Source organism: Delphinus delphis, chromosome 16, assembly GCF_949987515.2.
Source record: "Delphinus delphis chromosome 16, mDelDel1.2, whole genome shotgun sequence".
Taxonomy (NCBI): domain Eukaryota; kingdom Metazoa; phylum Chordata; class Mammalia; order Artiodactyla; family Delphinidae; genus Delphinus; species Delphinus delphis.
Genome location: NC_082698.1, coordinates 74,378,963 through 74,442,267, shown reverse-complemented (window position 1 = coordinate 74,442,267; position 63,305 = coordinate 74,378,963). Strand labels below are relative to the sequence as shown.

General features: G+C 38.3%; 2 protein-coding genes across 8 annotated transcripts in view; one reads left to right on the top strand and one right to left on the bottom strand.

The window, feature by feature from the left end:
* Window positions 1-12,702: 12,702 nt before the first annotated feature.
* Window positions 12,703-47,478, bottom strand: LOC132440020 (zinc finger protein 33B-like). Its single transcript, XM_060034994.1, has 5 exons — window positions 47,350-47,478; window positions 45,042-45,100; window positions 33,064-33,190; window positions 32,708-32,803; window positions 12,703-16,938 (listed from the first exon to the last, which is right to left on the bottom strand). Exons 2-5 carry the CDS (start codon window positions 45,054-45,056, stop codon window positions 14,819-14,821), a joined length of 2,358 nt encoding a protein of 785 aa, XP_059890977.1. The 5' UTR covers window positions 45,057-45,100; window positions 47,350-47,478; the 3' UTR covers window positions 12,703-14,818.
* Window positions 47,479-58,383: 10,905 nt separating this feature from the next.
* ZNF248 (zinc finger protein 248) overlaps window positions 58,384-63,305 on the top strand; it is a 22,400-nt gene continuing 17,478 nt past the window's right edge. For 4 of the 7 annotated variants that reach the window (XR_009522482.1, XM_060034992.1, XM_060034988.1 and 1 more), the window contains exons 1-2: window positions 58,384-58,590; window positions 60,584-60,625. Coding sequence is in view for 6 of the 7 variants with exons in the window: in XM_060034992.1 (XP_059890975.1) it covers window positions 60,611-60,625 (15 nt within the window). In the remaining variant the exon portion in view is untranslated. Of the gene's footprint in view, window positions 58,591-59,462; window positions 59,650-60,389; window positions 60,492-60,583; window positions 60,626-63,305 lie in introns of those variants that run through there. The other 3 variants (XM_060034991.1, XM_060034990.1, XM_069541549.1) reach the window with 3 other exon arrangements.

Sequence of the window (63,305 nt, the reverse complement as noted above, 5' to 3'; positions counted from 1 at the left end):
GGCATAAGAAGGAAGCCAGGACGAGAACAGGAGACACAGGCAGGTGGGGCCTTCCAGGACTGGAGTGGGAGAAGGAGTGGAGGATGTCTGCCCCGCACACTTGGGCCCAGGAAGCCTGCTGGACTCCGAGGCAGGGTCCCCGACCCTCTGAGAGCAGGGGCACACCTGGGCTCCTTCTGTTCCGCTGAGCTTAAACCCCACCCCCACACACACCCCAGGGCCTTTTCTAGCCCTGTGTCTCCTAAGCATAAACCCTGCCCACCACCCAAACACCACCTCTGATTAGGCCAGGCCCTCCACAGCCAAGGCCTTTTCCACCTTTTTGTTGTTGTTGTTCTCCTCTCTTTTACTATTGTGGTTTTACCTTCCGGTTGTTTCATCTATATTTCTATTTTTATATTCTAATATTCTAATATATGTTAGTTTCCCAGTCTAATTTTATATTTTACTCTTTGTTACTGTTCTTTTTTTTTTTTTTTTTTGGCCGCCCCATGTGGCTTGCAGGATCTTGGTTCACAAGCTTGTGGTCGGGCCAAGCTCCTGCAGTGGGAGCTCCAAGTCCAAACCACTGGACAAATAGAGAACCTCAGACTCCAGGGGATATTCACTGGAGTGACGTCTCCTGGAGGTCCTCCCAACAGCCTACAAACTCTGTTGGAAGCCTCAGGTCAAAGAACCAGTAAGACAGGAACACAATCCCACACACCAAAAAAAAAAAAAAAAAGACATGGCAAAAAAAAATGTCACAGATGAAGAAGCAAGGTAAAAACCTGCAACACCAAATAAATAAAGAGGAACTGGGCAATCGACCTGAAAAAGAATTCAGAGTAATGATACTAAAGATGATCCAGAATCTTGGAAATAGAATGGAGGCACAGATTGAGAAAATACAAAAAATGTTTAACAAAGATCTAGAAGAACTAAAAAACAACAGAGATGAACAACACAATAACTGAAATGAAAAATACAACAGAAGGAATCAATAACAGAGTAACTGAAGCAGAAGAATGAACAAGTGAGCTGGAAGACAAAATGGTGGAAATAACTGCTGAGGAGCAGAATAAAAAAAAAAAAAGAATTGAAGACAATCTCAGAGACCTCTGGGACAACACTATACACACCAACATTTGAATTATAGGGGTCCCAGAAGAAGAAGAGAAAAAGAAAGGGTCTGAGAAAATATTTGAAGAGATTATAGTGGAAAACTTCCCTAACATGGGAAAGGAAATAGTCACCCAAGTCCAGGAAGTGCAGAGAGTCCCATACAGGATAAACCCTAGAAGAAACACACCAAGACACATATTAACCAAACTAACAAATATTAAATTCAAAGAAAAAATATTAAAAGAAGCAAGGGAAAAACAAAAAATAACATAAAAAGGAATCCCCATAAGGTTATCAGCTGATTTTTCAGCAGAATCTCTGCAGGTCAGAAGGGAGTGGCAGGATAAACTTAAAGTGATGAAAGAGAAAAACGTACAACCAAGATTACTCTACCCAGCAAGCATCTCATTCAGATTTGACAGAGAAATCAAAAGCTTTTCAGACAAGCAAAAACTAAGAGAATTCAGCCCCACCAAACCAGCTTTACAACAAATGCTAAAGAAACTTCTCTCGGCGGGAAACACAAGAGAAGAAAAAGACCCACAAAAACAAACCCAGAACAATTAAGAAAATGGTAATAGGAACATACATATCGATAATAACCTTGAGTGTAACTGGATTAAATGTCCCAACCAAAAGACACAGGCTGGCTGAATGGATACAAAAACAAGACCCATATATATGCTGTCTACAAGAGATCCACTTTAGATCTAGGGACACATACAGAATGAAAGTGGAGGGATGGAAAAAGATATTCCATGCAAATGGAAATCAAAAGAAAGTTGGAGTAGCAATACTCATATTAGACAAAATAGAATTTAAAATAAAGACTGTTACAAGAGATAAGGAAGGACACTACATAATGATCAAGGGATCAATCCAAGAAGAAGATATAACAATTATAAATGTTTATGCACCCAACACAGGAGCACCTTAATAAATAAGGCAAATGCTAACAACCATGAAAGGGGAAATCGACAGTAACACAATAATAGTAGGGGACTTTAACACCCCACTAACCCAATGGACAGGTCATCCAAACAGAAAATAAATAAGGAAACACAAGCATTAAATAACACAATAAACCACATAGATTTAATTGATATTTATAGAACATTCCACCCGAAAGTGGCAGAATACACTTTCTTCTCAAGTGCACACTGAACATTCTCCAGGATAGATCACATCTTGGGTCACAAATCAAGCCTTGGAAAATTTAAGAAAATTGAAATCGTATCAAGCATCTTTTCTGATCACAATGCTATGAGATTGGAAATCAATTACAGGAAAAAACTGTAAAACACACAAATACATGGAGGCTAAACGGTGTGCTACTAAATAACCAAGAGATCACTGAAGAAATCAAATAAGAAATTAAAAAATACATAAAAACAAATAACAAAAACACGATAACCCAAAACCTATGGGATGCAGCAAAAGCAGTTCTAAGAGGGAAGTCTATAGCAACTCAATCTCACCTCAAGAAACAAAAATCTCAAATAAACAATCTAACCTTACACCTAAAGCAACTAGAGAAAGAAGAACAAAGAAAACCCAAAGTCAGTAGAAGGAAAGAAATCATAAAGATCAGAGCAGAAATAAATGAAAGAGAAATGAAGAAAACAATAGCAAAGTTCAATAAAACTAAAAGCTGGTTCTTTGAGAAGATAAACAAAATTGATAAACCCTTAGCCAGACTCATCAAGAAAAAAAGGGAGAGGACACAAATCAACAAAATCAGAAATAAAAAAGGAGAAATCACAACTGACACTGCAGAAATACAAAGGATTATAAGAGACTACTACAAACAACTATATGCCAATAAAATGGACAACCACGAAGAAATGGACAAATTCTTCAGTTTGTCCATTTGATCTAGGTCATCTAGATTGTTGTCATGCAACTGCTCATACTATTCTTGTATAATCCTTTCATTTCTGTAAAATCATTAGTAATATCCCCACTTTCATTTCTGATATTAGTAATATGAATTCTTTTTTAAAAGTCAATCTAGCTAAATAAAGATCTGCCAATTTTGTTGATCTTTTCAAAGAAATTTTTTTACATTTTGTCTTGTTTTTCTATTTTATTTATCTCAGCTGTAATCTTTATTGTATCCATCTGATCTATGAATGTGAGATGTTTTTCCCAGGTACTTAAAGGTCATTTCAAAGTTTCTTTCAACAATGTTTTGCATTTTTCAGATTATAAGTTTTGCAGTTCTTTTGTCAAATTTACTCCTAAGTATTTTATTCTTTTTGATGCTATGTAAATAGAATGACTTTTTAAATTTCATTTCTGAGTTGTTATTTGCAAATGTGTAAAAATACAATTGAGTTTTTGTATACTGATGTATCCTGCAAACTTGCTGAACTGGTTTATTAGTTCTAATTGTTTTTTAGTGAATTAAGATTTTCTATATATTAGATCATGTCACCTGTGAATACAGATAATTTTACTTTAATTTTCTATTGGTGTGTTTGTAAAACGTTTTCCATACTTTTGTTTTCACTCATTCTATATCACTATGTTTTATATCTATTGTAAATAAAATGTAGATACTATTTTTAAATGGGGTCTGTCAAATTCTGTACTCTAGTCAATTTACAATTACTGTTAATTAATATTGATATATTTGAAATTCCATCTACTCTGTACCTTCTATTAATTTTACCTCTCCTATCCATTCCCTTCCTTTTTCTCTTTTTTATGAATTCTTTTATTTTTTCCCAATTTTACATTTAACCCTCAATGTGGTTAGTCCACAATTCTGCTTTGTTGGGTTCTACTGGATCAGTCCATAGTTCCACTTTAAGAACTGCTGGTTTTGTTGGTGTACACCTAAGGCCTTCTCTTGGCCACTCCAAAGGACCATTTCTTTGATTACTGCTGCTGTCCACAGTTCTATTTCTTCAATTACTGTTGATTTCTGCTAATGTACACATGACATAAAGGAATAACAGGTCTGTTATTAATGGGAATCTCACTGAGAAACCAAACCTGCAAAATTGGTGAGCATGGGTTGAACGCTTAAATGGTGTGTTCGCCACCTAACTCTTAAGACTCCTGTGCTAAAATAAGCTAGTCATGGAATGGGTTAGATTGACACTAGGTCAGCTGTCAACCTTGAGAAAATTTCCTTGCAATGAGGTACACTGTAAAGCACCGCAAAATCCCCAACCCAATGGCACATCCCTCTTAGGTATTAATATGGTTCTGAGAGATCCAAGATTAAAGAAATGGGATCTTCAAGTTTCAAAGAATTGAGTGTGCCACCTTCCAGCACACCTCAAGAACTGTGCTCCTAAAAGCTGTAGTCCCAAAAATGGCAAAATTTTACTAAGATAACCTAGAATTACAATGGCCATTATGGGGAATGTTCCAATTAGATATGATCATTCATTTGAGAAGTACACTTGAAAGCAAGGGCTCCCAAATCAAACAAACAGAATGGGATACTTATTTTATATGCAGAAGCCTCCAAAAGACTTCAAGATTCCAAAACAGCATCACTGAAAGACTCATTACAAAGGCTAATGAAAAATTAAAGACACAAAAGGTACCTGAAACAAAAGACTAAATGACTGATGTGTCTCCAACCACTCCCTTTCTACCCTCATTTACCTGAGTACTCAGTCTACTATCTTAATTGCCTTTCCACTCTGAAGACATTGTAAGGCTATAAACAAAAGACTACCAAGTTAGTCGCCTTATAGCTGCAACAGCTCCAAGGCCAGAAACCTAGAACACCTGAGCCTCCCCTGTTGCACCCTCCTAGGGGTCCATCACCAAAACACTGGCCCACAAACTAGTGTCTCATTTGTAATAAACTGGGATAGTGGAAAAAAGTTTGTCCTCTGTCAAATCCTTCCATAAAAACTTGAATGCCCCCATTTTCACCCTCAGAGAAGACACCATATGGGGCACTCCCAGGGCTGACAGGACTCCGAGGAATCCTCCAGCAAACTTCTAGCAATTATTCCCTTAAACAGCTAAGAGAAACTGAGAAAGGAACGAAGGGGGGCAGGGCACAACCACTAAAAGAATGAGAAGGGGGACATGGCCTTTAAGAAAAACGGAATATGACAGAAACTTATTAGAACCAACTAGGCCAAAGATGGCAGAAGATCTGACTTCCAGGAGACCTTATGCCTCATTGTACGCTCACTGCTAAATGACACACCCACCAGTGCCACGACAGGCACCATGACAGTTCCGAGGCTGACCATAAAAGGTCAAAAAGTGGGCAGTGGCCCGATTCCTGGAAATTTCCATCCTTTCCCCAAAATAGTTAAAACATTTCTCCCACTCATTAGCATATTAAATTACCCAGCTCATAAAAACTAACAACCCTATACCCCGGGGCCATTCTCTGAGCCCGTCTGCATTCTGCCTATGGAATATGTATCTCTCTAAATAAACTTGCTTTAACTTTACTTTGGCTCACTCTTGAATTCTTTCCTGCTTGAAGCCAAGGACCCTTACTTGGTGGTCCATCCCAGGGATTCACTCACACGTCCCAGGACATGACATTTCTCTCTCCTGCAACAAAACTAAAAATTAGTGGAAAACTGCCAAAGTATGGTAGGTTCTGGGACAACTCTCTCTCTACCCAAATTGCTCCACAGCCTGTAGATGGGATCCTAGGAAAACTGGCAGAGCCAGCAAAGGGTGAGAATTCTTACCAGAGTCAACTGTCCTAGATCTATGTAGTGCCTGGTTGAGAGAGAAAGATAAAATTTCATATTGTCCCTTTCTTTCCAAATTCAGATTCTTGTGAATTTGGTTTTGAGATACCCATTGGCTGTCATCCCTTCTTTTCCAAGGACAACTACTGCTTTCTTGTTTGTCTTATATTGTGTTCTGAGAATTGGCTTGGTTTTCTGCATGCCTGGGACATGGAAATTGTTGGTTCTTACATATGCAGGCAGCTCAACAGTCAGGTTGGAGGCCAAAAAATGTGGCCTGACAGAAAAGGTGGGTTGCACCCCATTTGCGGCTAGGATCCTATCAACCATTGCTAGCTCCCAGAGGGACTGTCTTACTTTCTTTTGGCTATCTTTGGGACTGGTTCTGCATCTTGGGAGGGCAGTATCTTCTGCACCCGCTTTTTGGGAGGCCTCTTGTGTCCAAGAGGTTATTCAATACTGACAGGTATATTTACTGTTTGTCTCAGCTGAAACCTGGTAAGATATCGGGAAAAAAAAATTTTTTAAGGGGCACTATGATCAAAAGTTGACCAAACTGGAAGCTGATATTCAGAGCCCCATAGGAACTTTTTAAAGGCCTTCTCCCCTAAGCTGAAATGAAACTGTGTACCCAGAGGAAGAAAAGCATTCCAAAGGGAAACAGCTCTAAATCAAGACCAATGGAATCTTTTGATTTCCATCGTGGTTGAGGATCTCCTCTATAACATAAGGGAGCAAGCTAAAGATAATACTGTCTGATGAGTGGGTTAGCTTCTTGATGTCATTCAGGTTGCAACCCAACTCTCTAAGGAATTAAGAACAACTGTCCTTGTCTTACGAATTTAGTCTTAGCAAGAACAAAAATGCAGCTGTAGAAGCAATTCAAAGCCCACCTAACCTTTTTACCAATCCCCAAAACTTCCCTATTCATCTCAAAAGTGTTATAGATATTGTTAAAAATCTGGACTCAGGGAACAAAAGTCCTTCTTGGTAGAATTTGTATTCATATATATATATATATATATAAATTTTTTAAAAAGTTGGCCCTCTTTTTAAAAAAATATGTATTTATTATTTATTTGGTTGCGCTGGGTCTTAGTTGAAGCAGTGGGCTCCTTAGTTGTGGCTTGTGGGCTCCTTAGTTGCAGCATGAATGTGGGATCTAGTTCCCTGACCAGGGATTGAACCCGGGCCCCCTGCATTGGGAGTGCACAGTCTTAACCACTGCACCACCAGGGAAGTCCCAGAACTTACATTCTTTGTGCCTTTAGAGAGTCATCTCTAGGAACCCAGGTCATTCTTATCAGAATTCAATGGAGAAAGGATAGTCTTGTCAACAAATGGGAGTGAACTAAAAATCCATATCCAAAAAAATGACCACAGACACAGACCTACAAGTTTAGCAAAAAGTTAACTCAAAATAGATCACAGTGGTGTCAGCAAAAATGGTGGAGTAAGGAACTCAAAATTATGCAACTCCATAAAAGCAACAAAAATATGGGCAAAAACTGTCAGAATCAACGTTATGAAATCTGGAATTTAATTAAAGCCTTGCATCCAAGTCAGAATGCAAATTCAAGGAACATGGCTGATTTTTGGTAAGAACAGTGAAACTGTGGGACATTCTAACTTGCCCTCATCATGGTCCTCACTCTCCAGCTTAGGAATAAAATGTCAAAATAATAGCCCACATTTCCAATATTAGAAGAATCACAACAAACCCCACTCACAAACACTTATATTTATCTGACCTGTCTGATAGCACAGCTCAAAGGCCTTGTATTTCTTTCAGCTAATTCAAAACTGGCCCAGTGCTAAAGTTGCTTCCTGGGGGGCATCTGTCAAAAATATTTACAGACTGATGTTGCCTAAGGTGATGGATGGCATTTGAGGTGAAGCTACAAATAGAAAATCCCAATAAATTCACACAAAAAGGGATTAAATCCAAAACAATTCATCAAGTGGCACTATACAAGATTAACCCACAAAAATCACTGAAACTACAAAACATCACAGAAAGAATTAAAGACCTAAATAAATGAAATGACATCTCATGTTCCTGGACTGGAAAACTTAATATGGTTCAGATGACAATATTACCTAAGGCAATCTACAGATTTAATGTAATCCCTATCAAAATCCAAACAGCTTGTTTTTGCAGAAATGGAAGAGGTGATCCTCAAATTTACAAGGAATTGCAAGGGACCCCGAACAGCAAAAACAATAATGAAAAAGAAGAACAAAGTTGCAAGATTCACGTATTCTGATGTCAAAACTCATTACAAAGCTATAGTAATCAAAACAGTGTGGTACTGGGACTTCCCTGTTGGTCCAGTGGATAAGACCCTGTGCTTCCAATTCAGGAGGCATGGGTTCGATCCCTGGTTGGAGAACTAAGATCCCACATGCCACATGATGCGGCCACAAAAACAAAATAAAACAAAACAGTGTGGTACTAACAGAAGGATAGACATATAGACCAATAAAATAGAATTTAGAGTCCAGAAATAAACCCACACATCTATGCTCAATTAATGTTCAATGGGGGTAGGGGTACCAAATCATTCAATAGAAAAACAACAGTCTCTTCAGCAAATCGTCCTGGGACAACTGGTTATTGACATGCAGAAGAATGCAGTTAGACATTTCCTTCAGAATATATACAAAAATTAACTCAGAACAGACAAAGGCCTAAGTGTGAGAGCTAAAAATATGAAACTATTAGAAGGAAATAGGTGAAAATCATAATCTTGAATTAGATAATTTCTTATATATGAAACCAAACAATCAAACAACAAAAGATAAATTGGAGTTGACTGAAATTTAAAACATTTCTGCATCAAAGGAAGGACATTATCAAGAGTAAAAAGACAACCTTCAATATGAGAGAAAATATTTGCATATTATATACCCGATAAAGGTATACAACCCAGAATATATATAGAACACTTATATCTCAAAAACAAACAAAAGAATCCAATTAAAAATGGGAAAATAATCTACTGCATAGACATTTCACCAAAGAAGACATGCTAGTGGCCAGCAAGTTCATGAAAAATGCTCAATATCATTAGTTATTAGGGAAATGCAAATCAAAACCACAATAAGATACCACTCACACCCATTAGGATGCCTAAAATTTTTTAAATACAAAATATCAAGTGCTGGTAAGTATTAGCGAAACTGGAACCCTCATACATTGCTGGTGGGAATGTAAAATGGTGCAGCTGCTGTGGAAAAGTTTGGCAAGTTCCTAGTAATTCCACTCCTAGTTATAAAAAAATTCACACAAAAACATGTAATATATGTGTTCATAGCAGCATTATTTATAGCAGTCAAAAAGCAGAAACTGGGCTTCCCTGGTGGCGCAGTGGTTGAGAGTCCGCCTGCCGATGCAGGGGACGCGGGTTCGTGCCCTGGTCCGGGAGGATCCCACATGCTGCGGAGCGGCTGGGCCCGTGAGCCATGGCTGCTGAGCCTGCGCGTCCGGAGCCTGTGCTCTGCAACGGGAGAGGCCACGGCAGTGAGAGGCCCGTGTACCACAAAAAAAAAAAAAAAAAAAAAAGCAGAGACCATCCAAATGTCCATGAACTGAGGGATGGATAAACAAAATATGGTAACTCTACAATGTAATATTATCCAGTCATAAAAAGGAATGAAGTATTCTTACATGCTATAACAAGGATGACCCTTGAAAATATAATGCTAAGAGAAAGAAACCAGACAAAATAGGCCACGTAGTATATGACTCAATTTATATATAAAAAGTTCAGAATAGGCAACTCCATAGAGACAGAAAGAAGATTTAGTGCTTGTTAGGGATGAGGATGAGGGTATAATTGGGACTAAGTGCTGATAGGTATGGGATTCTGGAAAAGAAAAAGGACATTAGGGAAAAGTTAAGGATATCTAAATATTAAAGTACTGATATGAACTTCAGTTAACAATAAGGTGTCAATATTGGTTCACTAATTATAACAAATGTACCATATAAAGATATTAATAATGGAAAATAGCTGTGGGGTATACAGCAACAGAAAAAACAAAACAAAATAAAATAAAATAAAAGGCTTAGTGTCAATGACACAAACCTACTGGTCTAAAATATATGTAACTAAGGCATTAGAAGAAGAGAAAAGAGAGACAGGAAAATATTTTTTAAATAAATAGGCAAATGGGTTCCAATACTGACCAAAACTACAACCCTAAGATCAAAGAACCCTAAGCATGATAAATGCAAAAAACAAAAAAACCCCAACCAAGGCACATCATAATCAATTTCCTGAAAAAGATATGAACAAAAAAATTTAAAAAAAAGTTTATATGAGTCTTGGGGGGGGGAACATGTACAGAGGAACAAAGATAAAAATTTCCTCAGACTTATCACAAACTATCTAAGGCAAAAGACAATGAAATGACATCTTTAAAGCCTTAGAAGAAAACAAACTACCAACATATAATTCTATATCCAGCTAAAATAACCTTCACAAAAAGGCAAAATAACTCCCCTCCAAATAAAGAAACGAAAACCTGTGAAAATTCATTACCAGAAGTACTGCATTACAAGAAATGTTAAATGAAATTCTCTTAGGCTAAAGCAAAATGATATCAGATGAAAATGTGAATACACACAAAGTAATAAGAAACATCAAAATTGGTAAAATAAGGAGACAAATATAAAATACTTTTCACTCAAATTTATTTAAAAAGAAATTTTAAAGTAAGCACAATAGTATATCGTGAGATTGATAATGAACAAAGAAATGGAAAATATGATAAAAACAGTGAATAGGAGAAATTTAAGTACACTCACGTATTTTAAATATTAAATGATCTATTACTTAAAAGTAGACTCGACAAATTAAAGAAGCGTACTGTAAATTTAAAAGAAACATCTATATGGTAATTTTAAAAAGAAGTATAGTAAATAAGCCAATAGCACTGATAAAATGGAATATGGAAAATATACATTCAAATTCAAAAAGGTGAGAGGAAAGGAGGCCAAAAGTATAGATGAGATAAATAAAAAACAAAAGCAAACTATTGGTTTATACAATATGGTGTAGAGCCATTTCTCCCTGCTCCTCTCTGTAAAACTCTTCCTATGAAACAATATGAGACAATCAACAGTGAACTGTGAAAAGTGTTAAGAAAAAGGCAAACTGGTTTATGACCCCAGGACTGGAGGAACAACTGTAGCACGTCCCTCCACTCAACAGAAGAAGGCCATCCAGACTCACTGTTTCCCAACCCTCAACCTAGCAACAGAAAGTAGGTAGTTTCATTCTTCTCCCCAGATTAAAAGGGAGTCCTTTTGACAGCTCCAGGCAAGCCAGAACCACTGGCAAAGGGGACTGATCTAGAAGATCCCATCCAACAACAGGCAGCCTGGGGAGGCACCCCCCTCCCCTACCAAGAAACAGAGGTAGGTGGGCCGAAATGACAAGAGACACCCAACCAGCACAAGCACCTTGTCAAGGAAGACTTTTTGCCTCCACAGGCTAAGATTTCTCTTTTCACTGAGACACCAATTGAATGGTGAGATATATCATATTCATGGATCAGTAGAGTCAATAATATTAAGAGGCCAATTTTCCCCAAACTGACTTATAGGGTCAGTGAAATCATAAAACAATATTAAAGCAGTCTTTTTTTTTAAAAGAAATTGACAAGTTCATTCTAAAATGTATGTGAAAATGCAAAGGACTTAGAATAACCAAAACAATTTTGAAACAGAACAAAGTTAGAGAACTTATACTATTTCCAAAAAGATTTACTATAAAGATAAGGGAACACAGACAGTGTAAAGAAGATATAAAGGTCAGAGGAACAAAATAAAGGGTCCATAGATAGATCCCCCCACATAAACAAATAATCAAATGATTTTTAAAAAGATGCCAAGTTAATTCAGTGGGGAAAGGGTAGTCTTTTCAACAAATGGAGCTGAAACAGTTGAATATTCAAATGAAGTAATATAAATCTAGACCCTTACCAAAGACCACATACAAAATGTACTCAAAATAGATCATACACCTAAACATAGAGTTAAAACATTTAGAAAACATGGGAAAAAAATCTTCGATGCCATTGGATCTGCAAAGGTTTCTAAGAAAAGAAAAAACTGATAAGCTGAACTTCATCAAAATAAAAAGCTTTTTGTGAAAAACCACAGACTGGGGAAAATACTCACAATTAACAAAGAACTCTTATAACTCAATAATACGAAGACAAACAACCCAAACTAAGAAGAGGCAAATGATATGAACAGGTTCTTCGCAAAATAAGATATACAAATGGCCAATAAGTAACTGAAAGATGCCTAATGTTATTATTCATCAGGGATATAAATGAAAACTACAATGAAAAACCTATACACTCCTTAGAATGGCTACATCAAAAAGTGACAATACCAAGCATTGACAAAAATGTGGAACAACTGCAACTCTTGCACACGGCTGACGGAAACGTAAGATGGAACAACCACTTCAAAAAAGTTTGATATTGCACATAATAACCCTACCAACCCAGAAATTTTACTCTTAAGTATTTAACCGAGAGATATAAAAACACCAGTCTACACAAAAATGCACATTAAGTTCATTACAGCTATGTTCTTAACAATCAAAAACTGCAAAGAACAGGCGAATGGATTAAAAAACTGTAATATATGCATACAGTGGAATACCACTCAGCAATAAAAATGAAGGTATTTACTGATACATGCTAAAACATGTATGAATCTCAAAATCATGCTGAATGAAAGAAGACAAACAAGAGGACATCTTGTATAATTCCATTTATGTGAAATGCAATTAAAAAAATCAATCTAACCTAGTGCTAGAAAGCAGATCACTGGTTTGCCAGGGGCCAGAAGGGAGAGGGACATCCCAGGAGGGACTGGGAAGGGGAATGAGGAACACTTCTGCATAAAGGGTATGCTGTCTTTCTTAATTGCAGGAGTGATTACATATGGTTATACTATTATTAAAACTCATTAAATCAGCTACTTAGAGTATATTTTACCACATTTAAATTATACTTCAAAGTTGATTTTAAAAAAACGCAAACCTTATTACTTTATATTGAAACTGAAAAATTTTAAAATCATAAACAGAAAAATGGACAATATTGTTATAGTTACATAGTCATATATTATGCTATTTTTTTTAAGTTTTCTTAATATGGACCATTTTTAAAGTCTTTATTGAATTTGTTACAATATTGCTTCTGCTTTATGTTTTGGTTTTTTGGCCACAAGGCATGTGGGATCTTAGCTCCCTGACCAGGGATTGAACCCACACCCGCTGCATTGGAAAGTGAAGTCTTAACCACTGGACTGCCACAGAAGACCCCATATATTACGTTTTATTAAAATGAGTCAACTAAAGCAAAATATATCAACATGTATAAATACCAAAACCATGCATTTGAAGACAAAAGTTGCAGAACACGTTCCCAGTGATATACCTGTAAAACAATGTTATATCACACACATACACGCAATAATATATGTGTATTATTGTAAAAGTAATGAGACATGTGGGATCAGTATTAACCAAATTTAGAGTACTGTGGAAGGTGGTAACAGCTATAGGATGTAGAATGGGCTATGAAAAGCTTCCTGTAAATTTAAATGGGAGCACTGAGGTCTTATGTCCTAGAGTATTCTAGCCAGTACTCTAGCTTCATTCACACTCAATGTTTCTGGTTACTGAACCTAAGAAGAGGAAGTAGAAGCAGTCTCAATGCTGCCCCTGGCTGATCCTGGCAATTGTTCTGGGGATCTAGTCCATTCTGAGATCCCCTAGAGGTAGGCCCCTGGATGAACCGGACAATTAGGCAGTACAGTCATCCCTCAGTATCTGCTGGTGACTGGTTCCTGGACACCTCTTCAAATACCAAAATCAGCTGATGCTCAAGTTCTTTACAGTAGGCCCTCCATACTCTTGGGTTCTGCATATGTGGATTCAACCAACCACAGAACCGCAGATAGGAAAACACAGACATGAAGGACCAACTGTATTTGCATGGGTAACAGCACAGTTGGGGTGCAGACTCATCAAAAACATGTGATGGCTCATGATGTGGAAGGCCATGGGCTGATACGTGTTTCTCCAAAAGTAGAATCAGAGACTGAGAAGATTATTCAATTTATTTGTGCTTTTAAAAAAGCTTCATATTCCACTTAATATTTTTATAAATGTCTATTTTCAGTTTTATTTCTACTAAAAGATTTGAAATAAGTGCAAAATATAACTTTTAGAATAACATCATATCTAAAGGAAAATTTCTGTCCATACTTCCTAAGTTGACAGACTTCCTTCAAAACAATCTTCAGATATAATAAAGTCTGAATTCTGTTAAAGCCTTCACATACAAAACATCTTTAAGACTTCATCTCAACATCGCCTTGTTCAGTAAAATGGCATTTCTTGAAATAGGCTCAACTATATTTGCTGTATTCTTCAGGTCTCTTCCCTATTATTTCCCTGACATACAACAAGTACAACTTGTGTATGAAGTTTTCAAAAAAAAAACAAGATGTTGACAGTTCTCCCCAGGTGTGGTTTATCTGACTGTTAGTAATGGCCAAGTTCTGGAAGAACATTTTCCTACATACATTTGATTCACAGGATTATCTCCTACGTAAGTTATTTGTTTAACAAGCCCTAACTTATAATATTTCCCCCCATTTCCCATATACATTAGTAGGGTTTCTTCTACATGTGTTCATTTTTTAGTTGTCTTATTAATAGATATTCATTACATTCATAGTAATTTCCCCTGTGGTTACTCTTTCATTTACTTTGGAGTATGACTTAGGGTAAAAAAATTTGCCACTTGACATTCATAGGGGTCATGTTCTGTGTGAATTCTCCATAGTATTTCAAGGTATGAAATGCTACATACTAAGATTTCTCTCATTGCTAAATTTAAAAGATTTTTTCCCCTGTATGTAATTTTGAATGTACTGTGAGAACTGATTTCTTAGAGGTTTTCCCACACTCAATACATTCATAGGGTTTCTACATTATGTGTCTTCTCTGATGTACTTTGAGACCTGAGTTGCAACTGAAGGTTTTCCCACAATGACTGCATTCATAGGGTTTCTCCCCTGTGTGTGTCCTCTGATGTTTAGTGAGATCTGACTTATGATAGAAGGGCTTCCCACATTCATTACACTTATAAGGTTTTTCCCCTGTGTGTATCCTCTGATGTACAGTGAGGACTGATTTCTCAGAGAAAGATTTCCCACACTCCTTACATTCATAGGGCTTCTCCCCTGTGTGAGTTCTCTGATGTGATCTGAGGACTGAATTGCAAGTGAAGGTTTTCCCACACTGATCACAGTGAGAAGACTTCTCCCCTCTGTGTGTTCTCTTATGTACTGTATAGTCTGACTTATAGTAGAAGGTTTTCCCACATTTTTTACACACATAGGGTTTTTCCCCTGTGTGAGCTCTCTGGTGTACTGTAAGGTATGAATTTCTAGAGAAGAATTTCCCACATTCCTTACATTCATAGGGTTTCTCACCTGTGTGAGTTCTCTGGTGTTTAGTGAGATCTGACTTATTGTAAAAGGTTTTTCCACATTCATTACACTTATAAGGTTTTTCCCCTGTATGTATTCTCTGATGTACCGTGAGGACTGATTTCTCAGAGAATGATTTCCCACACTCATTACATTCATAGGGTTTCTCCTTTGTGTGTGTTCTCTGGTGTACTTTTAGGCCTGAATTGCGACTGAAGGTTTTCTCGCACTCATTACATTTGTAGGGTTTCCTCCCTATGTGAGTTTTCTGGTGTTTAGTGACATCGGACTTATGACAGAAGGTTTTCCCACATACCTTACATTCATACGGTTTCTCACCTGAGTGAGTTCTCTGATGTACTGTAAGGTATGAATTCCTGGAGAAAAATTTCCCACATTGACTACACTCATAGGGTTTCTCACCTGTGTGTGTTTTCTGATGTACTGTGAGAACTGAGTTGCTTATGAAGGTTTTCCCACATTGATTACATTCATAGGGTTTCTCCCCTGTGTGAATTCTCTGGTGTACTGTGAGATATGACTTATGGTAGAAGCTTTTTCTACATTCCTTACATTCATAGGGTTTCTCTCCTGTGTGAGTTCTCTGATGAATTGTGAGGTGTGAATTCCTAGAGAAGGATTTCCCACATTCATTACATTTATAGGGCTTCTCTCCAGTGTGGATTCTCTGATGTAAAGTGAGAAGTGACTTCCTAGAGAAGCATTTCCCACATTCGTTACATTCATAGGGTTTCTCTCCTGTATGTAGTCTCTGATGTTTGGTGAGTTTTGATTTTTCACAGAATGCTTTTTCACATTCATTACATTCATAGACATTGTCTCCTATGCCTGTTCTCTGAGTTACATTAAGAACTGACTTCTCCCAGAAAGGTTCCCTCAGGCTGTTAGATTCAAATGTTCTCTCTCCTGTGTCAGGAAAGTTTGATCTGCTGAAATTATCTACTTTTTCAGTATGTTCATAATCTTTCACCTTCAAATGAACTCTATGTTTCAAGAGAGATAATTTCTCAGAGCCTTTACCATATTCATTAAACTCATAAAGACTTTCTCTTTTTTGGGGGGTTGAATAATTACAGAATGTTTTATCACATTCCCTATGTTCACAAGGACTCTGTCCCTTGTGAGCTTGTTTATATGTGATGAAAAGTGTCTTCTCACAGAAATCTTTCCCACGTTCTTTGTAGTCAAAAGAATGTTCTACATTTTTAATTTTCTCATATGGCATGAAGTCTTCATTATGACTGAGGTACTTTCCATTTTGAATGAATTCATAAGGTATCTCTCCCACATGAGTTTTTTCATGGTTAATATGAAGGAATAATTTTCCATATGCGCTGAGATCATCAGACTTCTTTCTTAAATAGTTTTTCTCAATAATTAATTCTGAAATATATTTCAAACTCATACCACTTGTGTCACATTTACAAGGTATTTTTACAGAAGAAACTGGGTATGTGCTGAAATTAAACATTTTTCCTAATACATTACCTCTCTCTATAGTCAGTGTTTTGTTGTTGATAAACGGAGCTTGCCCGAAATGTCTGTCCTGGATTTCCTGACTCTGCTCTAGCTGATTATCAACTTTGCAGACTTCTGGAAAAGAGAAAAAAAACACTATAAGTTATTAATTTTATTACTATTATGATAAACTTACACTTACATACAAATGCCCTTTTATATGATTGACTCAGTTTCTTGAAATAAGAGTAATCCAAGATGTTCGTGTCCCTCATCCTTTTGGCTTAGAAGAAATAAACAAAACCTGACAGAGCAGAAATGGGGGATAAAAACTTAGAATGAACCCATCTACATTTAACAATTTATAAATATGTACTTCAAGACTTAATATAGGTTAAAAATAAATACAAATCACAGTGAATAAAGGAAGACAGACTTTGAAAAAAAAAGACTGATCCAGGTGTTGGAAATGCAGAGAAGCAGAGAGGCAATGATTAGTAGGTAAGAGTACCCTGGAGAAATATCAGAGGACTGATTTGATCTTTTGAAGGATACAGATTAGACTTTACATGATATACTTAAAATACTGCAGCTAAATCTCTATGATTTACATGTTTCTAGTTCAATTCTCCTTTTTAAAATTATTTTAATTTTCTCTTATATATTGCTAATTTATTATACTGTTAATACCAAATTAAATTTATGGAAAAGTACTAATTTGTTCCTGCTTAAGGAGACCTGTAGTTTACTTTCTTATTCATTCTCTACTCATGTGACTTACAAAGAATACAAATGTCTACCAAGAAATGTAAAATCAAAGAGACAAGGAAGACTGCCAGAGGGCCAGATCCATTTGTTTTTTTGTTTGTTTGTTTTTGTGGTACGCGGGCCTCTCACTGTTGTGGCCTATCCCGTTGCAGAGCACAGGCTCCAGACGCGCAGGCTCAGCAGCCATGGCTCACGGGCCCAGCCGCTCCGCGGCATGTGGGATCTTCCCGGACTAGGGCACGAACCTGTGTCCCCTGCATCGGCAGGCGGACTCTCAACCACTGCACCACCAGGGAAGCCTGTTTTTAGTTTTAGTATATTCAGGTTATTCTCTAAGAGTTTTTGCAAAAGTTAACCTATCCAACCATCAAATGCTAACTTTTCCTCATCTTAAATTTTCTGTGACAAATTTAATATGTTAATGTATTTTTTGTTTTTAAACCCAGATCTCTACATTTCTGGGTTTTATTTATATTTAAAACCATGGAGGACCTGACCTAAAATATTCACTGATACTTACATTTATTTATCCTAAGAATTCTCAGCTAGACTTCATCTTGTTATCTTCCTGTTCAGTATTTGCAATATAACAATGATGACCCTGTTCAAAAACCTGTCCAGAGCCCACTGTCTCCAAGCATCATTAGACAAAATAGACTGTAGTTAACATTCTGGGGGGAAAAATACTTTTTCCAACTATATTCATATTGGGTAACTACAATATCACTCCACAAGGCCATAATAAATGTATTCTTTCTAGAAATGACAGACTATTAATTTGCCAGAAATTGTTCAAGTCCAACCAAGACTTTCACTAAGCTGGTTTACATTCCCATTTTGGCTTTGCTTAGAATTTAAACATTAAACATCAGGGAAATGACACTGTCTCATATCTGCTTCCCAATATGTCTTTACAAACATCTCTACAATTTCAAGTTCTATTCACACTGAAATTTAAAATTTACTACATTCTGTACATCTCATTCTATCACAACACTGGACAATACTCCTTTGTAACATAAACATCCTCTATTAATTGCTGAAATTTAAAATACTCAGTTGTCTTTTCTTTTTTTCCCCTTCTTTTCCCAAATATAACCCATGGTCTTACAAGTGTTTACCTCTGATTTCCTTTGAATACCTTGAGTGGATATGGAATTAATAATAGTCCTTAACAAGCAGTGTGCTTTTCAAAACACAAATCTCAAATTTTATTCAAACCTGTAATTTTTGAACAAGAATCTGAAGGTTTAAAATTCAATATGTGCATTCAGAAGTTAATTCTTTTGTAGTGTCTTCTGAATGAATCAATATAAAGGCCCTCTCACTCAAGAGTAACAATTAAGTAATGATCCAATATCCATTATAAGTTATATAACAAAATAAGATATGCTCTCTTTGGAGAAAGCATAATATACATAAGAAAACAGCCTCATTCAATATCCATACACTATCAAGAATTAGAATCTACAGCAGATAATGTATATCAAAACAAGTACAAAACATTTCATAAAAGCTGGGGAACCTTGAGCTTAAATTTTAAAATTTATCAAAATATTTTTACTTCAAAGGATAAAAATTAAAAATAAACTAAAGTGAATACATGTTGCAACATGTATACACATATATTATAAGCTAATGGGAAATACCAAGATTTGTTGGAAATACCTCTTAAAAATAACTGCTTATTAAATCTATAATTTTTATTATGAAAATAATGTACAAATATATTAATGGATATAATCAATATTTAAAACAAATCATTCATTTCAAAGCACTGTTAAAAAGCACATAAATACAGAGACTTTCAAGCTTTCTCTTTTATATCAATAAATCCTAAACTGATTTTTAATGGATATAGTTTCTATTCTGTTTCATGAATGGTAAAGACAGGATCTGAAGCACAAAGACAAAGGAAGTAGAAAACCACAAGTATTTAAATAAAAATCAGTGGATGGTCACCTTAAGGCAAGCACTGAGTATAAAAAAAAAAACTAATTAATAAATATAGCATTCTATATAGTGGAATAACATCCCTTTTGGGATCACTAACCAAAAAGGGCTAAATTATTTAAAAACAAATATGCTAGTACTGAGTTTATACCAGCTATTAGACCAAATTCTTTGGGAGGGGCACATCAATGAATAAACCTTAATCCTGACCCCAGGACCTTAGTACATAGTAGAGGAAATGTGGAAAGTGGATGCACAAATACAGCTATACTATATTGCAGAATGTAATAAACACATAAAAGAGAAATGAAGGATTATGAGAGTGGGAACAGGTAGAGATTTTTTTTTGAGGGGATCTATGAAGGCTTTTTAGAGGAAAGGGTAGAAATTTTTTTGTTGTTGCTGTTCTGGACTTACAAAGGATATAAAAACTATAAAACATTTTTTAGTACTATATTTTGAAATGAATAAGAAAATCAAACAATGGTAAAATGTATAGCTCCCTCTGAATATTAATAATTTTTAACATGGTAAATGATGCATTATATGAATCTGCTGTACAAATACTGAACTATGACCAATTTAGTCATTAATATGTAGAGGGGATAATTTCCAAATTCTAAATATGAGTTTGGGTATTTTTCATCTTATTACTTGTTTTGTGAAAATATAATTTTAAGCAGAGTGCTTTTTTTTGCTCAGAAAACTATTTATGGAAATATATTATTTTTCTCCTTTGCCTCAGATGTTCGACAAAGTCAAGAAATAATCTAAAAAGAGTAAAAAAACAAAAAAACAAGAAAAATGCTTAAAAATATTAATATGATAATAACAACAAGAAAAATAACAAACCATCTCTATGAGCCAGGCTCTGTTCCATGTACTTTTCACATATTAATTCATGAGAATCACTGAGTACATAGGAATCAAACATAGAGCTGTAGGGAAGGAAAGCATATATATGGGTGATACTCAGGAAGGATTAAATGGGAGTTTAGCACCCCCAGTTTTGTGCCAGCATTATTAAGGGACTTCCCTGGTGGTCCAGTGGGTAAGACTCCATGCTCCCAATGCAAGGGGCCCAGGTTTGATTCCTGGTTGGGAAACTAGATCCTGCATGCATGCCGCCACTGAGTCTGCATGCCGCAACTAAGAGTCTGCATGCTGCAACTAAGAAGTCCGCATGCTGCAATTATGAGCCTGCATGCTGCAACTAAAAAAAAAAGATCCCGCATGTCTCAACTAAGACTTGGCACAGCCTAAGTAAATAAATAAATAAATATTTTAAAAAAACATCATTAAAAGAGAAAAACTTAACTTTCATATATTACACATTGGGAAAAATGTAACTCAGGCTACTAACATGATAAATTAGATGCTTTGGGGGGAAAAGTATAATTTCATTTAGAAACTAGAACAAACTAAAACAATATGGTTAGTGTTTTGGGTGGTGTCAGTGGAAAATGAGAAAATAAAAATATTTTTTAAATACTTTTACAAAAGTATAACAATAATAGTGATCTAGGGACTTCCCTGGTGGTCCAGTGGTTAGGAATTCACCTTTCAGTGCATGGGACACAGGTTCAATCCCTTGTCTGGGAACTAAGACCCCACATACCACAGGGCAACTAAGCCCACGTGCTGCAACTAGTGAGCCCGCGTGCTCTGGAGCCCACACACCACAACTAGAGAAGCCCAAGCTGCAACAAAGATCCCATGCATGGCAACAAAGAGCTGGTGTGCCACAATGAAAGACCCCGCATGTTGCAATCCCGTGTGCCTCAATCCTGTGTGCTGCAACTAAGACCTGATGCACCCAAATAAATATTTTTTAAAAAACCAATAACAGTGATCTAATATCAGTAAGAAAGGATGATAGAGAGAAAAATAAAATGCTGCTATGTCAGTTTTAAGAGTAGAAGGTTCACAGAACCTAATAAATGAAGATTAGTAGGGAAGATTGTGATTTGTGAATGATGATTTTAATAGTAGTTCTTGACACATTAGAGGAATTGGAGTATCCTGTTAGAGATGTTCTGCAGACACATAAAACACAGAATGCTGAGTGAGCAAAAGATGCTGAAGATACAAAGTTACTAAAACCTGATGTCTTAGATATAGGTTATTTTATTATTTGAAGATCCAATTTGACAATTTGACTGGTAAATTTAGTCCTTTTATATATAATTATGGTGATTATTAAAATATGTCACGTTGTCTCCATTTTACTTGCTACTTTGTATTTGTCACAGTTTTACTACTACTTTTATTGTACCTTTCTTTCTTTGTTTTAGACTGATTTTTTAAAAATCTTTTCCACTTTTTTGTCTTTACAACTTTGGAGGTTATACATACCTGTTTCTCCACTTTAGGTGGCTGTCCATTAAATTCTGTCATTAATATTTAACTTAAAATCTAAGGTGATTCTATAACCTGAACCTCTTTTTCTGAATAAGAGAAGAGTCAAATGTCATTTGATCACCTCCCAACTCAATTATGCAACTATTTTTTAGTTTATCATAGTATCTTTTTTAGCCTTACAAATTAGATATCATAATGATTCTATCCACATGTTGTTTAGACTTAGCTATAAATTTCCTAATTTCTTATAACTTACCACTCCTCTCATCTCAAGCACTCTTCTGGGTTTCATTTTCTCTCTTCCTGTAGTATTTCTATTTTAATTTTACTAACAAAATTATACAATAAAAGATATTGTTCCTATAATTTATTTCAGGACCAATCCAAATTTAATCATACACTCTGACAAAGACTCTCTCCTTGACTAAATTTTAGTTAAGCTCCTCTGAGACTTATTCTTGACTAGGTCTTGACCTTGGCCTTTCATGTCTGTCTCTACTGAGCAGTTTCAGCAAGAAACCTTGTCAGTCTAGTGACAATCTCCTCACCCTTGATATCTCCTCACCCATAAGTTGCTCATGCTCCAACCATGATTTATAAACCCTTGGCCTGCATTTAGCAAGAATTCTGTTAGGCCAGTTTAGCAAGAATATCCCTACCCTTGATGTCTCCTCTTAGTAATTTTCTATTCACTTACACCTTCACTCTGCTTGTTGGCTACAAATCCCCAGCTGCCTTTGCTGTATTTGGAGTTAAGCTCAGTTTTATTGAAATTTTATCCCTCTATTTCAATAGTTACTGAATAAAATCTATATTGCCTTTAACTAGTGTCTGGCTTTATTTCTCTTTGACAACTCTCATCCTTTAAAAAATAGCTTCCTGAGTTCATTATTCTATATTGACAAATATTTTTTGCTTCAATTCAGATGTCTCTGGCAATGTCTCATTCCTTAGGCGGTAACGTGATTTTTCTCTCTGGCTGCTATTAAGATCCAGTGTTCTCAAGTTATACTAATAGTACTTAAGTATATATTACTTTTTATTTATCCTGCTTGGTGTGTGTTTTGTGTCCACATATGTGGTCTTACTGAAGGATTTCTGGAAAATTCTATGTTAAATTTAAGTGGTCAAAATACTCCAATTAAAAAGTAGAGGTTTTCACATTAGATAAAAAAGACCCAAACATATGCTATCTGTATGAAATCCACTTTAAATATAAAAGAATGGGAAAAGGTATACCATGGAAATATTAGCTAAAAGAAAGCTGGAGTAACTATAATAATATCAAAGTAAACTTTAAAACAGAGAGTTCTCTCAGGGATAGAGAGACATTACATAATCATAAAAGGATCAATCCAACAAGAGGACATAAAGATCCTAATATGTATGCATCTAATAATTCTTCAAAATTCATAAAGCAGAAACCAATAGAACTGAAAAGGAGAAATAAACAAATGCAAAATTATACCTAGAGACTTCAATACTGCTCTCTCAATGTGTCACAGACAGCTTTTAAGTGTTATACCCCAACCCCATTTTCCCATTGCCATGTGATTTTTAATATACTATTTTGCATAAAACAATGATTTTTTAGGAATGCACACATCCTGTTTTAACAGAATTCACTGTATTACTATATTCCTTTCCATGTTTTTAGCCTCCCCTTATCAAGAGATATAGCCTTTCTGTGTTGCTCAGATTTGTAACTGTTAAGGTCTGCACATCCTAACTAACTGTTATCAAGTAAGTTTTTGCTTTAAATTCTGTGTTCTAGGATCATCCACTAAGATAACATGTATGTTTATTTCCCCACATACAGGCGTCTGTGAGGGTTTTTTTTCCACAGATGGAAAGTCTCTCTTTTCTTACTTGTCAGAGAAACAATAGTGCTACTGAAAAACATGGCTTATGTGTCTGTTTCCACACGTAGCCTTAGTATGTCTGATTTGCAGAACCAAATTGTATCTAAAAAGGCTCCAGCTATCCTGTGCCCAACATTGTAGTTAATCAAAACATTTAGGTTTCACACCTCAGAGCGTTTACTTTGTCCCTGATAAGTACTTTGCCAATTCCTTTTAGTGTCAGAAATGCTTTTGTTTTTTATCCATCTGCTGATACATACACTCCTGCTTGATTTTTTCAGTGATTTTGCAGCTTCTATATTTGTACTGATTGGGACTTTAGATGTTCTCTAGTGTTATTAAATGGAGTTTATATTGCTCACTTACTTTAATGTTTCTGGATGATTTGCAGGCAGAGATAGAGACAATGCTGACTTCACACGTCCTTCTTTGAAGAAGTTCACTCTGTCCTTTAAACACTGTCTTCTCTTGGCTACAGGACACCACATTCTGTTTCCCCCTAATCTCCAAACTGCTGCTTCTCTTTTTTTCTGCTGAGTCATCTCATTCTCATGGCTTCTGAAAGGTAGTGTCCCAGGGTACAGCCTTCAGGCCTCTCAAATCTGTGCATTCCTTCTCCTAAGGAGAGACGTTATCTAATCCCTTAGCTTTAAATACTGCATTTTAAAACTTTAAATATTGCCATGGCTGATAATTTCCAAATAAATATCTCCAATTTAGGACTCTCCCCTAATCTACCTCTGCTTATATACCCATATGTTTATTCACAATAAACTTGGATATTTTATAATCACCTGAAATTTGGTATATGCAATTTAAACTCCTAATAACTCCTCCCAAGTTGTTTCTCTCCAATTTTCCCAATCTTGGCAATTGGTGCCCATTCATCCAATTTTTCTGGATGAAATCCCTGGAGTCTTTCTTGACTCGTCTCTTTCTCTCACAGTCCTTGCCCAATTCAAGAGCAAATCTTATAGGTCCCACCTTCAAACTAAATCCATAAGTCAATCACTTTTATTCTTCCTCACTATTTCCAACCAAGTGTAAGCTACCATCACATTTACAGAGATTAAAATACTATTCTGACTGATGTGCCTGCTTTCAGCCCTCTGCCCTCAATAGTATTTTCTCTGCTCAGCAGCCAGAGAAATCAATTTAAAAAAGCATATCAGCATATGTTGCTTACTGGGTTAAATTATACCAATGGCTTCTCATCTCACTCAGAATAAAATCAAAGTTCTTATCGTGGTCCAAATGGCACCACATAATTTCAGCTCCCGTTACCTCTACAATGCCAACTCTTTCTACTCTTCACTCACTCATTTCCCCCAATCCACAGTCATATTTATGTGTCCTCAAAAACACCAAGTATATCCCTGCCTTGGTGGACTGACATTTGATGTAATCTCTGCCACTAAGACTCCCCATGATTCTCATCCTCATTTTATTCAAGTTGATAATATTAGAAAGGCCTTCTTGATCTCCTTTCTAAAATAAAATATTCCATCATTCTTAACCTTCTCTAATTTCCTAGCTATTTACTGGCACATTTAAGTGTATATATGTGTAATTGTTTGTTTCTTATCCTTCTCTCCTTATCAGAATGCAAACTCCATGAGGTCAGGGGCAAAATTTAGTTCACTGATATATTTCCAACACCTAAAACCAGAGTAATGAACGTGGGTACTCAATATCTGTTGAATGAAAAAACGGGGGCGGGGTGGGGGAGTCAAGATGGCATACTAGGAAGATGTGGAATTCACGTCTCCTCACAACTAGAGCACCTACCAGGCACCAGTGGGGGACCGCAGACACCTAAGGGGCCGGAAGTAACCCCCAGCGACTGGGTAGGACATGAGGCTTGGGGGGAGTAAAGGGGGAGGAGAAGTGGAGGCGGCAGGGAACTGGCGCTCCTGAGGGGTGGCTGGGGGAGGGGAAGTGATACCACACAGGAAGGGGAAATTTGGGGAACCAATGGGAGGGCAGAGGATCAAAAGGGAGCATGGCCAGGTTTCCCCTGCCCACTTGGACCCCCAGGAATCTGCTGAGATCCCGTGCCTGATCCTCTGCACACCCAGGCCTCCTCCAGCTGCCCAGATCCTGAGGGAGTGGGTGGGGGGGAAGGGGGAGCAAAAGTAAAGGCTGGACCTCCAGAACCGGCACCCTGAAGGGTGGCTGGGGAGGGAAGGAGTTCCTACACCCAGCAGAACCCACCCACGCTTAGCAGTCCAGTGGCTACGGGGAAGATGGTGGGGGAGGGGCATGAAGGAACGGAGGGTAATGGGGCCAGCGCTTTCCCTGCCCACTTAGGCACGGGGGAGCCTCTTGGTCTCCAGGGCCTAATCCTCTACCCTCGGAGCCTCCCTCCTGCCGTGCAGAGCCCAAGCCCCGCCCTGCACCCCCACCCGGGGCCCCACCTCTGCACTCGGAGACCACCTCTGAGACCCCCTCCAACGGGCTGGGCCTAAACCCCACCCAGGCACCCTCACTCAGGGCCCTGCCTCCAAACTCCGGAACTCTACATTCCGGAGGCCCTCCTTTCCGCCTGCTGCCTCTCCCCTTCTAAGCAGGTCCGAAGCAGAGGCCCCACCCCACACTCAAACGTCACCCCATCTATGCCCAGCCCCACACTTGAACGTCACCCCGCCAAGGCCCTACCCCATACTCAAACGTCACTCCCCCACCCGCCTAGGTCCTGCCTAAGTTACAACCCCTGCCTAAACTCTGCCTCCAGAGTCGAGGCTTTTTTTTTCTTTTCTTTTTTCCTCTTTTAGACTGGGGTTCTGTTTTACCTTGTTGATTCTTTTATATTTTTCCTAATAAGTCTTTTATTTTTCTAATTTTATTTTATTTTTTATACTTTGTTAATGATCTCTCCTTTTGGCTTGTTCCCCACCCCATCCCCTTTTTTTTTCTGTTGTGGTTTTATTTTACCTTGCTGCAGTTGTTTCAATTACAGTTTTAGTTTTCCTAATATATTTTTTACTTTTCTAATTTTATTTTGTTTTATATTCTTTGATACTATACTGCCTCTTCCTTCCTTCCTTCCTTCCTTCCTTCCTTCCTCCTTTCTGTCATTCTTTCTTTCTTTCTTTCTTTCTTTCTTTCTTTCTTTCTTTCTTTCTTTCTCCATGCCATGAAGCTTGTGGGATCTGGGTTCCCAGTCCAGAGGTCGGGCCTGAGCTCCTGTGGTGGGAGCTCTGACTCCAAACTGCTGGACTAACAGCTAACGTCAGACCCCAGGGAATATCAATCAGAGTGAGGCCTCCCGGAGGGCATCAGCTCAGCACCAAGACCAAGATCTATCCAACTGCCTGCAAATTCCATTGCTGGGCATCTCAGGCCAAACAACCAGTAAGACAGGAATACAGCACCACCCATCAAAAAAAAGAAAAATGAAACAACAAAAATATGTGTTACAGACGAAGGAGCAAGGTAAAAACCTACAAGACCAAATAAATGAAGATGAAATAGGCAATCTACCTGAAAAAGAATTCAGAGTAATGATAGTAAATATGATGCAGAATCTCAGAAACAGAATGGAGAAAATACAAGAAACATTTCACAGGATCTAGAAGAACTAAAGAGCAAACAAACAGTAATGAACAACACAATTACTGAAGTTAAAAATACTCTAGAAGGAATCAATAACAGAATACCTGAGGCAGAAGAATGGATAAGTGAGCTGTAAGATAAAATGTTGGAAATAACTCCCAGGGAGCAGAATAAAGAAAAAAGAATGAAAAGAATTGAAGACAGTCTCAGAGACGTCTGGGACAACACTAAATGCACCAACATTTGAATTTTACGGGTCCCAGAAAAAGAAGAGAAAAAGAAAGGGTCTGAGAAAATATTTGAAGAGATTATAGTCGAAAACTTCCTTAACATGGAAAAGGAAATAGTCCATCAAGTCCAGGAAGCACAGAGAGTCCCATACAGGATAAACCCAAAGAGAAACACGCCGAGACACACATTAATCAAACTATCAAAAATTAAATACAAAGAAAAAATATTAAAGCAGCAAGTGAAAAGCAACAAATAACATACAAGGGAATCTCAATAAGGTTAACAGCTGATTTTTCAGCAGAAACTCTGCAAGCCAGAACAGAGTGGCAGAACATATTTAAAGTGATGAAAGAGAAAAACCAACAACCAAGATTACTCTACCCAGCAAGGATCTCATTCAGATTCGATGGAGAAATTAAAACCTTTACAGATGAGCAAACGTTAAGAGAATTCAGCAACACCAAACCAGCTTTACAACAAATGCTAAAGAAACTTCTCTAGGCAGGAAACACAAGAGAAGGAAAAGACCTACAATAATAAACTCAAAACAATTAAGAAAATGGTAATAGGAACATGCATATCGATAATTACCTTAAATATAAATGGATTAAATGCTCCAACCAAAAGACACAGCTGGCTGAATGGATACAAAAACAAGACCGGTATATATGCTGTCTACAAGAGACCCATTTCAGACCTATGGACACATACAGACTGAAAATGAGGGGATGGAAAAAGACATTCCATGCAAATGGAAATCAAAAGAAAGCTGGAGTAGCAATTCTCATATCAGACAAAATAGACTTTAAAATAAAGACAATTACAAGAGACAAGGATACTACATAATGATCAAGGGATCAATCCAAGAAGAAGATATAACAATTGTAAATATTTATGCACCCAACATAGGAGCACCTCAATACATAAGGCAAATGCTAACAGCCATAAAAGGGGAAATGGACAGCAACACAATAATACTAGGGGACTTTAACACCCCACTTTCACCAATGGACAGATCATCTAAAACGAAAATAAATAAGGAAACACAAGCTTTAAATGACACATTAAAAGATGGACTTAATTGATACTTATAAGACATTCCATCAAAAAACAACAGAATAAAACAACAGAGTGCTTCTTCTCAAGCACTCATGGAATATTCTCCAGGATAGACCATATCCTGGGTCACAAATCAAGCCTTGGTAAATTTAAGAAAATTGAAATCGTATCAAGTATCTTTTCCGACCACAATGCCATGAGACTAAATATCATTTACAGGAAAAAAACTGTAAAAAATACAAACGTGGGGTTCCAAGGCGGTGCAGTGGTTAAGAATCTGCCTGCCAATGCAGGGGACATGGGCTCGAGCTCTGGTCCGGGAAGGTCCCACAGGCCACAGAAAACCTAAGCCCGTGCACCACAACTACTGAGCTGGCGCTCTACAGCCTGCAAGCCAAAACTACTGAAGCCCGTGCGCCTAGAGCCTGTGCTCTGCAGCAAGAGAAGCCACCACAATGTGAAGCCTGTGAACCGCAATGAAGAGTAGCTCCTTCTAACCGCAACAACAGAAAGCCCACGTGGCAATGTAGACCCAATGCAGCCAAAAATAAATAGATTAATTAATTAATTAATTTAAAATACAAACACATGGAAGCTAAACAATATGCTATTAAATAACCAAGAGATCACTGAAGAAATCAAAGAGGAAATCAAAAAATACCTAAAAACAAATGACAATGAAAGCACGACGACCGAAAACCTATGGGATGCAGCAAAAGCAGTTCTATGAGGGAAGTTTATAGCAATACAATCCTACCCCAAGAAAAAAGAAAAATCTCAAATAAACAACCTAACCTTACATCTAAAGCAATTAGAGAAAGAAGAAGAAAAAACCCCCAAAGTTAGCAGAAGGAAAGTAATCATAAAGATCAGACCACAAATAAATGAAAAAGAAATGAAGGAAATGATAGCAAAGATAAATAAAACTAAAAGTGGTTCTTTAAGATAAACAAAATTGATAAACCATTAGCCAGACTTATCAAGAAAAAAAGGAAGAAGACTCAAATCAATAGAATTAGAAATGAAAAAGGAGAAGTAACAACTGACACTGCAGATATACAAAGGATCATGAGACATTAGTACAAGCAACTATATGCTAATAAAATGGACAACCCGGAAGAAATGGACAAATTCTTAGAAAAGCACAACCTTCTGAGACTGAACCAGGAAGAAATAGAAAATATAAGCCAATCACAAGCACTGAAATTGAAACTTTTATTAAAAATCTTCCAACAAACAAAAGCCCAGGACCAGATGGCTTCACAGGAGAATTCTATCAAATATTTAGAGAAGAGTTAACACCTATCCTTCTAAAACTCTTCCAAAATATAGCAGAGGGAGGAACACTCCCAAACTCATTCTACGAGGCCACCATCATCCTGATAGCAAAACCACACAAGGATGTCACAAAAAAAGAAAACTACAGGCCAATATCACTGATAAACATAGATGCAAAAATCCTCAACAAAATACTAGCAAACAAATCCAACAGCACATTAAAAGGATCATACACCATGATCACGTGGGGTTTATCCCAGGAATGCAAGGATTTTTCAATATACGCAAATCAATGTGATACACCATATTAACAAATTGAAGGAGAAAAACCATATGATCATCTCAATAGATGAAGAAAAAGCTTTTGACAAAATTCAACACTCATTTATGATAAAAACCCTCCAGAAAGTAGGCATAGAGGGAACCTACCTCAACATAATAAAGGCCATATATGACAAACCCACAGCCAACATCATTCTCAATGGTGAAAAACTGAAACCATTTCCGCTAAGATCAGGAACAAGACAAGGTTGCCCACTCTCACCACTATTATGCAACATAGTTTTGGAAGTTATAGCCATAGCAATCTGAGAAGAAAAAGAAATAAAAGGAATCCAAATCGGAAAAGAAGTAAAACTGTCACTGTTTGCAGATAACATGATACTATACATAAAGAACCCTAAAGATGCTACCAGAAAACTACTAGAGCTAATCAATGAATTGGGTAAAGTAGCAGGATACAAAATTAATGCACAGAAATCTCTTGCATTCCTATACACTAATGATGAAAAATCTGAAAGTGAAATTAAGGAAACTCTCCCATTTACCATTGCAACAAAAAGAATAAAATACCTAGGAATAAACCTACCTAAGGAGACAAAAGACCTGTATGCAGAAAACTGTAAGATACTGATGAAAGAAATTAAAGATGATACAAACAGATGGACAGATATACTATGTTCTTGGATTGGAAGAATCAATATTGTGAAAATGACTCTACTACCCAAAGCAATCTACAGATTCAATGCAATCCCTATCAAACTACCACTGGCATTTTTCACAGAACTAGAACAAAGATTTTCGCAATTTGTATGGAAACAGAAAATATCCCGAGTAGCCAAAACAATCTTGAGAAGAAAAATGGAGCTGGAGAAATCAGACTCCTGGACTTCAGACTATACTACAAAGTTACACTAATCAATACAGTATCGTACTGGCACAAAAACAGAAATATAGATCAGTGGAACAGGATAGAAAGCCCAGAGATAAAACATGCACATATGGTCACCTTATCTTTGATAAAAGGCCAGAGTATACAATGGAGAAAAGACAGCCTCTTCAATAAGTGGTGCTGGGAAAAATGGACAGCTACAGGTAAAAGAATGAAATTAGAACACTTCCTAACACTATACACAAAAAGACACTCAAAATGGATTAAAGACCTAAATGTGTGGCCAGACACTATAAAACTCTTAGAGGAAAACATAGGCAGAACACTCTATGACATAAATCACAGCAAGATCCTTTTTGTCCCCCCTCCTAGAGAAATGGAAATAAAAACAAAAATAAACAAATGGGACCTAATGAAACTTAAAAGCTTTGGCAGAGCAAAGGAAACCATAAACAAGATGAAAAGACAACCCTCAGAATGGGAGAAAATATTTGCAAATGAAGCAGCTGACAAAGGATTAATCTCCAAAATATACAAGCAGCTCATGCAGCTCAGTATCAAAAAAATAAACAACTCAATCCAAAAATGGGCAGAAGACGTAAATAGACATTTCTCCAGAGAAGATATACAGATTGCCAACAAACACATGAAAATGTGCTCAACATCACTAATCATTAGAGAAAGGCAAATCAAAACTACAATGAGGTATCACCTCACACCGGTCAGAATGGCCATCATCAAAAAATCTACAAACAATAAATGCTGGAGAGGGTGTGGAGAAAAGGGAACACTCTTGCCTTGTAGGTGGGAATGTAAATTGGTACAGCCACTATGGAGAACAGTATGGAGGCTCCTTAAAAAATTAAAAATAGAACTACCATATGACCCAGCAATCCCACTACTGGGTATATACCCTGAGAAAACCATAATTCAAAAAGAGTCATGTACCACAATGTTCACTGCAGCTCTATTTACTATAGCCAGCACATTGAAGCAACCTAAATGCCCATCGACAGACGAATGGATAAAGAAGATGTGGTACATATATACAATGTAGTATTACTCAGCCATAAAAAAGAAGCAAAATTGAGTTATTTGTAGTAAGGTGGATGGACCTACAGTCTGTCATACAGAGTGAAGTATGTCAGAAAGGGAAAAACAAATACCGTATGTTAACACATATGTATGGAATCTTAAAAAAAACAAAAAACAAAAAACAAAAACCATGGTTCTGATGAACCTAGGGGCAGGACAGGAATAAAGACACAGCCGTAGAGAATGGACTTGAGGACGCTGGGAGGGTGAAGGGTAAGATGGGATGAAGCAAGAGAGTAGCATTGACATATATACACTACCAAATGTAAAATAGATAGCTAGTGGGAAGCAGTTGCATGGCACAGGGAGATCAGCTTGGTGCTTTGCAACCACCTGGAGGGATGGGATAAGGAAGGTGGGAGGGAGATGCAAGAGGGAGGGAATATGGGGATATACATATGCATACAGCTGATTCACTTTGTCACACAGCAGAAACTAACACAACACTGTAAAGCAATTATACTCCAATAAAGATGTTAAAAGAAAAAATGAACACATGAGCAATACTTAAGATTAATAAGAATTCGTACCTATCACCAGGTGTCCTTCTGTTTAATACAGCCTAACTCACCTGGGGAGCTCTGGCTTGGGGACTCTTCCTCTAATACCCATGGTTGCTCTCCTTGTTCCAACCTGAAGATCAGTTCTGGTTTAGGGATGCAATACCCTGTGAATGGGAAATGACATGGGAATTGCGCTAGGCTCATGGGCTTTACGGCTCCTGAAGAAAACAGAAAATGAAGCTTCAGGGACCAATTTCAATCTATTATTGGGATAAGAAAAATTCTTTATGGTGTTTCAGCAGTCCTTTTTCTTATCACCCTGGATCTCAAGCCTAAGTATCTTCAAACTCAAAAAATTTCCACAGGTGTCAGCAACCAAGAAAGGACATGCATACTAGGAATCTACATGGAAAACAATCCCTACCCACTGAGACGAGGTGACTATAGTTCTCCAGCATCACATCCCTGTACAGTGTCCTCTGAGCAGGGTCCAGCTGCTGCCACTCCTCCTGGGTGAAGTCCAAAGTCACATCCTCAAATGATAAGGATTCCTGAAATAGCACATTTGTGCTCAAATTTAAGTAATCAGAATTGAAAGACATGGAGAAGCTACATGAGAATGGTTATACTGTTCACTATTCAGAGTCAATCAAAATACGTTTTGGGATGTCTACTTCTGCACTGTACTTGGCTGGAGAGGGAGAAATCCTAACAGATATTCCCTACTAATTCCCTCCAGTTATTAATATAAGTTATTGATGCTTGCATGCCATAAAAACTATCCTACTTTGGGGGAATCTGAAGACAAAGCAATGTTACTGTTATCAAGAAGCATATAATCTGAAAAACAGACAAATATACAAGCATATAACTACAATAAGATGTTACTATTGCGAAAAGATGAGCAAAGTTGATTGCGGTTTCAAAGGGGACAAAAGTTCTATTCCTGCTATTAGGGTGGGTTTCACTGAGGAGGTAAAATTCTGAGTGGTTAAACAACATTAGAGTAACAGTCATGAACCTGGGGCAACAGCATAACCATGGATACCTCTAAGAATAGTAGTTAAAGGAAAAGCAATTAGCACATAAGAGAGTACCATTTGGGACTATGATAAGATAAAGAGCTATGGAGTTATTCAGGGAGTGAGTTATTGAATAATTTTGGATATAACTCCTGTAGAATAGGGGTGTCCAAAATATCTGCTTACTCTTCCTTCTGGGAAACCTTTTTATTTATTTATAAATTGTAAACTTATATTGTCAATCTATATATAAAATTTCATTCTTTTTTTTAGATTAAAAAAATGTAGGTAGGCACCTGAGTATTTTCTTCCCATAACTGAACAGTCTCATACAATCTTCACCAAGAGTAGATTCGATCTCAAGAAACCACTTTCTTTGCTCATCTAGAAGGAGCAACTCCTCAACCGTTAAAGTTTTATCAAGAGATTGGAGTAATTCAGTAATATCTTCAGGCTCCACTTCTAGTTGTAGTTCTCTTGCTATTTCTACCATACCTGCAATTACTTCCTCCTCTGAAGTCTCAAACTCCTCAAAGTCATCCATGAGGGCTGAAATCAGCTTCTTCAAAATTCCTGTTAATGTTGATACGTAGACCTCTTCTGATGAATCACAAACATTCCTAATGGCTTCTAGAATGGTGAATCCTTTCCAGGTTTTTACTTTGCCAGATCCATCAGAGAAATCACTGTCTATGACAGCTATAGTGTTATGAAACGTATTTTTTAAATAACAAGACTTGAACATCAAAATCACTCCTTGACCCATGGGCTGCAGACGCTGTGTTATCAGGCATGAAAACATTATTAATCTCATTGTACATCTCCATCAGAGCTCTTGGGTGACCAGGTGCACTGTCAATGAACAGTAGTATTCTGAAAGGAATCTTTTTTTCTGAGCAGTAAGTCTCAATAGTAGGCTTAGAATATTCATCAAACCATGTTATAAACTGATGTGCTGTCATCCAGGCTCTGTTGTTCCATTTATAGAGCACAGGCAGAGTAGATTTAGCATAATTCTTAAGGGTCCTAGGACTTTGCAAATGGTAAATGAGCATCGGCTTCAACTTAAAGTCAACAGCTGCATTAGCCCCTAACAAGAGAATCAGCCTGTCCTTTGAAGCCAGGCACTGACTTCTCCTCTCTAGCCATGCAAGTCCTAGATGGTATGTTCTTCCAATTTAAGGCTGTTTTGTCTACACTGAAAATCTGTTGTTTAGTGTAGCCACCTTCACTAATTATCTTAGCTAGATCTTCTAGATAACTTGCTATAGTTTCTACATCAGCACTTGCTGCTTCACCTTGCACTTTGATATTATGGAGACGTCTTCTTTCCTTAAACCTCATGAACCAGCCTCTGCTAGCTTCAGATGTTTCTTCTGCAGCTTTCCTCACCTCTCTCAGCCTTACATGGAATTGAAGAAAAGAGAATTAGGTCCTTGCTCTGGATTAGGCTTTGGTTAAGGGAATGTTGTAGCTGCTTTCATCTTCTATCCAGACCACTAAAACTTTCTCCATAACAGCAATAAGGCTGTTTCACTTTCTTATCATTTGTGTGTTTACTGGAGTAGCACTTTTAATTTCCTTCAAGAACTTTTCCTTTGCATTCACAACTTGACTAACAGTTTGGTGCAAGAGGCCTAGCTTTTGGTCTATCTAGGCTTTCGGCATGCTTTCCTCACTAAGTTTAATCTAGCTTTTGATTTAAAGTGAGAGATGTGTGATTCTTCCTTTCATTGAACACTTAAAGGCCATTGCAGAGCTATTAGTTTGCCTAATTTCAATACTGTTGTGTCTCAGGGAATACAGAGGCCCAAGGAGAGGGAAAGAGACTGGAGAACAGCTGGTTGGTGGAGCAGTCGAAACAGATACATTTAAGTTCACTGTCTTATATGGGTGTGGTTTGTGGTGCCCCCAAACAATTACAATAGTAACATCAAAGATCACTGATCACAGATCACCATAACAAATATAATAATAATGAAAACGTTTGAAATATTGTGAAAATTACCAAAATATGACAACAGACAAGAAGTGAGCAAATGCTTTTGGAACAATGTGCCAAAAGACTCGATGCAGATTTACCACAAACCTTCAATTTGTAAAAAAAATACAGTATCTGTGAAGTGCAGTAAAGCAAAGCACAATAAAACAAGGTACACCTGTATTATACATGACACTGAAAAATGGAAATAGCAAGCATCTCTCAGTAAAGAAATGGAAAACTAAAATGTGGTATGGTCTCATAATAAAATATTATATGACATTAAAAATTAAAAATTTGGACCAATCTTAAGTACAATATTAAAATTTTTAAAACGGAGATACAGTAACCTACATATCAAATGAGATAACTGACATAATTCTAAGAAGCATATAAAACAAAATATATATTTTTCCATGATACATACATTTCTGTCTACTTACACAAATAGAATGAGAAATTAATGTATATATATAAATGTATAAACATGTATATGAACAGTGAGTCAAGGATGAAAACCCAGCTGTGGTAGGCTGAATAATGGCCTAAGGATATTCATGTCCTAATCCTGGAACATGTGAATATTACTGTATACGGCAAGAGGGCCTTTGCAGATGTGATTAGCTAAGAATCCTGAAAAGAGAGCATCCTGGATTATCCAGGTGGACGCTAAGGATAATCAAAAGTGTCCTAATAAATAAGAAGGAGCCAGAAAGAGATGTGACTACAGAAGAGGAGAAGGCAATATAAAGAGTTGAGACTGATGTGATATGCCTTGAAAATGGAGGAAGGTGTCACAACAGCTGAAAAAAGCAAGGAAACAGATTCTCCCACCAGAGCCCAGAAGGTGCAAGTCCTGTCATCACCTTGTAAGGTTAATTTGGACTTCCCTCTAACTTTGTGTTGGTTTAAACCATTAAATCTGTGGCAATTTGTTACAGCTGTAACAGGAAACTAATATACAGGGATACATTAATTGCCAGGAGTCAAAGTCCTTAATTGTTCTGAAGGAGACATCACTAGAGGGGTAGAAGGAGGGCTGTATGAAGTTATAGGAGCTGCTAGTCGAGGCTGTGCAGAAGAGCAGGCAGTGGGGTCAAATGATGCAGAGAGGTCAAGTAACTCCAAAACTGCAATGTATCATTGGTAACAGACTCTGACCAGGGAAAACAGCAGCGCACAGAACTCTCAGGGCCACATCCCTCCAAAGGAACACCTAAAAACCTGGCAAAAACTATCAGAATCAACTTTAGCAGAACTCTGGAAAATAGACAAAGGTTACAACAATCAAGAGAATGATTAATCAAGAAAAATGCAACTGAAACCTGGTAGGAGGGATCTTGTGTTGTTTTAACTTACCCTTGCTCCATCTCACCCTCTCAGGCTGTATTAGCTTGCTACGGTTGCCATAACAAAGTATACAGACTGAGTGGCTTAAACAACATAAGTTTATTATCTCACAGATCTGGAGGCTAGAAGTCCAAGATTAAGATGTCAGCAGGGCTGGTTCCTTCTGAGGGCTGTGAGATAAGAATCTATTCAAAGCCTTTCTCCTTGGCTTTCAGATGGCTGTCTTCTCCCTGTAACTCTACAACGTTTTCCTGCTATATGTAGCTCTGTGTCCAAATTTCCCTTTTATAAGGACACTAGTATTGGATTAGGGCCCACTCTAATGACCTCACTTTAACCTGACTACCTCTGTAAAGACCCTTTCTCCCAGTAAGATCATATTCTGAGATGTCAATGATTAGGACTTTAACATATAAATTTTCAGGAGGCAGTTCAACCAGTAACGTTTGGTCTTGAAGATGGACTCCAATATTCTTGGTGTAGATTCCTGGTGCCAGAGAGAGCAGAATGGAGTTATTTCTCAACAATTGGGGTTGTTTGTTTTGAACTGTCTGGTGGAGACCTGAAAAGACTACAGCAGAATGCTCAGAACCTCTTACATCAGAGAAATGACTACATGAAGGGCATTTACTGAAAACATTTAAAGGCAAATGAACCAGCTACTGCCACTGGGGCAAAGGACGTCAGCTGGAGCAAACAAAAGATATGTCAAAAAAGTCTGTGAAGAAAAGCTGGGGAGTGAAATGCTTTGGGGCTTTGAAAAGTTTCCATATAGTCCTGGAAATCTAGAAGACCCACACATATCTAGGATGAAGCACATGTTCAAAAAAGACCTGACAAAATCCTAAGCTCTCAACTCTGGGTGACTATCAAGCTCTGTACAAATAAGAAGTGAGGGTGAGGGAAGAGTTTTAAACTGCCCAGTGTGGTGTTGAGGATATGCTCCAATACATACAAACCCTACAGTAAGGACTGGGGAGATTTTTGGTTTTGTTGACTCCAGGCACTTAAGGAAATCTCTTGTTAAATCACTAGTTGAGCACTATGTAAATGGGACAGAGATTTCAGTAATGACATGCAACAAAGAAGACAGTCTTTACAAAAATAGTTTAGACATTTACAAAACAAACAAAAAACTATGCCTCACACAACAGTAACAACTCTGAGGGTTGGGGAGGAGATCTGATCTCTGAATTAACACATTATAATATTCAAAATGTCCAGTTTCACCAAAAAATTATAAGGCATTTAAATGAGAAAGTATAGCCCTTTCACAAGAAAAAAATTCACAGACACCTTCCCTGAGGAGGCCTAATCTTTGGATTTACTAGACAAAGATTATAAATCTATTGTCTAAATTAGGTTAAAGAAGTAAAGGAACCATGGGGGGTAAATTAAAGGAAACCAGAAGAATGATGTTCCACCAAAGAGAACATCAACAAATAGAAATACTGAAGTTGAAAAGTACAAAAATTGAAATAAAAACTTCAGTAGAGGGTTCAACAGCAGATGTGAACAGATGGAAAAAAGAATCAGCAAACTAGAAGATAGGTAAACTGAAATTATACAGTTTGAGAAAGAAAAAAGAATAAAGAAAGATAAACAGAGCCTAAGAGACCTGTGGGACACCATCAAGCACACCAACATTTGCATATTGGGAGTACCAGAAGGAAAGTAAAAGACAGAAAAAATATTTGAAAAAATAAAAGCCGAAAACCTCCCAAAGTTGATGAAAAACATGAACCTACATATCCAAAAAGCTCAAGGAACTTCAAGTAAGATACGCACAAAGAGACCCACTAAAACACAGTATAATCAATTGTCAAAGATAAAGAGAATGTTGAAAGAAATAAGAGAGAAGTGACTCATCATGTACAGAAGATCCTGAAAAGGAATATCCAATTTCTCATCAGAACCATGGAGGACAAGAGGCAGTGGCATGACATATTAAAGTGCTGAAAGAAAAACTTTCAATGAAGAATTCTATATTCAAAAATACTGTTCTTCCAAACAAAGAGAAATTAAGCCAATCTCAGATAAACAAAAGCCGAGGGAGTTTGTTGCTAATAGACTTGTCCTTCAAGAAAACCTAAAGAGTCCTTCAGGCTAAAATGAATGGAAGACACTAACTCAAAGCTAGTTAAAGAAACAAAGAACACCATTAAACAATAAAGGTAGGGACTTCCCTGGTGGTCCAGTGGGTAAGACTCTGCGCTCCCAATGCAGGGGGCTCAGGTTTGATCCTTGGTTGGGGAACTAGATCCCACATACATGCTGCAACTAAGAGTCCACATGCCACAACTAAGGAGCCTGCATGCCACAACTAAGAAGTCCACATGCCACCACTAAAGGTCCCGCATGCCCACATGCTTCAACTAAGACCCGGCACAGCCAAAATAAATAAATAAAATAAATAAACAAACAAACAAATAATTTAAAAAACTATAAAGGTATATGTGAAAGCCAATATTATTATATTTTTGGTTAATAACTCCTTTTTTCTCTATCTAACTTAAAAGACAAAAGCATAAAACAATAATTACAAATCTATGGCACATGGATTAGATCCCTAGGGCTGCTATGACAAATTCCCACAAACTGGTGGTTTGTAATGAGAAATTTATCCTCCCATAGTTCTAGAGTCTAGACGTCCAAAAGCAAGGTGTTAGCAAGGCCATGCTCCCTCTGGGACTCTAGACAGAAACTTTCCTTGCCTCCCCCTTATTTCCGATGGTGGCCAGCAATACTTGACATTCTCTGGATTGAAGCTGCATTACTCCAATCTCTGCTTCTGTCATCACATGGTGTTCTCTCTGTTTGTCTCTATCCTTCTGATACTGTGATACAGTAAGGAATATAGATATATTTTGGTCTTTGTCTCTGACAGGAGAAAGGAAATAATAAAGATTAGAGGAGAGACAAATAAGTGGGGAAAAAAAATAGAATGAACAAAACCAAAAGTGCTTCTTTAAAAAACAATCAACAAAACTGACAAACCTCTAGCTAGACTGACAAAGTAAAAAAGACTCAAAATATTCAAATCAGAAATGGAGACATTACTACCAACCTAACAGAAATAAAGAGGGTTATAAGACAATACTAAAAACAATTTACGTCAAAAAATTAGAAACTTAGATTAAATGAATAAATTCCTAGAAACACAAATAACCAACTGATTCAGGAAGAAATACAAAATGTGAATAGCAAGCAAAGAGATCAAATCAGTAATCAAAAACTCTTCAACAAAGAAAAGTCCAGAACCAGATGACTTCACTGCTGAATTTTAACAAACATTTAAAGAAGAATTAACACTAATCCTTCCCAAACTCTTCCAAAAAAGAGGAAGAAAAACCCTGAAAAACTTTTTTCAGACCCCTGAAAAACGCAGGGGTTAGGGGTGATGACCTCAGTGTGGTTAAAAATCCGAGTATAACTTCAGAGCTATCCCTCCTTATCTGCGGTTCTGCACCTGCAGATTCAACCATCCATGGATTGTGTAGTACTGTAATATCTAGTATTGAAAAAACTCTGCATATAAGAGGACCCATGCAGTTTAAACCTGTGTAGTTCAAGGGTAAACTGTACTTCTTAACTAATTCAATGAGGCCAGCATTAATTACCCTAATATCTAAGTTAGATAAAGGTATCACAATAAAATGAAATTACAGGCCAATATTCCTTATGAATATAAATGTAATATCCTCAACAAAATACTACAAAATTGAGTCCAAACAACATATTAAAAGGATCATAGGTAATTCCCTGGCGGTTCAGTGATTAGGATTCCACACTTCCACTGCTGGGGGCAAGGGTTCCATCCCTGGTTGGGAAACTAAGATCCCACAAGCTGCATGGTGCATTACGAATGAATGAATGAATGAATAAACAAATAAATAAACAGATCATGAATCATGACGAAGTAGAATTTATACCAGGAATGCAAGAGCAGTTCAACATGAGAAAATCAATTTAATATACCAAATGAAGATGAAAAATCCCCACATGATGCTCAAGTGAAGCAGAAAAAGCACTTGACTACATCCAAAACCTTTTCAGGATAAAATCACTCAATAAACTAGGAATAGAAGTGAACTTCCCAACCTGATAAAAAGGCTTTTACGAAAAACCCATAGCTAGTATTTAATGGTAAAAGACTGAAAGCTTTCCCACTAAAATGTAGAACGAGACAAGAATACCCACCTTGGTCACTTCTATTCAACACTGTAAAAGAAGTCCCAGCCAGAGAAACCAGGCAATAAAAAGAAATAAAGCCATCCAAATTAGAAACAGTGAAGTAAAACTATCTCTGTCTTTAGACGACATGATCTTACACACAGAAAATCCTAAAATATCCATCAAAAAATTATTAGAGCTAATAAATTCAATAAAATTGTAGAACACAAGATTAACAAACAAAATATCAGTTTAATGAACAATCCAAAAGTAAATTAAGAAAACAACTGTACTTACAATACCATCAAAAAGAATAAAATACTTTGGAACAGAGTTAACCAAGGAGGTCCAAGACTTGTATACACTGAAAACTACAAGACTTTGCTGAAAAAAATTAAAGACCTAAATAATGGAAGGACACTCCTTGTTCATGGGATAAAATACTTAATATAGTCAAGATAAGAATACTCCCCAGTGTTCCACAAATTCGATGAAAAATCCAACAGCCTTTTTTTGCAGAAATGGACATGATCTTTATATTCACGTGGAATTGCAAGGAACCTCGAATAGCCAAAATAAACTTGACAAAGAAGAACAAATCAGAGGACTCACGTGTTCTGACTTCAAAACTTGCCACAAAGCTAGAGAATCAAAACAGTATGGAACTGGCATAAGGGTACACATATAGATCAAGTGAACAGAACTGAAAATCTGGGAAAAAACCTACACATCTCTGGTGAACTATTTCTCATCAAGAGTACCAAGACCACTCAACGTGAAAAAAACAGTCTCTTCAACAAACGGTGTTGGGACAACTGGATATCCACATACAAATATATGAAACTGGACCCCTTCCTCATGTTATATATGCAAAAATTAACTCAAAATAGATCAAAGACCTAAATGTAAGAGCTAAAACTGTAACACTCTTAGGAGAAAACACAGTAAATCTTCATGATCTTGGTTTGGCAATGAGTTCTTAGATACGACATCAAAAGCACATACAACAGAAGAAAAATAGATAAACCAAACTTCATCACAATTAGAACCCTTGGGCTTTCCTGGTGGTGCAGTGGTTAAGAATCCTCCTGCCAATACAGGGGACACGGGTTTGAACCCTGGTCTGGGAAGATCCCACATGCCATGGAGCAACTAAGCCCGTAAGCCACAACTACTGAACCTGCGTTCTAGATCCGAGCCGCAACTACTGAGCCTGCGAGCCACAACTACTGAAGCCTGTGTGCCTAGAGCCTGTGCTCCACAACGAGAAGCCACTGCAATGAGAAGCCCACCCACCGCAACGAAGAGTAGCCCCCGCTCGCTGCAACTAGAGAAAGCCCGCACGCAGCAACAAAGACCCAACGCAGCCAAATATAAAATAAATTTATAAAAAAAAGAATCAAGCACCACTAAACTAATTTATTAAAAAAAATTAAAATCCTTTTTGATTCAAAGTATATACTATCAAAAGAATGAAAAGACAACTCAAAGAATGGGAGGAAATATTTGAAAATCATATAACTGATAGAAGCCTAGTACCCGAAATACTCTTATAATAAACAACCCAATTTAAAAATGGACAAAGGACACGAAAAAATATGTCTGCAAAGGAGTTATAGAAATGTCCAAGAAGCACACAAAATGGTGCTCATTTGTCATTAGGGAAAAGCAAATCAAAACCACAATGAGATACGACTTCGCACACACTAGGATGGCTATAATAAAAAAATACAGATGTTAACAAGTGTTGCTGAGGATGAGGAAAAGCTGGAACTCTCATATATTGCTGGTGAAAATGTAAAATTGTGGAGCCACTCTGAAAAAGTTTGGTGGTTCCTCATTAAGTTAAAAATAATTAACATAGGACCCAGCATTTCTACTTCTAGGTATATACCCATAATTGAAACAGGTTTTCTTTTTTTTTAATGAAATACAATTATTTAATGAGACTATTCAAGACTGGAAAAGATGCAGTGATACAGGCAGAAAACAGGTTTTCAAACAAAAATGTGCACAAATGTTGACGGTGGCCCTATTCACAATAGCTGTAAGGTGGAAACAACAAAGACGTCCATCAATTGATACCTGCATAAACAAAATGTGGTACCTCCATACAGTGGAATATTGAGTCATGAAAAGATATGAAATCTTGGTAAAAGGGTACAAACTTTCAGCTATAAAATGAAAAAGGTCTGAGGATCTAATGTATAACATGGTGACTACACTGATAACATTGTATTGATTGTATAATTGAAATCTGCGGAGAACTTAAATGTCTCACAAAAAAAGAGAAAAATATGTGAGGTGGTGGATGTGTTAATTTACTAGATGGGAGGAATCCTTTCATAACATATATGTATATCAAATTGTCATGATATGTACTTTAAATATCTTACAATTTTGTCAATTATACCTTAATAAAGCTGGGGGGTGGGGAAGGAATGAAATCTGATACATGCTGCAATATGGATGAAATTTGAAAACATACTAAATGAAAGACACAAAAAACACATACTGTATAATTACATTTATGTAAAATATCTACAAGAGGCAAGTTCTTAGAGTCAGAAAGTAAATTAGTAGTTGCCAGGGACTGGGGTAAAAGGGGAATAGAGAATGACTTTAAAGGGTATTAGGTTTTATTTGGGGATGATGGAAATGTTCTGGAACTAGATAGTGATGATGGTTGCACAATACTGTGAATGTATTAAACGCCACTGAAATGTACACTTTAAAATGGTTAATTGTTTACATGTACTTAAACAATATATATTATTGGTGACTTTCACTGACCAAATTCCAGCAAATGATGAGGCAGAATCCATTCTGCATGAAGCAGATTGAAATTTGATTAGGTGCAGAAACACCTGCCAGAAAATCTTCTCTTAACTGAACACTCTATATACTGAGCAAGACAAAGAATTTTAGAAATTTATTTTAAGGACATGCAGTCAATTTATTCTGTAGATGTTCTAGTTTTATGCAGGGGTGGGCCCCCCCAAAAAACCCAAGACCATCAGAAAGCTGTCTACATGAGCATCAGTAATATGGCCTCCTGAAAAATCTGGGTTTTGCTTGGTACCATCTTGGTACCAAGGGTTTTGCTTGGTACCATCTTTTGCATCCACTGAAGAATAATTACAGGCATTGATTTCATGGTTGCCACCAAAAGGTTGTTCATCATTTACAAGAAAAGAAACAAAAGGTTTTTTTTTTTCTTCTTTCAGCTTTCAATGTCAGAAAATCTTTTGGCTCCAAAAGGAAGCAGGCAGCTTTATTCACATGATCAATAAAAGCCATGTAACATAGTCTTTTTTTTGGCCATGACTACCAGAATGGTCAGAAATATTTGCAGCTCTAATGAGAACCTACTCTATAGCTCAGGGAACTCTACTCAACGCTCTGTGGTGACCTAAATGGGAAGGAATTCCAAAAAATAAGAGGGGATATAGGTATACATATAGCTGATTCACTTTGCTGTACTGTAGAAATGAACACAACATCATAAAGCAACTATACTCCAATAAAAATTAATTTTTAAATAAATAAATATTTGCAGCTTAATTTTGGTAACCACATAATTTCTTATGATCTGTGTGTATGTGTCTCCTTGCCAATTCTGCTCTAGTGACCTGCTATTCCAATGTTACTGGCCTGTAGACCTCAATATCACCATCACCTGCAATCTCAGGCCCCAATACATGTTTTGCAAACTTTCCAGGTGATTTTAATGCACATTAAAGTTTGAGAACCATTATGCTATGCTGTTTCCCTCAGTTTCATTTTACCTATTTCTACTTTTCCATTTCAAGTATAGGAGTCATTAACCTCATAAAATACATTGTTAAACAGTGTAGAAAGACTTTAACAACTCACATAAGATTTCTTCATATTTTGCTGGTCTTGGAAAAATGTTGAAATCTCTGAAGGTATAGCTGGGACAGAAAGAGAGGAATAAAGTCATTAGAGATATAGACTGCCTGCAACTCCCGGATTTGCCTATTTAAATGGCTACAAAAATAGCCCGGGTAAAATGTTTCTATGTGGGAGAATATCCTTTTCATCCTGCAGAAGGGGCAGGAAGGGACATATGAAAAAAAGTACTCACATGTCTATTTGTGACTGTGATATGGTCATGCAGAGCTTGGGTATGCAATTTTTCACTGGGTGAATGTAATTATTTTCTACTTTTTTTTAAACAATATATGTACCCCTTTATTTCAAAGAAATTTAAAAATTACAAGGAAATTGGTCAAATAACAATACCCTAAATGAAGGAACACTAAGCTTTCATTAAGATATACAGCAAATGTTGTAATGTACACATATATTTTCTTATTTACTGCTTGAGGTAGAGAATTCACCCAAAGCTACGGAAAAAGGGAAGGAGGCATTTCAAGGCTACTTTTTAAGTGTTTTTCTAAAGTATGTGTATAGATAAACAACAAGGACCTACTGTATAGCACAGGGAACTATAAAATATAGTTATATATATAAAGCTATTCAGTATCTTGTAATAATCTATAATGGAAAAGAATCTGAAAAAGAATATATATATGTGTAACTGAATCACTTTGCTGTACACCTGAAACACTGTAAATCAATGATACTTCAATTTTAAAAATCAACTAATTAAAAAAATTTTTAATATGGATAAAAGTAAAAAAAAAATACAAAAAAGTATATATAGATCCTCAAAAGACTGCCTTTTAAGAAACATTTTACCAATGATGATGCAGCAGCAACCGGCCTGGGTATCAGGAGACTCAACATCTACTCTTGGCTCTGCCACTAACACAAAGCCAGGGAAATTCATTTACACCCTCAGGACCAATTTTTCCCAACTTTTAACAAGACAAATAGAAAGTTCTTCTTATACTGTTTTGTATAAGAAAATCATCAGCGTATTTTTAGATGCCAGATTCACTGTGCTAAGAGCTCAGAATCTGGGATGAGTGAGTGAAAATAGAGAGTGCGGGTTTAACTGGGATTGCTAAAACAGAATTCATTCCAATCTAGCTGTAAAGCTCCTTTCCTCACACCATGTCCTCAAAAGCTCTCCAATGAACTTATATTTCCTGAGTAGCCTAACCCTCCTTCATTCCTCTCAGCCCAGTTCCCCTGCCTTCTGAAAACTTGTCCAGACTTTCCTCCATCAGGCAGCCTGTGACGACTTCTGAATGTGGCAACATCCAAATCTCACTCATTCTGAGCAGGCGGTGCAAACCTGGGATCTGCTCCCTTCTAGGAACTACTGCCTCTGCTAAGACACTTGCTCAAATGGTGGAGTGGTTCTCTCCCACGTCAGATTCTGTTCCTAGAGACTCCTCCTTACTTCACAAGAGGTACTTTATTCCAAGGTAGATGAGAAATGCACCTAAGGAACAAATTCATTTTCATTGGAACCTTCACCCAGGCCCGCAGTTCAACTCTTAGTATCCATTATTCCATAGAATCTCAGGTCGGACCTTCAATAAACTCAAACCAAGGCTGCTCAGAACACAAAACTAGACTGTTACAGAACTAACTCAGAAACAATTATGCTGTCTGTCCCCAGGACTCCGAAGACATCTAGAAATCCCAGAAACAGAGCTGTTACATAGTAATACTCAACCGTTCAAATTATTTCTTCACACGTCAAATTATTTTTGCTAAGTTCTGGGGAGGATGCAATGCTGGCTTTTATAACCAAGACAGTAAATGCGAAAGACCATGACATTCGGAGAAAATCTGAGTATGTCTTCTAGTTTGTTATCTGATAGTTTTGTGGCTTTGTCTATATAACTGTCCTCTCAGTCTCAGTGTTCTAATCTGCTACAGTGGGGAGAGTTATACTGACCTAAGTGAGAGGTTGTGAGCCATAAAGTAACGAGTAAGAAGAATTATTTCTATGAACCACGGTAGCTAACATTTACTGCCAGGCACTGTGCTATGGTATTTAATCCTCTGAACAACCCCACGAGGCACGTTATTAATATCTTGAGTTTCACAGACGAGAGAATGAAGCCTCACGTAGGTAACTTTCCCAGATAATTCCTTTATACCTAGTTCTGCCCTGCACCCAAGCTCCCCTCAAACCCGCCCCCCACTCGCGGGCAGGGCGCACCCATCACGTATGTGCACATGCCCCACTCCCGTGGCCGCAGAGACCAGGCGGCCTGCGTCGCGGAATTTGCAGCCTCACCGAGGTCTGGCGTCCCCACGCCCGACGCCGACGACTTCTCCAGAAAGAAACTCCGCCAAGGCCGCCACCACCTGCCCTCTCAGGTTCTTACGCCGCGGGTCCTGCTCCTCCCCACCTTCGGGCACCGCAGTCCCCCCGCCTACTCCCTGGAGCCGCGCAGGGCCGCCCCCTCCCTCCCCCCGGCCCTCGTCCAACCCTTCTGCCTCGCCCGCCACTCCCACTAGGGCCGCACCAGCTCCCTGAGCGGCGCGCAGACCCGGACGCTCCGTGACCGTCTGCCACAATCGTCCCGAGGCTTTCTAGAGGCAGAGCCTCCAGGCTATCAGACATGCGCAGAAGGAGACGCGAAAAAGAGACCGGTTCCCGTGACCATGCGCGGTGAGCTCACGAACTTCCAGACTCCATTTCCCAGAAGCCTGCTCGCCCAGTACCTTGAAAGAATTTCAGTAACATTTTTGTTCCTTAGCAATTCAGAGATTGTGGGCTAGGGTTATCACTTCTACTGTATGCAGCCCTGAGTTCTTTTAGTACCTCATAAAAACAGTCTCACAGCCAGTGTGCCTTTTAAACACCAGGCTACCCAAGGAAGCAAAGTTGTAAATCAATGTGAATTATGAATATGAACAGGAAAGTTACTTTAAATACTAAGAAATTAAATGAATTAAATACTAGGAAATACTAGCAATAAGATGATACTGTTTAAAAGTAAACAGTATATGGTAGCATTTCTCTCAGCAGTGAAAAAGATAGCAAGATGGCGCGTTGGATATCAAAAATAAATCCAGGCTTCGGGTTAAGAGAAGCCTCTAAAAAAGACTACTGCAATAGAAATAATGCCCTGACTTAAGGATCGGAAAGCGTCTCAAAATTAAATAGAAAAAGACTTTTCTTTTCTAGGGAGGAATAAGAAGGATTAGCGGGAACTCGAGAGGAAATTGAGTGAGTGGAGGAGGTGAACAAACAGCGTGATGGGGTAGTCTGACTGGAAATTTGTCTGACTCTGTTAAGCCCTTTTTGGAATGAGCTGTTAAGGGATGGGAGGATATATTCTGTAGTTCTGTGCTTGGTCACACTGGGGGACAGCCAAAGTTTGGGGCTTATGAGGGCGAGAGAAGCCTGATTAAAGTTTGGTCCAGGCTAAGTCAGTGTAGACCTACCCTACAAGAAATTCTAAACTGTCTGTTAGCCTGAAAAGGAAGGATACTCAACACTAGACAGTAACTTAAAGCCGTATTAACAAATAAAGAATACCAGTAAAGATAACTACATAGGCAAATATAAAAAGAAGTACTGTTGTGTTTGTTAGTAACTCCTCCTTTTTTTTTTTTTTTTTATGAGTGGGATTATGTTCCCATCTCACTGGTTGTTTGGCCTGAGGCTTCCAACACTGGAGATTGTAGGCTGTTGGGTAGAGCTGGGTCTTGGTGCTGAGATGAGGACCTCCGTGACACCTCACTCTGATGAATATTCCCTGGGGTCTGAGGTTCTCTGTTGTTAGTCCAGTGGTTCGGACTTGGAGCTCCCAACGCAGGAGCTTCAGCCTGACCTGGCTCGTGAACCAAGATCCTGCAGGCTGCATGGGGTGGCAAAAAAAGAATGGGCTCAACAACATGGACTTCCCTTTACCAAGGCTGACTTGGCTAATGCTACTGCTAAGTGTCTAATCTGTCATCAACAACAGACATCAACACTAGCTCCTGATGTGGCACCATTATCTGGGAGGACCAGCAAGCTACCTCCTGGCAGGTTGATTATATTTGACCTCTTCCATTATGGAGGGGCAGAGATTCATTCTTACTGGAATAGATACACATTCTGGATATGGATTTGCCTTCCCTACGTGTAATGCTTCTGTCAGCACCACCCCTTGTGGTCTCAAAGAATGTCTTATCAACCTCATAGTATTCCTCATAGCATTGTATCTGGTCAAGAAACTCATTTCACAGCAAAGGCTCATGCCCATGGAATTAACTGGTCTTACAACATACTCTATTACCCAGAAGGAGCTGGCCTAACTTGAAAGGTGGAATGGCTTACTAAAGACTCAATTATGTTGCCAATTGGAAGACAATATCCTGAGAGGATAGATAGTGTCTTCAGGAATGTAGTATATTCTTTTAAGTAAGCATAAGTCACTGCCCCTTTCCCCATGGTTGCTAGGCTCCCAGCACCCATGGAGCATTCTTGGTACTACCAAATCAATGACAGAGTTTTTAATATACCTTCACATGCCTAGTCCACAAGATTTGGGGGCCTCAGGGGTCTTAGAAACTCAGAGAATCCTCAAGCCTGAGGAGACTCCAGGCCTCAGGGCCCGTACAAGTTTTCCCCCTTAAAGTAAATGTAGTAGGAGCAGTAGGGCCAAGGTGGTGCCATTCTTGATTCACACGCATATATTTACAAATATTCTCAACAATAGTGTTTTTAATTATGTCTTGGCTCATGTTGAATATAGTTGTGATGGTCACTCACACAATGTTATGAGCCTCTCCCTTAGGATAGCAGGTTACTATGGCCCTAAGCGTTCATCCTGGAGGTCACCAAGTTGACCTACTTGAGCACAAGACAGCAACCTGGGTTTCAAGAACAATCCAGGACCTTATCCTTTCTCTCTTTACCCCTATTCTAGGCTCAATATATTTGAAAAATTCAAAAATATATACATACAGGGACTTCCCTGGTGGTGCAGTGGTTAAGAATCTGCCTGACAGTACAGGGGACATGGGTTCGAGCCCTGGTCCAGGAAGATCCCACGTGTCACAGAGGAACTAAGCCCATGCACCACAACTACTGAGCCTGTGCTCTAGAGCCCGCGAGCCACAACTACTGAGCCCACATGCCACAACTACTGAAGCCTGCATGCCTAGAGCCCGTGCTCTGCAACAAGAGAAGCCACTGCAATGAGAAGCCCGTGAACCACAACAAAGAGTGGCCCCCGCTTGCTACAACTAGAGAGAACCCACGCACAGCAACGAAGACCCAATGCAGCCAAAAATAAATAAATAAATTTATTTAAAATATATATATATACATACAAAATTTTTCTGTAACAACCCCTCCACACAGAAGAAATGCTCATAAATCTGGAGGTAAATAAATTAAAGTTCTAGTTGAATGCAGGAAGAAGAGAGTCAATTAGCCTAATTTATCAAGATCTCTTGGGCTGCATCATGAGACTTGTTTATTTGGGCCTGTGCGATAATGGAAAATATATTTTGGTCTCTGCCCCCAGTTCCTGGCACAGGGCTCCTAAAACACTTGAAAATTCCTAAGTGATAAGAACACCAGAAGCATTTCTCTTCTAATATTTGGTCTTTGACCCTGGTTCCTGACAGTGCTTATGAAACTCTGGGAATTTCCTGGGTGATATTTCCTTTTGTTCTGATGAGGCAACTCTGGGTTGGCTCCTCCATGGGCTCCTCGATGGGTGTAAAATCAGTAACCCAACCTTCCAAATTGAGACATTTAAAAAGCAAGAGCAAAATAAACTTCAAGCAAGTAGAAAGAACTGATAATAAAAGATTAGAGCACAAATTAATAAAACAGAATAGAAAAACAATAGAGAAAATCAATGAAACAAAAAGCCAGTTCTTTGATAAGATCAATAAAACTGAGAAACCCTTAGCTAGATAGATGGGGGGATGAGGGGAGAAGGGAGGAAGTGAGATAGGGGAGACTCAGATTACTAGAATCAGAAATAAAAAAGAGGAATTTACTATCCACCTTACAGAAACAAATAAAAATAGATTATAAGAAATACTAGGGGGCTTCCCTGGTGGCGCAGTGGTTGAGAGTCCGCCTGCCGATGCAGGGGACACAGGTTCGTACCCCGGTCTGGGAAAATCCCACATGCTGCGGAGCGGCTGGGCCCGTGAGCCATGGCCGCTGAGCCTGCGCGTCTGGAGCCTGTGCTCCGCAACGGGAGAGGCCACAACAGTGAGAGGCCCGCGTACCGCAAAAAAACAAACAAACAAACAAACAAAAAAAAACAAAACAAACAAACAAAAAGAAATACTAGGAACAATTGTATGCCAGTAAATTAGGTATCTTACTACAAATGGAAAAATTCCTAGAAAGACACAAAGGATCCAAACTGACTGAAGAATAAATGGACAATCTGAACAGACCTACAACGTGTAAAGAGATCAAGTCACTAATCAGTAATTACCAGCAAGAAAAGCCTAGGCCCAGGTGGTTTCACTATGAATTCTACCAAACATTTATAGAAGACTCAATAACAATTTTTCACAAACACTTCCAAAAAAAATAGAAGAGGATGGTACATTTCCCAACTCATTCTGTGAGGTCAGTATTATGCTGAAAACAAAACCAAAGGCATGACAAAAAATAAAAATAAAAACAAGACAAGTATCTCCTATGAATATAGGCATAATAATCCCCAACAAAAGAATAGCAAACTAAATCTTACATAACATACAAAAAAATTATAAATCACGATGAAATTTTCCCCAGGAATGCAAGGTTGGTTTAACATTTAATAATCTATGTCATATATCATATCAATAATATAAAACTAAAAACCACATGACCATCTCAGCACACATAGAAAAAGCACTTGACAAAATTCAACACCCTTTTATAATAAAAGCTCTCAACAAGTTAGGAATAAAAGGAAACTTCTTCAACCTGGTAAAGAGCATCTATATAAACCTACAGCTAATATCATACTTAATGATGAAACACTGGATGCCTTCCCCCTAGGATCAATAATAATTCAAGGATGCCAATTATTTCCACTTTTATTCAACTGTGTACTAGAGCAGTGGTCCCCAGCCTTTTTGTCACCAGGGACCGGTTTCATGGAAGAATATTTTTCCACAGACGGTTGGGGGATGAGGAGGGATTGTTCAGGCGGTAATGCGAGTGATGGGGAGTGATGGGGAGCAGCAGATGAAGCTTCGTTCACTCGCGCACCGCTCACCTCCAGCTGTGCAGCCCAGTTCCTAACAGGCCATGGACCAGTACCAGTCCGTGGCCTGGGGCTTGGGGACCCCTGTACTAGACGCCTTAGCCAGGGCAATTAGGCCAGAAAAATAAATAAAAATCATACAGATTAGAAAGGAAGAAGTAGGAATTCCTTGGTGGTCCAGTGGTTAGGACTTAGCACTCGCACTGGCAGGGCCCCAGGTTTGATCCCCGGTGGGGGAACTAAAATCCCATAAGCCAAGGGGTGTGGTCAAAAAAAAAATAAAGAAAAGAAAGGAAGAAGTAAATCTCTATTTGCAGATGACATTATCCTGTATATATAAAATCCTAAAGAATACTTGAGTTCAACCAGGTGCCAGGATACTAGGTCAATATAAAAAAATCAATTCTATTTCTATACACTTGTAATGAACAATCTAAAAACAAAATTAAAGAAACAATACTACTTAACAATAGTACCAAAAGAATAGAATACTTAGGGATAACTTTAACAAAAGAATTACAAAACTTGCACCTAAAAACTGCAAGACATTGATCAAAGGAAACAAAAATCTAATTAAAGGAAAGAAACTATTCATTCTATTTTATTTTTTTGGCCACACAGCATGTGGGATCTTAGTTCCCCGACCAGGGATTGAACCTGTGCCCCCTGCAGTGGAAGTGTGGAGTCTTAACCACTGGACCACCAGGGAAGTTCCAAAAAAGCCCAAAGTTTTAGATCACAGGTCTTAGTATTGTTAAGATGTCAATACTCCCCAAATTAGTCTACAGATTTGATGCAATTCCTACCATAATCCCAGCTGGCTTCTTCATAAAAATTGACCATTGATTCTAAAATTTATATAGATTAACAAGGGACATAGAACAGCCATAACAATCTTGAAGAAGAAAACTCACACTTATGAATTTTAAAACTTACTGTAGAGAAGCAGTATCAAAGACAGTGAAGTATGGACGTAAGTATAGAAATACAGATCAACAGAATAGAATTAAGAGTCCAGAAATAAACTCATAGATCTGTGGGCAACTGATTTTTGGCAAGTGTGTCAAGAATATTCAATAGGGAAAGAATAATTTAAAAATAAACGGCGCTGGCTGTTGGTAGGAATGTAAATTGAAACAGCCACTATGGAGAACAGTATGGAGGGTCCTTAAAAAACTAAAAACAGGACTACCATACGACCCAGCAATCCCACTACTGGGCATATACCCTGAGAAAACCATAGTTCAAAAAGAGTCATGTACCACAATGTTCACTGCGGCACTATTTACAATAGCCAAGACATGGAAGCAACCTAAGTGTCCATCAACAGATGAATGGATAAAGAAGATGTGGCACATATATGCAATGGAATATTACTCAACCATAAAAAGAAACAAAATTGAGTTTTTGTAGTGACGTGGATGGACCTAGAGTAAGTCAGAAAGAGAAAAACAAATACCATATGCTAACACATATATATGGAATCTAAAAATTATATATGGTTCTGAAGATGCTAGGGGAAGGATGGGAATAAAGATGCAGATGTAGAGAATGGACTTGAGGACACAGGGAGGGGGAAGGGTAAGCTGTGATGAAGTGAGAGAGTGGCATTGACATATATACACTACCAAATGTAAAATAGCTAGCTAGTGGGAAGCAGCTGCATAGCACAGGGAGATCAGCTCTGTGCTTTGCGACCACCTAGAGGGGTGGGGTAGAGGGGGTGGGAGGGAGACACAAGAGGGAGGGGATATGGGGATATATGTATACGTATAGCTGATTCACTTTGTTATACAGCAGAAACTAACACAACATTGTAAAGCAATTATACTCCAATAAAGTTTAAAAAAACTGGTGTTAGTACAACCAGATAGCCACTTACAAATGAATAAAGTTAAACCCTTATTTCATACTATAGGAAAAGATTAACTCAAAACAGATCAAAGACCTAAATGTAAGAGCTAAAAGTATAAAATTCTTAGAAGAAAACATAGGGGTATATCTGCATGACCTTGGATTTGGCAATGAATTCTTAGACATGATACCAAAAGTACAAGCAACTAAGCAAAATATAAACTGTACTTCATTGAAATGCAAAACTTTTGTGCTTGAAAGGACAGTATCAAGAGAGTGAAAAGACAACCTACAGAACTGGATTACAAGGACTTCCCTGGTCGTCCAGTGGTAAAGAATCCACCTTACAATGCAGAGGACGCGGGTTTGATCCCTGGTAAGGGAACTAAGATCCCACATGCGGCAGGGCAACTAAGCCCGCGTGCCACAACTACTGAGCTCGCACGCCAACTAGAGAGCCTGCGTGCTGAAACTACAGAGCCCACCCGCTCTGGAGCCTGGGCGCCACAACTAGAGAGAAGCGTGCATACCACAATGAAAAATCCCGCGTGCTGCAACTAAGACCCAACACAGCCAATAAATAAATAAATAGATAATTATTTGCCTTGATCGGTTTAAAAAAAAAGAATTGGATTACATATTTGCAAATCATATATCTGATAAGAGACGTGCATCTAGACTACACCAAAAACTTTTACATCTCAATACTAAAAGAACAATAAAATAACACAATTTAAAAATTGGCAACAGATCTGAATAGAAATTTCTCCCGAGAAGATATACAAATGGCCTATAAACTTAGGAAAAGAGGTTTATCCTCATTATTCATCAGGGAAATGCAAATCAAGACTACAGTGCAGTTGTAGTTCATAACACTAGGATGACTAGAATAAAATATCAGATAAAAGCAAGTCTGTGTAGGGGAGTTCCCAGGTGGTCTAGTGGTTAGGATTTGGCACTTTCACTGCCGTGGTCTGGGTTCAATCCCTGGTCGGGGGACTGAGCTCCTGTAAGCCACGTGGCATGGCCAAAAAAAAAAAAAAAAAAGTGTGTGTAAGGATGTGTAAAAATAGGAACCATCATACACTTCTGGTGAGGATGAAAAATTGTGAAGCCACTGTGGAAAAAAGTCTGGCAGTTCTTCAAAATATTAAACATAGAGTTACCATGTGAATCACCAATTTAATTCCTAGGTAAATACCCAAGAGTAACGAAAACATGTCCAAGCAAAAGTTATACATGAATGTTTATAGCAACGTTATTCACAATATCAAAAAGGTGGAAACAATCCAAATGTCCATCACCTGATGAAGGGATAAAGAAAATTGATACAAAACAAAAATATTCCATACAAGGGAATATTATTCAGTCATAAAAAAGAATGAAGTATTAATACGTGCTAAAACATGGAAGAACTTTTTAAAATAAATTTATTTCATTTATTTATATTTGGCTGCGTTGGGTCTTCATTGCTGCGTGCGGGCTTTCTCTAGTTGCAGTGAGCGGGGGCTACTCTTCGTTGCGGTGTGTGGGCTTCTCATTGCGGAGGCTTCTCTTGTTGTGGAGCACAGGCTCTAGGTGTGCCGGCTTCAGTAGTTGTGGCTCGTGGGCTCTAGAGCACCGGCGCAGTAGTTGTGGTGCACAGGCTTAGTTGCTCCGCAGCATGTGGGATCTTCCTGGACCAAGCCTCGAACCCATGTCCCCTGCACGGCAGATGGACTCTTAACCACTGTGCCACCAGGGAAGCCCATGGAAGAACTTTGAAAGACATTATGTAAAGTGAAAGAAATCAGTCACAAGAGGCCACATATTGTTTGATTCCATTTATATGGAGACAACAATAGATTAGTAGTTGCATGGCATTGCGGAGATGAAGGTATAGGGGGATGATAGCTAAAGCATATGGGGTTTCTTTTGAGTTGATGAAAGTGCTCTAAAACTGACTGTGGTGATGATCACTCTTATCTGTGCATAAACTAAAAACGACTGAATTGTACACTTTAAATGAGTGAGTTGTATGTTATATGAATTATATCTCAATAAAACTGTTATTTCTTAAAAATGATAAGAATACTTTAAGAGGATCCAAAAGCTAACCTACGATAGCTCTCAATGCCCAAACACAGAACAATTTGAGCAACATAATAACATAATAGTATTGGATGAAATTAAAAGAGTCAGGGAAAAGGAACTGACCTAAAAAAAAAGGGAGCAACCACATGAATGAATCTTAAATGAATTTTGCTAAGCCAAACCCAGGAGATACATGTAATTCCATTTGACATTCTGAAAAGGGTAAAATTATAGAACAGAAGACAGATCAGAGAGTGCCAATGGTTGAGTGAGAAGGTGGGTTGAATAACCATGGTTGGGAATAAAATAAATATCCATACTGATATAAATAAATGATGTAATAAATAAATGCTGGAAATGAAAGTTTTCCCTTACAGGGGATTCTCAGTTAATAAATATAGAAGAAAGAGGTGGAATATAAAATCACCAATTGGAACACCACAGTAATAACTGTTGCAGGCAAGAGCCACCAGTGAAAGCTAAAATTAGTGGCCAAAACTCTAAGTAGGAATAGTATATTTGCATAGCCTTAAAGGTTCTCGCCCCAAATTTACTACTAAATGTGGTGATTTAAAAATATGACCCTAAATTTGAGATGGAGCTTATTCCGCTCCCACTGAGTGCACTGGACTTAGTAACCCACACCTAAGCATAGATTGGAAAGGGGAAAATCCTAAAGATATAGTGGAGAAACCTGTCAGACACCACCTTCACCAAGTAACCAAGGTTAATATAAGTTGTGTTGATATCATGTGTCCCCTCATATATAGGTAGGACACATCCTCTCTGTGGTATTCTTTCTAAAAATTTATAACCTCAGTCCAATCAGGAGAAAACATCAGACAAACTCAAAGTCAGGGACATTCTTCATAATATCTGACCACTATTCTTCAAACATCTGAAGGTAATGAAAGACAAGGAAAGACCACGAAACTATTGCAGATGGGACGAGACCAAACAGACTTGATGATTAAACGTACTGTGGTATCCTGGATTGAATCCTGGATCAGTAAAAGCGCATTAATGGAAAAACGGATGAACTCGGAATAAACTCTGTAGTTTAGTTGATACAATTGTACCCGTATCACTTTCTTAGTTTTGGTAAATGTAACCATGGTTATGTAAAATGTTAACAATTAAAGGGACTTCCCTGGTGGTCCAGTGGTTAAGAATACGCCTTCCAATGTAGGAGACTTAGGTTTGATCCCTGGTGGGGGAACAGATCCCACATGCCACAGGGCAACTGAACCCGCACGCGCGGCAACTAGAGAAATCCTCACGCGGCAACTAGAGAAATCCTCACGCTGCAACGAAGGTCCCATGTGTGCCGCAACTAAGACCTGATGCAGCCGAATAAAAATAAATAAATAAATGTTAACAATTAGGTGAAACTGGATGAAGAGTATATGGGAACTATCTTTGCAACTCTTCTGTAAATCTGTAGTAAAAAAAAGTTAAATGACATTGATCAAAAAGAGTTAACTACATATTCTTTTATGAAAAGTTCATCATAAAATAATACACCCATATGCTCATACTGTGCTAAAAATGTCATGAGGATGCCCACATAAAAGAATGTATATTTGGTTCCAGGTAAAGCATTTCTGAGAGATGATAAAGTGCTTTCTTCGTAAGTTTGGTGTGTGAACAGTTTCTTACATAGGAACAGTTTTTATTATTAATACTGAATTGCTAGGTTGCTTTTTTCCTCATTCCGCGGAATAACTAGGCTGCTCACAGATATTATTTTAGTTTACATAGATTTACTGTCTAAACTATAGAAGATAAATTTATCAAAACTAAAATAACATCTGTCCACGTTCATAAATTAAATTCATGTACCACTTTGCTTCTCTTGGTTTGTGTCTAGTCGAAAACGCACACTGCTTTGACATACATCTCTGGGACACGGACAGAATCCAGGGTCCAGGTAGCAGGAGTGAATATATCAGAGAGTAATATCTCAATCCAGTCAACAAGGCAGAAACTCTCCCAGCTGATTTCTAAAGGAGTGCGCATGGCGTATACTGGGCAAGGTAATCTTAAGAAACGTACTGAACAATTTATGTGCCAGACGTCATCCTAAGTGCTTTTACAATGTAAACGCCCTTAATCTTCATAAAAACCGTTAGCTAGGTACTGTACTACTATTAGCTTACTTTTGTACAATTTAGGAGTGAGGCATTCCTTCTAAAGGTAGAGCCACTTTTCCAAGCCAAGCTGCCAGAAGCCAACTTCCAACTCGCCGCCACCGCGCCACGCTGCTCCCTCCCTCTGCGCATGTGCATCCCCGCCTTCTCCTCCCGGCTCGTCCTTCCCCGGCCTCCAGCCCCTCGTGGGAAACAATCCCTGGCCTCCAGGTCCACGCGGCGAGGGAGCTGCGGGTGAGCCCCAGAGGGTGGGGGCGAGGGCCAAGGGGACCCCGCGCGGCTCGGGGAGCCGGCGGAGGCAGCGGTGCCGGGTGGTAGGTTGGAGCCCCGCGAACATCGGCAGGACCCCAGGAGTCTGCGGCGCCTGCAGAACTGAAGGGACTGCAGGCGGCGGCGCCTCTGCCTGGAGAGGCCGGAGTCCCGCGCGGAAACGCGGACTCTCGGGCTCGCTCGGTCCTCAGCTCTTCAGCCCTTGAGCTGAGCGGGCGGCGCCGTCGTGTGGCCGCCCGTGGGGAGTGCGCGTGCGTGACGTGTGCGCTAGGCCCGCGGGGAGGGAGCGGGGTTGTCAAGGGGAGAGCGCGTGCGTGACGTGTGATCTGGGCCTGCGGGGAGGGGCGAGGAATGCGGGGAAGAGCGAGTGCGCGTGCGCGACGTGTGTGTGTGTGTGTGTGTGTGTGTGTGTGTGTGTGTGTGTGTGTGTGTGTGTGTGTGTGTGTGTGTGTGTGTGTGTGTGTGTGTCTCTGTGTGTCTCTGTGTGTGTGTGTCTCTGTGTGTGTGTCTGTGTGTGTGTGTGTGTGCGCGCGTGTGTGTGCTTTACGTAGTGACGTGCTGGGATTACGGGGCGCAGGGAGGATGTGGGAGAGAACGACTGCCCCAGGAAGGGGCTCGGAAATACATGAATTTCCTGGACCAAATAGCCGCTGGGAGATTTGTCTTGCTTAGCTGTAAAATGCAGATATCTGGAGTGCTTGCCCCACTGTGTTGTTTTGAGCGCTCACGTTTTGTTGGCTGCTGTTGTATTTAATTGTTTTGTATGTAATACAGGCGGCTGGAGCTTGGATAAGTCTCTAGGGCCTCCATTCCTCAGTTAATTCGTTTGTGAAATGGGATTGGAGGGGGCTAAACCAACTAGCCACCAAGGCCTTTTCCTGGCTCTAACATCACCCAGATCCCAAGTTATTATTTATTATATATTCATTTGTTATTTGTTGTGTATAATCATGACACGGTATCCTGAAGCCATCGAAGGCTGTGTGACGGTGGAAGGTCTGAGACAAATTTAAGAAGAGAGAGGTGAGCTGGAGCTGAGATGGGTGGGCATGCAGGCTGCACAGGAAATGTCACCTGTTTGGAGAGTTTGTGAAGGCATGGTCCGGGTTGAAAGGCTCACCAGCCATAGCTAAGGAAATTCTGTCATTGTCTGTCCCTAACACCTCCTCCTCCCCTCATTCTCCAGTCACTCTTTCCTGAGGTGAGCCGCCCTCAGTGTCCCATTTTTCATGGCATCTAGAGAAATGCTGAGGTTCCTGCTCCCCGGCTGGATAGACGCGCAGGATGGTAGTGCAGGCAGGTCCTTTTTGGGTTATCTGTTGCTTACTTGAAAAATGAAAAAAAAAAAAAAAAAAAAGAATTGAGCCTGAGAAGGTGAGTGCCTGACGTCATGCAATTTGTTAGTGGTAGAATCGAGGTTGAAAGTCAGGTCTGCAGATTCGTGGGCCACTGCCCATTTTGTGACTGTTAGGTCAAAGTTAGTTTTTTTATTAAAAGATCCTTCTGAAAATTGTAAGCAGGTGAGAACATTAAAAAAAAAAAAAGAATTTGCCTTAAACACTCCCATCCCTTTTTTCAGAGGTTTCTTGGATTATCTGACCTCATAGGATTAATGGTGTTAGCAGATAACCAGATGAACAATATGGTTTGAGGTGTTTTTCTCCCCCTACAACATCAGTTTTGGCAGATCCATAGTGTTCCTTCCTTTAAATTACTGTTCAATGTTAAACTCATCTCATGTTTTTAATTTTTCTGTGTCACAGAACCTAAATTGGTAATAAATCAATAAGAAACAAATGTTTACATTCACTCAGTGAAAAGTATCATGTCTAAGCTCAACATAAATCGGAGCCACACATGGACAAGTAAGTATCTTGTGTGTGGAGCTGTGTAGGCAGGTGAATCCAGGAACTACAAGGCAGGTCAAGTTCTTACTTCCTTCTTCCTTCTCCTTCAGCTCTCCCTCCTCCACTAAGAGTGAAAAATGAACAAATCCCAGGTGAGTTTTTTTTTGTTGTTTATTGCCATTTTGTCTTAAAATGCGTTTTCTAAAGTTTCTAAAGGTTTATAAAACCTCATGTTAGCTCATTTGTATTTCTAGCTTAAGTAGCAGGTAGTCCTGGCTTTTGTTTCTGCATTTCCATTTCCACCTAATACATGCAGTCTTGCTTCTTCACCACCACTCACCTGAATCAGTTCTGGAAAAGATCACCAAATTGTAATCAAATCCATGTTTTTGTCTTTGTCTTACTTGACCCTTTTGCAGCATTTAGTACTATTATCCATAGTCTCTTTGTTTTGGAAGTCTCCTCTGTTGTTGTCTATGATACTACCCTCCTAGCTCTCCTTTTCCTAACTTCTGTCCCTCATGAAGTTGGCTTTGCCTTTTGCCCCAACATTGCTTATCCCTGGATTTATTGCTTATCCCCTGCTTATCTATCCTTAGCCAACTGCCCTTCCCAGTATACCTATTTTTCCTGACTGCTTTTGTCTTTTTTTAAAAAATGAAATAATTAAAAATTGTTAGTATATTAACATGGTTTTAAAAAAAAGTAAGTGATACAAAAGAAGTAAGTAAAGGTACTTCCCTGCTGGTCCAGTGGTTAAGACTCCGTGCTTCTACTGTGGGGGGATGTGGGTTCGATCCCTGGTCGGGGAGCTGAGATCCCGCATGCTGCTTGGTGCGGCTAAAACATGGAAAAAAAAAAAAGTAAGTAAAAATTCACACCCCATCCTCTCTGTAGCTGATGCTTCCTCCAGGTAGGGTGACATTTATTTCTCATCTAAACTGTGATACTTTCACTGAGAGTGAAAGAAGTTTTATTAACAATTATGCTGAGACAGCTGGCATATATTGGGACAGTCCCAGATGAACTGCAGTGTACTGTCACCCTACTATAGTATACATTATTTCTATTTCTTGTTTGTCCTCCCAGTGTTTCTTTATTCAGTTGAAAGAAAATATGTGCTCCCCGCCTTTATTTAAAAGGGAATCTATTATTAGAGCTTCTTAAATTTAGATGCACCTGTACATCCCTGGCAACGTGTTAAAATGCAGATTTTGATTTAGTATATCTGGGTGGGGCCCTGGAGTCTGCATTTCTAATCAGCTCCCAGATGGAGTTGATTCTGCTGCTCAGGGAACCACACTGAGTAATGAGTGTATACACTATTTCCCATTCTTTTTCTTCTTCTTTTTTTTTTTTCCTTTTTTCACTTCTTTTTTCAGCCTATTCCCAGGGATCTTTCTGTAACAGAACATCTTTCTTTGTTAACAATCACATGGTAATTCAATTGCGAATGTTCCATAGTTTATTAAACTAGTTATTAACTATTTCCAACCTTTTGCTACTACAAACCATGTTTTAATGAATAGCCTTGTACATGTAGGTTTATTCTACCAGATAAATTCCCAGAAGTGAGATTGCCAGGTCAAAGGGTTGAATACAATTGATGAACTTGATCCTTTTGGTGGGATTATAGATAGTATCATTTTGTATTTTCATTGGTACTGCATGATAGTGCTTTTTCTCCATAGCTTCTCCCATAGAAATACGTGGTTCACTTTTGGATTTTGGCAACTGATAGGTAAAAATTAGTATTTTATGTACTTTACATCTGTAATTATCTTAACTATGAGGGAGGTTGAAGATTTTTTTCATGCATCTAAAAGGTGTCTTATTTTTCTATTTCTGTGAACTGTCTGTTCATATCTTTTGCCCATTTTGCTCTTAGGTTTCTGGCTTTTTTCTTTTTTTCAATGTCTGGTTAGCTCTTTGTATATTAGGGATACTAATGCTTGTCTTTTATATGAGTTATTTTCTGGTATATCATTTGTCTTTTGATGATTGTTCATGTTTTTTTTTCTCCGTGCAGGTATTCTGCTTCAGGATACCACATTTCACTTAGTCATCAAGTTTCCTTAGGCTCCCCTTGGCTGTGACAGTTTCTCAGACTTTCCTTGCTTTTGATGACCTTGTCAGTTTTTGAGGAGTACAAGACAGGTGTTTTGTAGAAAGTCCCTCACTTGGGAATTGTCTGCTGTTTTTCTCGTGATTATATTGGGGTAATTGTTTTCGTGTAGAAGGGCCACAGAGGTAGAGTGCCATTTGGTAACATCTTATCAGGGTAAATGCTCTTCACATGACTTTTCACTTTTCAACAGATGATGAATCACTTTTGATCACGTGGCTGAGGTCATGTGGTCAACTTTCTCCACTGCAAAGTTATTCTTTTTTCGTCTGTTTTCATACTGTACCCTTTGGAAGAAAGTGGGGAGTTATGCTACACCTCCTTCATGGTGGAGTATCCACATAAATTATTAGGAGTTCTGCACAGGAGACTTGTGTATTTATTAACTCAGTCAGTGTTTAATATCAATATGAACTCACGGCTAGTTATTTTTTACCTTGTTTATAGTCCAGTACTACCTTGGTCATTTTGTTGCTGAAATTGTTTCAGCTTGGTTATTAAATAGAGCACTTTCAACTGGTTCCTGTGTCTTTCTGATGTACCCCATTATTGTGTTTTTGTTTGAGTACTTCTTCTATACTTTCTGGTAGTAGAAGATATTCCAGGCTCATCTTATATTTCCTGCCCTACAATTAGCCATTTTTCCCTGAAGAGCTCTGGTTCCTTTTATTGGAGCATGGTATTAGAAACCAAGATTGGGGGGCTGG

Coding starts and splice junctions, on each gene's coding strand:
- LOC132440020 (XM_060034994.1), bottom strand. Junction 32,804..33,063: donor TAGTCACCTCGTCTCAGTGG/GTAGGGATTGTT, acceptor TCCCATTCACAG/GGTATTGCATCCCTAAACCA. Junction 16,939..32,707: donor CCCAAGCCAGAGCTCCCCAG/GTGAGTTAGGCT, acceptor TCTCTTTTCCAG/AAGTCTGCAAAGTTGATAAT.